General features: G+C 39.8%; 1 protein-coding gene across 1 annotated transcript; it reads right to left on the bottom strand.

The window, feature by feature from the left end:
- Window positions 1–21,305: 21,305 nt before the first annotated feature.
- LOC124615736 (eukaryotic translation initiation factor 3 subunit H) lies at window positions 21,306–53,124 on the bottom strand. The gene is made up of 6 exons (XM_047143811.1): window positions 52,957–53,124; window positions 48,391–48,544; window positions 37,661–37,828; window positions 36,030–36,279; window positions 23,286–23,421; window positions 21,306–21,587 (listed from the first exon to the last, which is right to left on the bottom strand). Exons 1-6 carry the CDS (start codon window positions 53,014–53,016, stop codon window positions 21,360–21,362), a joined length of 996 nt encoding a protein of 331 aa, XP_046999767.1. The 5' UTR covers window positions 53,017–53,124; the 3' UTR covers window positions 21,306–21,359.
- Between the last annotated feature and the right edge of the window lie 18,926 nt (window positions 53,125–72,050).

Below are 72,050 nucleotides of genomic sequence, written 5' to 3'. Positions count from 1 at the left end.
AAACAGTATTCTTTGAAATTGGTAATCGGAAAGCATCTTGTGGACTGAAGTCCATTATCTTTCAGTTCAAGCTTACAGTCCATCTGTTAAGCATGATCAGGTAACTCAACTCTGTGCAAAAGATAAGCAATTAGATTTGGGTCTCAATGTGGCAGAACAATTTTAACTACTCGTAACTGATCATTGTGGCAAATGCTCTGAATAAAAACAGAAACTGCATCTCAGCCTTTTGTAATGATCAATATTCTTTTACTGTCTGATGACAAGAATTATACATCTTACCTGAGTTTTCAATGTTATGAGCTCTCTTTAATAAAATCCACATTTTTCAGTTTGTAAAGATTATGTTAAAACATAGACACTTACAGAAGAATATTAGGCTGGTATCTTTCATATGGCATAATGAGATGTTTAACAAATTGCCATTTTCGTTCAGACACTCTGAAATAATCTTGTAAACTCATATGCTGCAGGAAACTGTACTAAAATTAATTAAATATAGTGATTTGTTGATAAACTGTGTGTCTCAGTTATTAGTTGAACAATAAGGAAATGACAGTTTAAAAGTTAATGTTTCTGTCATTGAGGACAGTGCACTCAAATGTATTATGTGACATGAGATAATACTTGGCAGGAAGATACTGCAGAAGTTCATAAATTAAAACAATTAAGAGAAGTAAAATGTGGCCACATGCCATCCATAGATAACTATTTTTGTATGCAGTTCAAATATTTGTAAACAGTAGTTCTTAATAATGCTGGGTGTTCATAAAAAAGGACAGTTTTGAAAAATAACTTTTGTACTTTAATATCAATTGGTTTTAAATAATTACTTAATGTCTGTAACTGATCTGCATACAGCAGACAACTACTTGATAATATAGTTAACCATATAAGTAATTCAAAACTGTATAAAGATCACAATTTTATATGAATTACACCTATCACTAGCTGCAGTCTAATTAAACTGCAAAATATAGACCGTGGATATCTTCAGCTCGTGCCATATTAAAACAGGTGCAATATGTTTAAAACCATTGCTGATTTAATGATGTGTGTGGATGACAATTGTTACACAATGGCTTGTGTACGAGTTCATCGGAGAAATGTGCAATTTATAATTTGTAATTCGTTGTTTTCATTAAATGTGTCCATGTAAAATCTCGTTTTTATTATTCAGCAGTGTTCATGATCTCAAAGAAACATGTGGTAAATGTTTTCCACAGGATTGCAGAATGTTTCACATTGAACTTCATGGTTATCAGAGCCCTTCTTGAGTTATTTTGTTGCAAATACAGGTAATACTTAACTAACATTATCTCTATGCAATTCCTAAACTTAAACTGAAAAACAAACGTATTTCATATGCAGCAGAGCAGTACAGAACCCAAGTCTGGTAGCAATTTGTACAGGCCTATTACTGAGCACTGAAGTGAACTAACTGCACATGACAGACATAAGTCAAATAATATCTTTTTAAACTCAAAAAAGTCAAGTATGGTCTTATGTTCTACCTCCAACATTAGAAACTCAGGAATTAGATAAAATTAATGTCTTGCTGCAATTCTGAGAGAGAATCAAATTAATGGTGATCTTTGGATAACTAAAGTCATCTCACCAACTTCTTGGTGGGATATCCAAGATGCAATACTTTTTCACGTAAGTCATAGCTTGTTGCATTTACTCACTTCCAATAGAACATGGGGTAAAGTTTATCATGCTTCATTTAAAATGGTAATCTATACACATTCCTCCAAAAATGACTTATTCAATTCTCCCGTCTACACTTTTGCAGATCACTATAAAGTATAGCAGAGGGTACTTTTTGTTGTACCAGGAATTGATACTTCTTACTATTCCGTTCATGGATTGAGTGTGGGAGTAATGACTGCTTGTTTGCCTCTACACAAGTTGATTGCCTAATTTTAAATCCACAGTCTCAGTATGGTGCTCAGGGGACAGAAGACCATTCATAATTTCTCCCCAGAAAGACTTTTCCTAAATTTTTCCAAGCAGTATCTTGGCATTTGTAGAGCATCTCTCTTCAAGTGTGCCCATTCAGATATTTCAGCTTTTGTGTTACAGTCAGTTGCCAGTCAAACAAGTCTATGACCATTTGCATTGCTTTTCTCAGTATGTCTCCTGTTAGTCCTACAGGGAATGGACCCCAAACATACTAGGTATACTGAAGAATCAGTTGGACAAGCATTCTGTAAGCAGTCTCCTTTAAAGGTGCACTACACTTTCCCAGAGCTCTCCCAGTAAACCAGTCATCCTCTCACATATATTCACAAATGGCAGTTGTGCTCATTGTCATTTTGTAGCATTACATCCAGGTGTTTAATCAATGTGACTGACAGAAGTAGAATACTATTAACACTGTATATGAACATAAGAGGATTGTTTCTTCTGCCTGTTCCCTTTAAGTTACATCAATCTACATTTAAAGCATGCCAAATAGAAAATTGTTTCCAGACCCCCCTTGTCCAGTGTCCCCAGCCTTTCTGAGACCATTGGCTTGAATGCAATCGGATAGTACCTACCATCCCCCACCCCTCAAGCCACCATCACCATCAACAACATTTAGCACCCAACTGGTCTTGAGAATGTAGAATGGAAAATAATTTTCCTTGCACACTTATTTTTAAAATCACAAAAGAAATTATATTTAGTTTTCATTATTGTTTTATTAAACTATGAATTAATGAGTAAATGAGACAATTAATTGCTACTGCTTATCTCTACTTACCTTTTTTGTACATACAATGGAAAGTCCTGGTTGGAATATCAACAGTTATGGAAAAGGTGATTACTACTCACCGTAAAGATGACATGTTGAGTTGCAGACTAGCTACAGTAGCAGTATCTCGGGGAGGGAGCAGAGGTAGTTCTGGGATGTATGTTCCATGGGATGTGTTTTTGCAGTACCAGGTAGGTGGGGAGGGGGGGGGGTCAGTGACAGATGGAATCTGAATAAGTGAAGATCATTGTGAAAGGAGTGGTGGGATCTTTTTGTCGTGCCTGGTTGCAACTTAAGCAATTTTGGGTGCATTGTGAGTGCTATCTGCATACAACTCCTCCTCAGAAAAGAAAGCTAACTATCCACACTGAGACAGGACACCTTCTACAAATCACGCTCCCACTGCACCCATCCTCTCACTAATGACTCTTGCTTCATCCATGCCTTGCATCCCCATATAAAACCAACCAAGTTTAAATGTGTGCAGTATATGTATTATTAGTAAATCACTTTATTGCTGGACTCCCACTTCCAAACTCGCAGAAATTTTAAGACTTCGGACTGTTAAGGTTTTGTGTCTGACCACTGCACCTCAGAACAATAATAAAACTGCTGTACAGGCCCTACAACAATGCAGTAGTCACATAAGCTCACCAGACAAAAAATTAGTCACCTCAGAGTGCACAAACAGACAAATCCTTAAGCCTTTACAGATGGTGCAGCAACTTAGTCATTTCCTCAACCATGCACATACTTCCTGTATGTGAGCTTAAGGCAGTCACGATCAGCGAAACATTTATGTTTCAAAAAGACATTGTACATAAACACAGGTAAACGAGAGGATGTGACTGAGTGGCAAAAAGAAGCAGTCATGTGTAGCTGTGCCTGTGTGGTGTGTGAAGTTGCTGGTTTTGTTGGTGTTTCATAGTAGACTGTTCAACATGTCTACAAGCAGTGGTGTAACACATGTATCCACAAAATACATCAGAATTATGACAGAAAAATATCCTGACAGAGGTACTGGCTTGTGAATCAAAATCACTTCCAACCCCAACAATAATTACTGCAATCAGTGAACAAAGGTCCATTCCAACCTTTTAGCAAGAGAACATTGCAACAGGAACTGCATGCAATAAACATTTGAAACATGTCACTTTGCTGACATAAACACACAAAGATGACAACAGCAAAAGTGACCAGGCTAGAAGAGTCTGTGACTGGTTTTCTGAACACTCACCCACGCTATTACATTTTGATTGGCCTGCAAAATCACCTGACTTGAACCACATAGAAAATCTGTGGAACATGTTGGAACAAAGGGTAAAATGCCAAGATCAGCATTCTTGCAATTTGGCAGAACTGCTTGATCAAATCCTCAGTGAGTGGCTTAATCTAGATGCGATGTACCTGCACAATCTTGTGGACTAACTTCCTAATCAAATCCAGGTGCTTATAAAGCCCAGAGGCAGAATTACATGATATTAGATGACATCTGTAATGATTTCTAGCTGTGACTAATTTTCTTACTTACTGTTGAGGTTTGCTACCAATTAGTTCATTTATCTGTTGTGCAGTGAATGATGAATCAATTTCTGGTCCATTGTAGAAACTACCTAAAACTCGGGGGAAGCGTTTTCATGATATGTTAAGACTATGTTTCAATTTTACTGTCAGAAATGCACTGTACAAAGTATGGGTGTCATGGGTGGACTAAGTGAGGAAGGTGATGATCATTCATTCATTTCACAAGCTGTAAACTACACCACACTGTGTCATGCTTTAATGCTGATATGTGAAAAAAAAATGTGATTATTTGTAATTTATGTAATCAATATTACAGTATTATGAAATAGTGATAATACCTAGTAAAAAAATTAAAAATAAGTTTTGTTTCGTGACTGAACACAACTGAACCCTTTTCTTTTTACCCCTCAGAAACTTTAATTTTATCCCTCAGGGGATAATTAGCCACAGTTTGGGAACCACTGCCCTCGTCACTCAACAACAACACTTTCTACATACACAACAGTCATCAGCAAACAGGCTAAGATTGCTACATGGAAAAGTAGTGCTACATGATTCCCTGGAGCTCTCCTCCCCCCCCCCCCCCTCCGCCCCCCCCTCTCTCTCTCTCTCTCTCTCTCTCTCTCTCTCTCTCTCTCTCTCTCTCTCTCTCTGACAAAAACTGTCTATCCTGGCTAATACACTGGGTTCCATTAATCAAAATGTTTTTGAACTTCACATACTCAGATTTTTGGTAAAGCAGTGTAATTAAGTGCTCAATGTTTTTCAGAAATCTAGGAATATAAAATTTGCCTGTTCCCCTCCTTCCTCAGTCTGTAATATATCTTGTGTAGAAAAATGGATAGTCATTTGCTTTTTCTGAGAATGGTTTCAATTGCTCAGTGTGTGTACAGAATCCACCATAAGTAAAATCTCAGTTCAAAAGGAATGTGCTATATGATCCATGCAACTATTCAGTAGCCTAATTAATTTCTAAATACACTATGATGTCTAAATTGGAGGACATACCTAAACTGTGTTTTTCTAACGTAAGTTGTACTCTCGGCAGAAGTAAAACAACTCTATTGAAATTTCAGACATACATGCATATTACAGCATGTTCATAAGAAGAAGCATAAATTCTGGAAGGGGGAGGAAGCAAGCTCTGCCCACTGATTCGCAGCACACAGGCTGCTGAGGGGACAGGGACAGTGGCTGGAGAGGTAGGAGGGGGTGGGGGACAAGCCATGCTAATGTCAAGCAGTGCTGGCAACACACTTGCGTTCACTCACATACAGTCTGTGCTTCAAGTGGTGCTGCCAGTGCCACCTATTAGCTGCCACCAAAACAGCTGTTAGCTACTACATCTTGTACATCTACAAAAGTAAGAACTGAGACAGGGAATCATAAAAGTTTACAAGATTCACCAAATCGAAATTGATAGTTTAATGATGAATGATGGTGTTTGTTGTTACTAATTCCATATCAGTTCTCACAGACAATTTGAAATTAGAAAGAACCTGTAGTAAACCTTACATTGTGGCAATAACAAGAGAATGAGTAAAATTTTTGAATGTTTACTCACATATGTAACCCTTATTGCACGAGGGCTTTCTGAAAAGTAAAGCCACCAAATTTTGTATGTGAAAATCCTTAAAGCTTTTTAAATAAAACTTTATTAACATTCTCCATCTCTTTCTTCTCATCTATATATTAATTTCCCAACATAGTCACCCTGGTGACGAACACATTTCTCCCAACAAAGGACCAATTTGTTGATATTGACACTGTGGAATGACTGACTTTGTTGATAGAGCCACAACCTCATCTCTGCTTGCACTACTTCATCAGTATGAAAGTGAAGTCCTTAAAGGTGTTTTTAAGTTTTGAAAATGTGAAAATTGGATAGGGCAAGCTGTGAATGGATGGAGGATAACTGATGGCTGTGAGCCCAAGGCATTGGATTGTTGCAGATGTCATAGCACTCGTCTGTGGTCCGACATCGCCATGCGGAAGGAGAGGGCACTCCATGCATGGACGGACTTTGAATTCAAAGCTCAATTACAGCACACCGCTTCTCATGCATCAACAGTTATGTTACACACCACCACGTTATATGGTATATTTCAGAGATCTCTAATGGCAGAGGGCTGCAAAAATGTAGACATGAGGAATAAAGATATAGAATATTAATAATGTTGGTTTTATTTAAAAAGCTTAAGAATTTTCACATAAAAATTTCAGAGGCATTACTTTTCAGCACACCCTCATATCAACCACTCACAATCAGTCTCATTAAGTTCCTCACCTGTGCATAATGCAATATTGTTGCTACTGTCTAAGTCAGCAGTATTAGTAATGATTTCATCTATCATGAGTCCAATGACACTGTCATGCCTTCAGTAATCTTCTTCCAGTTATTTGATCTTCTAGAAGTACAGTTCCCAGTCAACAATTACTGACAGAAGGGATTTACTTGCAATCTTAAACAGAATGTGTTTGGACATGTCCTCTGAAATGTTGCACTCCCTAAACAACTATTTTACTTCTGTCCTTGCCAGTTCAACTACACTCAAACCACAATTACATGGTGGCAAGGAGACAACCTCGTGTCCTTTCTCTTTTGCCATTTTGTCAAGACAAGAAATTTTTAGCAGGTCTATGTTCTTGAATTAAAGCAACAGAGCCTGCTTCCTCATGCTTTCATTATAAGCAACACATCCCTTGTGCAGCCACTCCAACATCCTCACTTTGGTATCATACGATGTGGGCATTTTGTCCACCTATCTGTTTTGATATGAAGTGTTGCCCATGACTGACTTTGGAGAAAGATTTGCAAGAACCATGTTTGCAAATCACCTTTCAAAGTCTCCAGAATTCATTTAACCACAGTAAACATCTTTTGTTGATGTAGCCCAGTATTTTAGTTGGGCTTCCCTTACAAAAAACCCTTCCTCTCCTTAACACTTCCAATAACAAGTCTTTTAGAGGAGGTTCCCATGCCATTACAGCTACTTCATAATCCTTCCACCAAAATTTACCAAACATCATATTACTCTCTATCCAAGTATCATCTCTTATTATGCATACCTCTTATTATGCACTTTTTTCCATATGAATCCCACAGACAACGAAATATTCTTGAGGGATCTAATACCTCAAATTCAGCCAGATTCCTTGAATATTGCTCGTAGCAATCTTCTGCACCATGCAGAAGTCTTTGATTGTTTGTCTCAAGATACCCCTGTCACAGTTATCCCAGATGTTGCATTAAGTGGAAAAAAGTGGGGGTCAGAACATACAAATCCATTTTATGCAGAATGTTTACTTCGAGTAGCAAGGAGAGGTCCCCAGGTGAAGGATCAACTTTTTGAAATCACTTATACTGGTTGTGGCCTCAGGTATCACATGGTGCAGCCACAATTCATTGCACAAAAATTATGATGGCAATAATTGCTATGATGGCATAAAAAGAAGAAGTGGAGGAGGGGGACATGTGACAGGACTCATGCCAACTACCTTCTGCGCTCCAGCGAAGTATCTTAACCACCACTCTACATGGTGCTTTTTGAATAACTAACTACGTTATTGTTATTGCATCTTCAGTCACCTACTGAATGACAAATTCTTTTACACACACACACACACACACACACACACACACACACACACACAAACAAAATTATTACTTTAAAGTACGAGTAATTCAGCAAAAGTGTTTCAAAGTGCTGTCAAATTGAAATTTACCTCTTCTGCTGGGAGTTTCTGGTGATTTTCTAGGATTTTGTAAAGATAATCTATGTATTCTTTTCACAGAGCTGAAGTTTGCCACTGATTATGTCATTTTTCATCTTGTCAGCTGAGAGAGAGAGCACCTCTATTTTTGCTCTCCTGCTTACAACATTATTAATAATTTTCCTTGCTCCAGTCCACAATGTACTACCCCTTACCCTTCTCCAAGGAGGAGTAGTAGTAGTATCTGGCATTGCCTGCAATTGGCCAGGAACCACTTTCATGACTCATCATGCTCTGTATTACCTGTCTATGGAACACAACATAGCACAACACTCACCTCAAAATGGCTACATAGGCCAAGTTCTGTGGATAAAGTGGAGAATGCGCCAGCCAAGTCCCTAGCTTTTCTTCCCTCCATTGGAAATATCTCGTTCAAGAGAGCGAGGATTCTTAATAATTTTCACGTGAAAGTGGTTTTTCGTCCACCTTCTAAGATTTCAGATTTGCTGGGATCTGTGAAGGATGATTTGTGACTGAGAAAGGTGGGAATTTACAAAATACCGTGTCAATGTGGTATGGCCTATATAGGACAGTCAATGCGTACAGTGGAAGAGCGTTGTACAGAACATCAATGTTGCATGTGCCTACTGCAACCCAGTAAGTTTGTAATTGTGGAACATTGTATTTCTAACAGACATTCAATGGAGTATGACAAAATTTTGATTTTGGCCACAGCAACAACTTTTTGGGACTCCATTATCAAAGAATCCATTGAAATATGCATTGCAGGAAATCTAATGAACCGTGACAGTGGTTACCAATTAAATAACGCACGGCATCCCGTCATCTCCGAAATTTGCTAGAGACGAAGTTGCCAGAAGACTTCAATAGCAGCGGCCAGTGACAATACCGACAGCAGCTGAGTACTGCAGCTCCACCAGCAAGGGTGCTGTTGCTGGGCAGTGTGGCCCTTCTGTCTCCGCAACTGCAATGCATGCGCGGCAGTACTATCAGCGCACTATATAAGATGGAATGGAGAACGTCTTCGTCAGTCCTCACTCGGCTCACCTGAAGATGGCTGGCAGTTGTCCAGCTGAAATATCATGCAATGAAGTTTATGATGACCAGCTGCAAGCCCGAAATCTTTTTGAACAATTGATTCGCCGGGAAAATTTGAAATTTTACAAATCTACATCCACACCCCCCTCACTCCTCCCAAAATAACACCTTAAGTTAAGATCAATTCAAATACGATAAAGCTAGTTTACTCACTCTCACACTAGGGATACGCAATCTTACAAAACTGTGCATAAACACGTTGAATTAGTGACATCTGAATATTAATTGATCAATTCTGCTATTAATGCTGAGAAACCTAACTGTTGTTGTCTACCAATTTTGTAGGCAGTAAGCAAATATGTAACATCTGAATGCAAATCCACTTACAAGCCTTTTTTTTCATATGCCTTAAGGGATTCCGTATTTAAACACTTACTGTTGGCTCCTTGGAGACCCACCCAGATATTAATCATAGTGATCCACCATTCCCATAAGCATTATGAGAACTGCACATCCCATCTAGGCAGATCTGGCTCCATATATCTAGGAAGTGCTAATACAAATAAGGTGTGCAGGTGTCTTAGAGGCTGCCTGCTGCTAACTGTTGTATTTCAACAGCCATCAATGGTACATCCCTCACATGGAAGTTGTTAAGTGATGATCCCAACTCAATGTGCTACATAATGGTCCACTGGCAAGCCAAAGATTGTGGTAAAATGTGACAGAACACTGACCAGATTCTCAGTACAAAAAGCTGGATTTGCCAAACCTGAATCAAACAGTCACCAAACATGTTCCCCATGGCAGAACCAGTAGCCTACAAATGCTATGTATCACATACTATTACAGAAACATACTGCACACTGGCCACTGACCTACAAAATGATGAGACAGGCATTCTTCAGCACTTTAGAGTCTGTGAAGTTCTGGGTGGATTATTAATAATGGTAGTAGCAAAGGCCACAACTCACTATATAGTTGACACATTCTTTATCAACAGGCATATAAACAAGACTGAAAGAGCTGCTAAGCTTTTGTACTATGTCCTACTTCCAACAGTACACACATTCTCTGTCTATAATTTAGTGATAGCTGACTTAACAGAACAAAAGTATTAACAAAAGTAACACTCAATCTATGCTAGCCCTAAAGCTTCCATTTCAGTGCTGCTCAGTTCTGTATCAGGTTTGTATCTCTGGCAGTGTTATTTGTACGTTAACAATTATACACAGCAGCATGGATACCTTTACTTACGAAGAGCTGGCTGCTGTGCACCGTGTGGTGGGCTTCCCTTAATGCAGTGGAAGAGTGGTCCAAGCACACTATGCCAAGCTGTCCCCACAGTGATGGCAACCATTTCACAGTACTTTTGCATCTGAGGGTTGGTGCATTACTGTGTGTTTTGTACTGCACATCTTGATAATTGCATATTACAGCTTTTTCACTATTATGAAGCTATTTTCACAAAAAGACAAACTAGGTAACAAACTGAATAAACCATTATTGCATTATTATTCTAACATCCTACAGAGAATTAAGGGTCCCTGATACCAAAATACATATAAAATATCCCTGGAAAAATTCCGAAATTTTATTGGTGGAGTGTGGGTTCACTCTGTAGAAATGAACAAGATATACAAAAAAAAGAGTGAGCTTTTTTCACTTTAATAGTACTCATCAGAGCTGCAGTCTAATTTAGTTGAATGCCACAGAAACACAATACGTGATCAAAAGTATTCGAACACCTGGCTGAAAATGACTTACAAGCTTGTGGCGCCCTCCATTGGTAATGTTGGAATTCAACATGGTGTTGGCCCACCCTTAGCCTTGATGACAGCTTCCACTCTCGCAGGCATACATTCAATCAGGTGCTGGAAGGTTTCTTGGGGAATGGCAGCCCCTTCTTCACGGAGTGCTGCACTGAGGAGAGGAACCGATGTCAGTAGGTGAGGCCTGGCACAAAGTCGGTTTTCCAAAACGTCCCAAAGGTATTCTATACGATTCAGGTCAGAACAGTGAGCAGGCCAGTCCATTACAGGGATGTTATTGTCATGTAAGCACTCCGCCACAGGCCGTACACTATGAACAGGTGCTCGATTGTGTAGAAAAATACAATCGCCATCCCCGAATTGCTCATCATCAGTGGGAAGCAAGAAGGTGCCTAAAACATCAATGTAGCCCTGTGGTGTGATACTGCCATGCAAAACAAGAGGTGCAAGCCCCCTCCATGAAAAAACATGACTACACCATAACACCACCACCTCTGAATTTTACTGTTAGCACTACACACACTGGCAGATGACGTTCACCGGGCTTTCACCATACTCACACCCTGCCATCGGATCGTCACTCCACACGTTTTTCCACTGTTCAATTGTCCAATGTTTATGCTCCTTACACCAAGCGAGGCATCGTTTGGCATTTACCGACGTGGTATGTTGCTTATGACGAGCCGCTCAACCATGAAATCCAAGTTTTCTCCCCTCCTGCCTAACTGTCATAGGACTTGCAGTGGATCCTGATGCAGTTTGGAATTCATGTGTGATGGTCTGGATAGATGTCTGCCTGTCACACAGTATGGTTCTCTTCGACCGTCAGCAGTTTCTGTCAGGCAACAGACAAGGTCAGCCTGTACGCTTCTGTGTTGTACATGTCCTTTCACGTTTTCCACTTCACTATCACATCGGAAACAAGTAGACCTACGGATGTTTAGGAGTGTGGAAATCTCACATACAGACATATGATACAAGTGACCATGTTTGAAGTCTGAGTTCCATGGAGTGCCCCATTCTGCTCTCAATATGTCTAATGACTACTAAGGTAGCCAATATGGAGTACCTAGCAGTAGGTGGCAGCATAATGCACCTAATATGAGAAATGTATGTTTTTGGGGGTGTCTGGATACTTTTGATCACATAGCGTAGCTTTGTGCCTTGACTATACAACTGGCATATACAACAGAAGACAAATAACTAACTAGTCTGCACCTCTCTTTTTAATACATACACAGAAACTGTTTCTTTCTTTTTATCTTGCAGGTTATGTTACAGATATTCTAATTTTTTTCCATTTATGGACTAAGAGTGGAAAAATCTGCAACCATTTGGAAACAAGCGATAGGATATTTTACAGAAATTTACAGCCACATCCCTTATCTCACCTGAAATTTGAAACCGTAAATGGCACTGACACACCTGAATGTCTTCACTTTGATGACATATTTCATTAAACTTTTATTCTGAAACCCTCAGAAATTCTCATAGTATTTTGACGTAATTGAATCAGTTCACATATTAAGATTCCAGATACTTTGTCCATTCCATCCTTTTTAAGATTTTTCTCATGTGTTTTTACGTATTTTGCAAGTTTTTTCCATGTTTTTCTGCTCTACTATAGATCCTTGCTCCTTCAAATGTTCAAATGTGTGTGAATTCCTAAGTGACCAAACATCTGAGGTCATTGGTCCCTAGACTTTGTAAAGGTACTTGAATTACGTAACCATTATGGTACCTCACCTGAACCTCTCGATACCAGTAATATTCTACTGTGTTTCTGTTAACTACTTAAAAACAAAGATGAGGTGACTTACCGAACTTACCGAACGAAAGCGCTGGCAGGTCGATAGACACACAAACAAACACAAACATACACACAAAATTCAAGCTTTCGCAACAAACTGTTGCCTCATCAGGAAAGAGGGAAGGAGAGGGGAAGACGAAAGGAAGTGGGTTTTAAGGGAGAGGGTAAGGAGTCATTCCAATCCCGGGAGCGGAAAGACTTACCTTGGGGGGAAAAAAGGACAGGTATACACTCGCACACACGCACATATCCATCCACACATACAGACACAAGCAGACATATTTAAATATGGTCTTTAAATATGTCTGCTTGTGTCTGTATGTGTGGATGGATATGTGCGTGTGTGCGAGTGTATACCTGTCATTTTTTCCCCCCAAGGTAAGTCTTTCCGCTCCCGGGATTGGAATGACTCCTTACCCTCTCCCTTAAAACCCACTTCCTTTCGTCTTCCCCTCTCCTTCCCTCTTTCCTGATGAGGCAACAGTTTGTTGCGAAAGCTTGAATTTTGTGTGTATGTTTGTGTGTCTATCGACCTGCCAGCGCTTTCGTTCGGTAAGTCACCTCATCTTTGTTTTTATATATAATTTTTCCCACGTGGAATGTTTCCTTCTATTATATTGTTAACTACTTAACATATTTCTGAGACAACATTCAGATTTGTTTTCATTTTTGATACATCGATATGTTTATATTGCAATGATATTAGTCTTATGTTTTCTTTCTTTTGTCACTATGATCTTTGACGTACTTGTAACTCTGATTTTTGGGCGAATAAGCGATAGTTAGTTAGTTGTTAACTTGTTAGAGAGTCGGACCTTGAAAATGGCAAGTCTTGGACGTCATGTTGGAAAGACGCTTAATGTAGTCAGCTTTTAAAATGTGAACTTTAACAGTGACTGTGAGGAAAATGTTTTCAACAAAAGTGTAATCATCAAGAATGGTTTGTGAAGCGCATCTACATAACTTTTGAATATAGCAGAATCAAACCTAGGCCTCTTTGCATCCGAGCTTGGAATCATAACCACCTAGATTTTCAACGATTGAGCCACGATTTTACGACGAGACCAGCGTGGAAAACACAAAAAGATGAGTGCCTAGTTTTTTTATTATTACATGAAATGACTTTATTAACTGTGCTCTAATAACACCTGCCACATAACTATGTTATTGCCCGAAAATGCAGTACTTAGCAGCGTGAGCAACACCACAATCATTATTAAAGTTTGACCTCTGTTGTGGTAGGGTTGTTAGAACTTACACACTACTTCGACTAACTTATGCTAAGAACAACACACACACCCATGCCCAAGGGAGGACTTGAACCTCCGATGGGAGGGGCTGCGCAATTTGTGACATGGCACCTCAAACCACATGGCCCTTGCTCCTTCCATCTGCATCAATACAGAAAAGTTTCCTTATCCCTAGCCAGAACCTATTCTCTTATACTGTTCCTGCATTGTTCTTTGGCTCAAGGAGTCCCCCAAATGGCATCACCATCAAATTACTCATCCCCAGCTGCCACCCTTCCTTCCACAATGACCTGGATGTGTTTGGATCTTGCCAGTCCTTAATCCTAACCAACATAGCCCTGCAAAAGCAAGTAACCGAGGCCCAAATCGTCTTGAAATATCTCTTTTTCCATCCATAAAATTCTGCTCTGCAATCCCAAATTCCTGTATCGCACTTCTCGCATCAAAACTCTTGCCCTCCAGGACCTACAGCAACATGCACAACAGCAGCTCAAAACCTCTCCCACCTGTTCACCTCCTACTCCCACCTTCGACACTATTATCCATGACCTCTATGACAGCCTCCATCCCTTCCCCAGATCTGCTGATACAGTGGCTGACGAACCCTGCCTCACAGACCTGCTACGTTCCCCCCCTGGAACTCACTCCCAACACCATACAGAATCTAGAACCTAAACAAATCCGAAACATAGTCATGAAACTTTCCTCAAAAAGCCTTAGTTCTACAGATGATGTCTCCAGAGGTCTTACTTTTTGCCCAACTCCCAAATTCAATCATCTTGGACTTGTTAAAGATCTTGTCCCCTTCTCCTGCTCCCTACAGAGGAAACGCTTTTCACCACCAACCCTCCCAATCAAACTCAACCCACTACCAATGTCAAACCCTCCATCCAATTGTGATCCACATCTATTGCCCCTAAATCACATCTTGTTAATATTCCAGAATTTCTTAACGTTAAATTTTGCCTCACCATCAATCCCCCAAACCCCTCTCAACACAGAAGCTAACTTTACATACACAGAAAGAACCATAAACCACCACCTAAACGCTTGTCCTGGCCTTGTAATTCTACTTGCCAAGAAAGGTACAACCACTGTGATTTTGAACTGCAGGGATTATCCGGTAGAAGGACTTCGCCACCTGTCAGATTCATCCACCCTGTAGGTGACCCTATTCCAGAACTTCAACAGGATCTCCATCTCTCCTCAAATCCTTAGCTTATCCCAGAACCTCACCCCTAAATATATCTCTATCCTCACCGCTACCACTCTTCATACTGCTGCTTTCTACAATATTCTTAAAATCCATAAACTCAACCACATAGGACACTCCACTGTGGCGAGTTACTTTGACCCCACTGACAATTTCTGTATTGTAGACCAACACCTTTGGCCTATTACCAGAAACCTGCTCTCCTATATAAAAGACCATTTACTTCACAGACTCCACTATTCCTGTTCCTTTAACCATACAGTGCCCTGCTTGTCACTACTGATGCCACCTCCCTTTACACTAACATCCCTAATGCCCACGGCCTTCACACTATCTTTCTGAGCGACCGACTTAAGGTCAGTTCACACTGTCCATCAAGGTGTATTCACAGTATCCGTCATGTCAAGTCAATTTAAGTCATGTGATCTCAACTCGTATTGCTGTCAACTGTTTTTATGCGCAAAGTGTACATACACACCACAGTAGATTTGTGTGTGGACGCTGGAGTCCACATTGGTTCCAAAATGACATTTATCAGACTCAAATGTTTTGCAGCTTGCAGTGATAGCTTGTATTTTAGAGAAGGAAGACAGAAGTACAAAACAACACAAAGAAAGTGTGTGGGTCAAAAGAATAAAATTATGTATGAGGGTAATCCCAAATCCCCTATTTTTTTATAAGTACATAAACATGTTTATTTCTACAATGGTTTACATCAGTTTACAGCTTGAACATTTAGCTATTTTTCAACATAATCATCATTCCTGTCGATGTCATGCCAGCTCGCCACCATGGTGTTCAGAAAGTTAGGAACTTCTTCTTTCACCTCGTCGTCAGAGCTGAACCGCTTTCCGGCCAAATGTTCTTTTGACCTAGGGAACAGGTGATAGTCACTGGCCGCCAAGTCAGGACTATAGGGTGGGTGGGTGGGTGGGTCGGTGGGTGGGTGATTATGTTCCACTGAAACTGTTGCAGGAGAGCAATGGTTTGCTGAGCAATGTGCGGGCGAGCGTTGTCATGGAGAATGTGTACGCCCTTGCTCAACATTCCTCTTCTCTGGTTCTGAATTGCCCGTTTGAGTTTTTTCAGAGTCTCACAGTACTTGTCAGTGTTAATTGTGTTCCCAGTGGGTATAAAGTCAACCAACCATACCCCTTTCCGATCCCAAAAGACAGCTGTCATGACTTTATTGGCAGACTGAGTTTGAATTTCCATGGCTTTGGCGAAGAAGGATGCCGCCACTGGCATGATTGTTGCTTGGTCTCAGGTGAAAAGTGGTATGCCCAGGTTTCGTCATCCTTGACAATTGAGTCCAACAAGTTGTCCTGTTCAGTTGCAAGGTGGTGAAGAAATGTGCGGGAAGCATCAACTCATTGCCGCATGTGGCCCTCAGGAAGCATGCGTGGCACCCATCTTGCACACACCTTCCGGTAGTTTAATGTTACTGTTAAAATTCTGTGAGTGGTGCTTCGGGAAACCTCAGGAACCAATATGCAGAGATCATCCAGAGTGATCCGCTGATCTTCATGCATGCTTTGTTCAACCTTCAACACTATCTCCTCAGAAACTGACGGTCTCCTGCTCCTTTGTTCGTCATGAATTTCAGTCCAACCAGCTGCAAACACTCTACACCACTTACGAACGTTTTTGACATCCACACACGACTCACCATACACTTTTGTCAATTGGCGATGGATTTCAATCAGCGCAGTGCCCTTTGCGTTCAAAAACTGAATAACTGTGCGCAATTCACACTTGGCGGTAACATCCAACAGGAGCACCATTCTCAATGGCTGCCGAGCCAAGACTGAGCGCCTCAGCAAGGCATGCGCATGTTTACACACAGCGCGTGAAGCACTCTTAATAACAGTGTGACCAACTGCCACACAAACAGAGTTCCGTACCTATAAAAAAATAGGTGACCTTACTTTTGGGATTACCCTCATAGTACAGGAGAGGAATTCCACACACCAAGCAAGGGGCTTTAGGAAGAGGAATCTGCATCTTATATTTCAAAAAGTCAAAGTGTCACTTTTTTCATTTTTTACGTCAAACTGCAGCCAGAATTACTAAAAGAAACAGTGTTACGAGCTGCCATCACATCCCATGAAAAACTGGTTTGTTTAAGGTTAAGTCTGGTTGAAAGTCCAGTGCAAATTTTTGTGCTTAAGTCATAGCGCCAATACCTTTCCCTTCAAGATTTAACGATTTCCTTTACATCTTGTATTTGGCTTTTAACAGTTCAAGTGCCTTATTTGTTCTAGAATTACTGGTGAAACCACGTAAATACTGAACACTAATGCTTGCAAAACTGTTTCACACACAATACAGAGAACTACTTAACAATAAATAAGCCTACCACGAACACATATCTAAACAAATAATTTGCAGTGTCTCAATGTTTCAGACAATTTCTTTAGCAAACACTACAAATGTCTGACATTAAAACAAATTCTGCCTACTAATCAATCTGATTCTACCCTCAGCATAGTGCAATCTATTTCATTGTAAAATGTTAAATACAGTACCGGTATCAATAAAAATCCTCTCTATAAATGTAGTAGAGGGCCAGTAATTTAGTATGTTTATGTTGTATAATTCAGACTGCAACCCACTTCAAAAAAACGAAATGAAACAATTTATATCAAATAATGAACAACAACTGATACCAGCCACGGAAATCAGGACGAAATGAACTAGGGAGATGTGTGTGGTCAGTACTAGGTGGAAATGAGCTTGTGGGTCACGTGACAACAATGGATGGATGATGTCAACTGTAAGAACTTTCTTCCCGAGAAACCTTGACAGTGATGTGATGTGAAAGGATGGGATTGAAAGTATGGATGCTGCCATTTGAAATGTATTCCAGAATGTTTTGATGGGACAGGATGTGACACAACATGAAGGCCTGTGTGAACTGGCCTTTAAGCTCATACTCTTACCAATCACAGTTAATAGAATAGAATAGTCTGGACACTCTAAGAAAGATAGGCAAAACTTCCCCCAAGTAGTATCATGTGTTGTGGTTATATAACTGGAAGTGGCACATATATACCACAAATTAATTTACGTAATCAAACATATTGATACATTAAGGCCAATTCACACTGTCAGTCACGGCACAGCAAGTCAATTCATCACGTGATCTCAGCATGCATTGCTGTCCTCAACTGTTCTTTTCGTGGGAATTGCGATCTTTGCAAGACAATTTTCCACTGTTTCTATGCGCAAAGTGCACATATACAATGCGGAGGTCCACATTTGTACAAAAATGACATTTACTGGACTCAAGTGGTTTACAGTTTTCAGGGATAGTTTGTATATTAGAGAAGGAAGATAGAAGTGCTAAACAACACAAAGAAAGTGTGCGAGTCCGAAAAAGTGACATTTCACACATTATTACATCAAATTGTACCTAGAATTACTAAAAGGAATACAGTGTTAAGAGCTGCCATCACAATCCGTGAAAATTCCGTTTAATATAATAGAGGGAAAAATTCCATGTGGGAAAAATATATATAAAAAACAAAGAAGCTGTGACTTACCAAACAGGAAAGGGCTGGTAGATAGACACAATAAAAAAACAAACACACACACAAATTTCAAGCTTTTGCAACCCAAGGTTGCTTCATCAGGAAAGAGGGAAGGAGAGGGAAAGAGTAAGGTAAGTCTTTCCGCTCCCGGGATTGGAATGACTCCTTACCCTCTCCCTTAAAACCCACATCCTTTCGTCTTTCCCTCTCCTTCCCTCTTTCCTGATGAAGCAACCTTGGGTTGCAAAAGCTTGAAATTTGTGTGTGTGTGTGTGTTTTATTGTGTCTATCTACCAGCACTTCCCCGTTTGCTAAGTCACAGCATCTTTGTTTTTTATAAAATTCCGTTTAAGATTAACTTTGGTTGCTAGTTCAGTGCAAATTTTTGGGCATTAGCCATATCTCCCTCAATATCTTTCGCTTTGAGATATACAGGTTTTCTTTACATGTTGCATTTGGCTTTTAGTAGTTCAAGTACCTTATTTGTACTGGGGTTAGCTAGTGAAACCACATAAATATTGACCACTAATGATTGCGTAACACACACACACACACACACACTAAATAAGCCTGCCACGACCACATATCTGAACAAATAATTTGCAGAGTCTGAAGGTTTCAAGGAATTTCTTTATGTAACACTGAAAACACCTAACATACAAACACCTACTAATCAATCTGATTCCACCCACAGTACTTATTTCACTTCAAGCTGCAGCCATGTTGCAATCCATTTCATTGTAAAATATTGAATACAGTACTGGTATCTATAAAAACCCACTTTATAAATGTAGCAGAGAGCAAGTAATTCAGTATAATGATGTCATACAATGTACACTGCAGTCTCGCTGTTTCAATTAATTTGTTGTCATTTATTATAAATTTTAATAAAAGAAATAATGAAACTAAACAATTTATAGCAAGTAACAAACAACTGATATCAATCACGAAAACCACAATGAATCTAAATGTGGAGATCTGTTCCTGGTTGTGTATCACGAGGAAGTGAGCTGGGTCACATGACCAGCAACAGATGGATGATGCCAGCCATCAAAATTTTGCTCCAGAGAAATCTTGATGGTACCATGGTGGGATGGGACAGCCAATATGGATGCAGCCATTTGAAATATATTGCAGAATGATTTGATAAGACGTGATGGCCAGTGTGAATTGGCCTTTATTCCAAACCTACTAACTATTCTGTGGTTATCATGACCAATTATATACTCGACCACAATTATTTCACCTTTGAAGGCATCACCTACAAACCAATCTGTGGTACAGCAATGGGCACCATCCTATGCCAACCTCTTCATGAGCTATCTAGAGAAATACTCCCTACCACCCAGTATCCCAAATCCCTTACTTGGTTAAGATTCATTGATGACACCTTCATGATCTGGATTCAGGGTGAGAATACCCTATTCACATTCCTCCAGAATCTCAACACCTTTCCCATTCGTTTCACCTGGTCTTCCTCAACCCACAAAGCCACCTCCGTCAATGCTTACCTCTACCTCAAAATGGCTACATCAGTACCTCTGTCCATGTAAACTCCACCACCCACCAGCAACACCTCCACTTTGACAGATGCCACCCATTCCATACCAAGATGTTATTTCCATACAGCCTAGCCACACGTGGCTGTCGCATCTACAGTGACAAGCAGTCCCTCTCCAAATATACCAAGTGGCACTGAGGCCTTCAGACTGAAATTACCCTCCCTGCCTTGTACATAAACAAATCTCCCGCACCTTATCTCTCCAGTCATCTACCACCTCATAGAGTAACACTGCCTAGCCACAAAGGAGCATTCTCCTAAAGACTCGGTACCACCCAGGACTGGAACAACTGAGTCACATTCTCCACCATAGTTTCGACTACTACTCGTTCCACAGCGGTATTCCAGTGCCCACCAAACCTAAGCAATATCCTCGTCCACACCTACCCCACCCTTGCTACCAACCCCCTGCCTTGTAGATCGTAACACTGTAATAAACCTAGATGGAAGACCTGTATCATGCATCATCTTGCTGCCGTCACCACCACCACCACCACCACCACCACCACCTCCACCACCTTCCCATAACCTCCTTAGCCTCAACCTTCATTGGTCCCTGTTGTTTACTCACCTATCCCTTCCCTACCCACTCTAGCACAACACAGCCTGCTGCTCTATGAAGCACCCACAGTTTTGTTCCCCTCTTCTACTTCTCTCCTTGTCCCCCCCCCCCCACCTGTATCTAACATCCCAACTGCAGCTATATGCCCTAACAAGTCCCCATCACAACTCTGTATACTTCAACAAGCAGCACATTACTGTTCCCCACCCCAGCTTCATCCTCATCTCATTACCCAGGTTGATATTCCTGTAATCCGCAGTTGCTTACAGTATGGTCTCAGTGGCCAGAGACAGTGGCCTTGTGTGTGTGTGTGTGTGTGTGTGTGTGTGTGTGTGTGTGTGTGTGTGTGTGTGTACCTTAGAAGAAAGCCTTTTGGCTGAAAGCTCACATGTTTACCAGTCTCTCTGTTGTGCCTATCTGACTCCATCATCCCTATAAGGTGGGCAGCAGTTTATCCTTTTCCTAATATTATCACATAATATGATTTAGTGTCATGCCAACATTTTATTAATAAGTATATAATCAATAGAGCTTAAAGTTAAAGACAAAGGGATTACTGAAAAAAGTAAAAATATCACACACATTTATTTCAAGATACAATTCAGACAATAACTGACACACAACTTAATGGTTTTTGCTTTCCTTTGCACTCTGGAGTGCTTGAGTGATATACAATTTTGCAAGAGCCTGTGAGCAAAACTGAGATATGTGTTGACTATAAGTATTTATTTGGCCAGATACTATCATAGGATTGAGACGCTGCGGCACAGGAATTGGCCTGAACAGCTTATTGATGTCTTCTTCAGGAAGAGGTGGCTCATTTTTACCTTGTCTGTTGGCATTTTCTTGTGCCTAAAGAGAAATGAAAGTAATAAACATTACTTCATATTCAGTGAGACCAGTAGACTGTAGTTAAACTTATTAATAAAAATATTCTATAAAACAGATGTAATGATAATAATAATAATAATAATTCATCCAGTGGAGAATGATATTTTATGATATATAACAAACAAACAAAAATAGGAAACACTTTTCAGCTCCTTCCAATGATAAATCTCAACATATTCAAAAAATTTATACACAGGCCAACAGAACAAAAGGGCATGGATATGTTCCTTTAGAGTGTCCTTAACACGGTTTGTAAGCAAGTCCATGAATTATTAACAGTGGCTGCATGGAACCACAACAAACAGTTACTGACCAACTGTACCCCCTGTAATGTACAATATGTAACACAAGCAAATAAAAGTGAACATTATAGAAGACTTGGTACTCCATTCTTTGGAGATGGCTTGAATATTTTGCTGAATTATGAGGAGTTGTCTGGAGGAGGAACATTACCTCAAGCATTAAAACCTCCCAGGCATAGTAGTTGCCATTCTGGCAAATATTTGTGTACATTCTATAATCTAATTAAGGGGTGCCAAAAAACCGTGATTATTTTTTAAAAACTATGTATTTCCAAATTATTTACAAAACAACTTTATCCCCTTCAAAATACTCTCCATTACAACTAATACATTTGTTCCTCTAGTACTTCCACTGTTCAAAACATTTTTGTAGTCATCTTCAGAAATGGCTGACAGCTCCTTCCTTGTTTTTTCTTGCCTCCTTCAATTTTGTCAATTCAGTGTCCTTTCATGCCCCTTTTCATATGTGCAGATAAGAAAAAGTCACACGGAGCCAGGTCAGATTAGTAAGGTGTGTGTGGGGCAGAAGAATCATGCCACTTTTAGACAAAATTGTGTAACAGTGATGGCTGTGTGTGGGCAGGTGTGGTGTCGTGGTGAAAGAACCAGTCTCCTGCCTGCCAGAAATCAAGCTCCAAGATAACCCACTAATCTCTGACAGTTGATCAACTGCGTGTCAACAGTCTGTGAGCACAACCTCTCAATTTTTTTCAATATTTTCATTGATATGGGCAGTTGATGGATGTCCAGAACAAGGTTCGTCACCAATCGAAATGTCGCTGTTTTTAAATCGAGCAAATTACTCATACACTTGAGTTTTTGCCATAGTGTCATCTTGGTAAGCTGTTTTCAACAATAAAACAGTTTCAGCACCATTTTTACTGAGTAGAAAACACAATTTTGAGGCTACACATTGTTCACTTAAGCTTGCCATCATAAAAACTGAAACAAGAACGACACAACACTAGCAAAAACAATCACTGCAGATGAACAGAACAAGCCATGTTGACAACACTGGTGAACTGGCTATGAGTTGCACTACACACGCCTAGCAGCAGAAATGCCTACTACATAAGCTCCACCCACGGTAATGTTATTCCAGTTTTTTTTTGGGTACCCCCTTGTAAAATGACTGCCTCCACTCATCCTCAAATCAGGTGGGTCCCTCTCATCCTGGGGTCATTCTCTTTAATGTTCCACAATCTATCCTTACCTCCTCCCCATGAAGAGAACTATTAATACTGAAGGCTAGGATAATGTCATGTATCAGCAATACTAACATTGTGTTTCCTGAATCAAGCACAGATGTCTTTTACGTCAGCATACTTCATACGAATAATGTGTAAACTTTACTTACCCTCTTTTGTAGATATCTGTTTTTATCCTGAATCTGCCTATTAACCTGTTGTTGGTAGCGATTGAACTTAATGGCCTCTTGATTCAATTCATCAACTCTGTCCATGAGGCAACGCAACTGGTTTTCCAAAACAGACCTAAATGAACACAAAACCACACTTTCAGCAAACAATTACTATGTAATTTATATGACATAATATCAAATGGCACAGTATTGTTCTGGTGCAGTAGCAGAGTTTTATTGAGCTTAACATATCTTACATTAGTCTTTAGTTTTGCACTGAATCTAAAGGAAACACATGTGTCACTGAAATGATGCAGTTTAAGCTCTGCACAGCAGTTTGGTTAGTGGATGTGGAGCAATGACACAAATGAACACGAGTTTCTGAGTGGTGTCGCATCTAAATCTAAAATTATTTGAATTAATTTTAGATTGAGATGCAACATCACTCAGGAATTCTTGTTTGGTTGCATGAATCCTTCCCATAAAAAAATCATGCAGCATGGTAGTTTTAAGCTGTCAGTGTTACTTCCTGATTGACCTGAAGAAATAATTTTTACTTAGTCCACACTTGGTCTTCAGACTTGGTCATGAAAAGCTGTTACTAGCAGCTATGACTGAATAATTCACAATTTGTGTGTGCTGAGACAATGCTCCTGATTACCCAAGAGAGCGCCATCATCATTTAACCATACGGTAAAGCTGCATGCCCTCAGGAAAAATTACGGCTATAGTTTCCCTTGCTTTCAGCCGTCCGCAGTATCAGCACAGCAAGGCCGTTTTGGTTAGTATTACAAGGCCAGATCAGTCAATCATCCATCTTCTCCTTGTCCATCCAACATATTGGGCATCAAATGGAAACAACAACTTAGCAGAACACCCACAAGAACACCATTAATCAATCATGCCAAGATAACCAGAAAGATCAGATCTTTTACCACTTACAGTCTTTTCAAGGAATTTCTTGGCTATTGTGATTTCTTCCATCTGTTTCAGATCTAACCCTGCGGAGATTTTCCAGTACAATTTGTTCCTTTCATTCCTTATCTTATCCTTTATTGTTCATGTCTCAGCACAGATTTTGATTATTCTCTCTGTAAGAGCACAAATCTTAAAATGGGAATAGAGTAGGCCCTGGAAATAGTCTTACCTTACGTAGTATTTGGTTATCCTAAAGGAGGCATCTTAATTGTAAAACTGGACACCTTTGTGTGTATGGCTTGTAACGTCACCGATTTAAGTTTTTACAAACTATCACACTGTCCAGATATGGGAAATGTTGCACTTCTCCTAGGGTCTTCCATTCAGCTGTAACTCAAGGCTGTCCTCCTCTGCCTACCTTCGTAGCTAAAGTCTTTGGTTCACTGATAGACCAAACTACTCAAAAGTGAATGTACCGTATACTCAGTTTTCTTGGACTTCATTTGTCTCTCTCCAGATAACACCACCATCAGCAAAAACCATTGCTTTCAATTCAGTTCCATACTATTTCTTTATCCATTTCATGATGTTACTCATCACAATGATGAAGAGCTGTGGAGACAAGGCAGTATCCTGTTGGGCTCCACATTTGGTCTCAAATCACTCCTTCACTATTTCCTACTCTAACACTGTTGATCCATCTTTTGTAGTGCATCTTCAGTTTCTTGGTCTATTTCTGTTATCTAGGAATATCCAGATCTTGGTACACCATCACAGGCTTTTCCATGTTTAGGATAACTAGTGTGATGCTTTTATTATTTTCCAGATTTTTTAAAAGTGTTCTAGTTGCATCAATCTGATCAACTGTACCCCCATTTTTCTGCACATTGCCCACACTACAACACTGCAAGGAGAGAAACAACTTACTTCTGATTTTTTGGGGTGCATTTACAGAGAAAATTGCGTTGAAGGGACACATTCCGACAAACACAATACAGTTTCCTAAGCCCATTGGCATTAAAGAAAACAAGAGGTCTGAAGAATTCATTGTGGTCTTTAAAGAATTACAATGACAGTTTCCTACACGTTTTGAGGACACTGGCAATCTTACAGCTGTTTTTGAGACCGTTTGCCATTTCAGTTAAAAGCGCTCCTGTGCATGTGCAGCTGTAATTGACTGATCTGCAGGATAATTCCTGTTTTATAGACATTAACATTAACACTGTCCAGGACATCTATATTGCTCTCCTCATGTAGAGTTTCTACACTCCACAATGAGGTTGCAAAAATGTTATGATATTTCTATCAACATACATGTGTGAAAGATGTTTTCTCAACTATCAAACTAAGTCATGATTATGTGGCAACCAGAATGTGAAAGTCTGTAGAATGGTCTGCCTCTGTCTATACGCCGACTGTGCCAGACAAAAATTATACAACTTCAGTGCATCAAAAATGAATAAATAATACTGAAGAAGTTTTATTTTGATCTATATTGTTGAGAAATGTGAAATATAAAACCAAGTCTTATGCAGTGCTTCTGCATTAATATTTAAATGTGGCATGTTTGCAGACCCCCCCCCCCCCCCCCCCCAATGCTCAGACAGTGTGGCATAGTGGTGGGGGAAACATGCCAGCAAGGCTAAGCTCTACAGCAATCATGCCAGGGTTCGGCCCACTGGCTTAATTCATTCTTACCCAACCCTGATACAGAACCAAAGGTACAATGCAAAGTAATGTGCACTGCACAAGAATTCTTACCACTCACAAAATATATCCAATGTTTAGTTGTCAGGCAAACTTTTCATTAGATCATATTTGTTGACTTTGCTTGTTCACATTCAAATCACTACCTTCACCTTCTAGCCTCATCAAAAACTGTGGCTACACACAAATGACTGACATCAGAACCTTTGTACCAAAGTAGTTAAACACCATCTATGATAGAGCCTCTCTCTCTCTCTCTCTCTCTCTCTCTCCATATTTAAACATTTGTTGGTGGCACAAATGCATATTGCAAATAAACAATGTGTGCTAGTTGTTGGAGATACTACCACTGCCTCTAGACCAGGGTTTCCCAAACTGAGTTATGCTGAACACTGCTGTTCCACGAAAGTGAATAAATACTCTGCAAAAAATTATTAATAACTTGACATTTTGACAACATTATTGTTTTAACCTTTTATGATTTCTGTGTTGTTAGTTATGATTTAAAACTGAAGAAATCACTAATTAAACATTATTTTATCACTTTTTAAAGAACTTTCAAAATAAAAAGCCGTTCCATTTAGGTACCAGAATTCTCAAAGTGCTCTGTGACAAGAATGGTTTGTGAACACTTGCTCTAGACCAATGGTTTAAAACCTTTATACAATCATGAGTAAAATCAGACAAAACACACACACACACACACCTGTGGCCATATCAAGACTAATTATTGATTATCAATTATTGAAAGCAGTTGCCTGGTTGAAGTGGATAGATAGATGGAGAGAGAGAGAGAGAGAGAGAGAGAGAGAGAGAGAGAGAGAGAGAGAGAGAGTAGAAAAGGACACAAAGAGGGAACAGTAGGAAAGAGACAGGTCTTTCGAAATTTTGATAACACCTGCTTTCCACTGTAGATGTGGGGTCCACGGGCAGCACCGCTGTACGGAAGAGACTTTTTGACATGGAATGGATGACAGCTGTCAAAGTGCAGGTATAATTGGTGTTTGGTGCACTCCATATGAACAGACCTATTTCTGGAGCCATCTAGGAAGTGAAGTAAGATATCTAAGAACGTGGCTCAACGAGCTGAGAATGACCAGGTGAAGTCTACTCTGGAGTAGGTGTTGGGGTTGTGGAGGAAAGAGCAAAGGTTGTCCTTGTTCTGTGCCCAGATCTTGAAAATGTTGTGAATGATCTGAACCAGATATTGAGTTTTGTGTGTTGACTGGATAGGAAATATTTCTCCAGATGGTCCATAAATAAGTTGGCATAGATGGTGCCATGTAAATACCCAAGGCAGTACCATGGATTTGTTTATAAATTGGATCTTTGAAAGGGAAATAACTGTGGGTTAGGATTTGGTTGGCTAGGAGGATTAGGAAGGAGGTAGTGGGTTACCATCAGGAGCACATTTGGAAAGGTAGTGAGTGTTCTATGGGTGCAAGGTAAGGGGCATATGGAGGATGATGTTGCACAATGATGCCGAATCCAGAGTGACCAACAAGGAGTCTGTGGTAACGTGACAGGAACTGTGGAGAGGCACTGAATGACATGAGCAGTGTCAAATGTAGGATGGAAAGTTATGGACAATAGTTTGGATGTGTCACTCAACAAAGGCTGATGTTTGTTCCGTGGGAGCCTTGTGCCCAGCAAAAATGAGACAATGAGTAGGGAGTTTAGGGAGTAGATGAAAGTTAGGTGTGTGGGGAGTTGCTGGGGTGAGTGGAGAGATCGATTCAGGTGTCATTATTTTGGGATGGACGTAGGTCCTTGTGGAGCTGCTCGATGTCAAGTTCATAAGGTTTGCTTGTGGAGGTCTCAGAAAGTTGGTGGAGACCCACAGCCACATAGTCACTATGATTCATTACCACTGCAATGGAGCATTGCCTGTGGGACGGACAGTAAGGTCTTCATCGGTTTTCAGGTAAAGGATTGATCGTATCATCCTTCCCACAGACAAAGGTTTCACCACAGTGTACAAGAATCTTAGTGGCTTTATGGCTGAGGGTCTCTGCCAACTTGCCAACACCTCTGCATACAAACCCTACAACCATGATCTCATCCCAGAAGTCCAATAGGACCTCCATCAGCTGCTCAACACCTTAGATCCATCCCAACACCTGAATCCATGTCCCTCCTAACAACAGCAACTCTGTACACTCCTAATTTTCAGCTACTCCCCAAACTCTAGAAACTCAAAACCCCAAATCTCCCTACTGGTCATCCCTGTGTTGCTGGGTACAACGCTCTCACAGAACGATCATCTGCCTTTGTCGATCGACACCTATAAACTGTTGTCCACAATCTCCCATCCTTCATTCAAGACACTGTTCAGTTCCTACACAGCTTCTTCACAGATCCTATCCCGTTACTACCAGACTCCTTGTCGATCACTGTGGATGCGGCATTATTTTAAAACTACATTCTCCATGCCCATTGCTAGACCTATGTGAAATTAGCATATTAATTTTGAAAATTCAGTATTTTGAAATTTGAATATAGCATTTATTTAGTTTTCAAACAATGGAAAATCCAGTTTTACAATTTATTTAGAATTTATATTTTTTGGTGGGTGTGTGAATTTAAATGACCCTAAACAATATATACATGCAAAATTCTTATCTTAAAGTTCGATTTTTTTCCTTTTCCCTACTCAGTTTTACACTACTGGTCATTTAAATTGCTACACCACGAAGATGATGTGCTACAGAAGCAAAATTTAACCTACAGGAAGAAGATTCTGTGAGATGCAAACGATTAGCTTTTCAGAGCATTCACACAAGATTGGTGCTGGTGGCGACACTTACAACGTGCTGACATGAGGAAAGTTTCCAACCGATTTCTTATACACAAACAGCAGTTGAGCAGCGTTGCCTGGTGAAACATTGTTGTGATGCCTCATGTAAGGAGGAGAAATGCATACCATCATGTTTCCGACTTTGATAAATGTCAGATTGTAGCCTATCGCGATTGCAGTTTATCGTATCGCAACATTGCTGCTCGCGTTGGTCGAGATCCAATGACTGTTAGCAGAATATGGAATTGGCGGATTCAGGAGGGTAATACGGAATGCCGTACTGGATCCCAATGGCCTCATAGCACTACAGTCGAGATGACGGACACCTTATCCGCATGGCTGTAACGGATCATGCACCCACGTCTCGATCCCTGAGACAACAGATGGGTATGTTTGCAAGACAACAACCATCTGCACGAACAGTTTGACGACGTCTGGAGCAGCATGCATTATCAGCTCGGAGACCATGGCTGCGGTTACCCTTGACGCTGCATCACAGACAGGAGCGTCTGTGATGGTGTACTCAATGACGAACCTGGGTGCACAAATGGCAAAACGTCATTTTTTCGGATGAATCCAGGATCCGTTTACAGCATCATGATGGTCGCATCCACGTTTGGCGACATCACGGTGAACGCACATTGGAAGCATGTATTCGTCATCGCCATACTGGTGTATCACCTGGCGTGATGGTATGGGGTGCCATTGGTTACAAGCCTCGGTCACCTCTTGTTCTCATTGACGGCACTTTGAACAGTGGACTCTACATTTCAGATGTGTTACGACCCGTGGCTCTACCCTTCATTCGATCCCTGCGAAACCCTACATTTCAGCAGGATAATGCATGACCGCATGTTGCAGGTCCTGTACGGGCCTTTCTGGATACAGAAAATGTTCGACTGCTGCCCTGGCCAGAACATTCTCCAGATCTCTCACCAACTGAAAACGTCTCATCAATGGTGGCCGAGCAACTGGCTTGTGAGAATATGCCAGTCACTACTCTTGATGAACTGTGATATCGTGTTGAAGCTGCATGGGCAGCTGTACCTGTACACGCCATCCAAGCTCTGACTCAATGCCCAGGTGTATCAAGGCCGTTATTACGGTCAGAGGTGGTTGTTCTAGGTACTGATTTCTCAGGATCTGTGCACCCAAATTGCGTGAAACTGTAATAACATGTCAGTTCTAGTATAATATATTTGTCCAATGAATACCTGTGTATCATCTGCATTTCTTCTTGGTGTAGCAATTTTAATGGCCAGTAGTGTATTTTTTTAAACAATAACACAGGAAATTGATTACTTCTGAGAGACCACCATTGTTTTAGTTCTCATTCAAATTTACACGCATTATAGGCACATATACAAATGTTTATCTACTAAATGCAATCACTGAAGTTGTTTCAATAGTGTCTGGCTTCACTGACCTCCTCCTGCCACAACTAAATTGTACACTGAGAAGTATCTCTCCACATCCATGCTGTTCACAGGTGCCTACATTGCAGATAAAGCAGCTCTTCCCAATTCATTGTTTTTAAGGTTTCCACAGAGTAGAAGCTTCACTATATCAGGTTTCTCATCACATCTCAAACAGTTAAATATGTGTCAATGGAATGACTAACAAGCTTAAAAAACTGTCAAATGGAATGTTTTCAAAATGTGGAACCTTTTTTGTTATATTAAAAGCAGATTCATTCAAATATAGCTTTGCACCACAAACTGCAGCACTAAGAGCTCGCCAATGTTTTTGTAAAAGTATAGTTCGATCTGAAAGCAACTTCTCATAGCAGCAGATGCTTTCTGTGCCTCATGGTAAAGTGTGTGAAAACAACAGTGCCTGTTGAAATGCAACCTTCACAATTTCCTTTCAATAATTTTTTTGCTCTCAAGTTCCTCGCACAACAAATATGCAAGAGGGGAAGTTGTGTCTTCCAGTGTTGTCACTAAACTGACAACACTAGCACATGTATCACTCACAAATTTGCAGTGCAAGATAACAATCTGATGCAGCTTAATTTTTCGAATGACCAAGAATGAGCTCAACGGCAGCATTTCTGTCTACTAAAGATCTGAAAAATTTGATAATTGCTGGTAAGTATGTCCAAGTACTGCACTGCACGGAGCCAAGAATTCAATCTCATGGGAAAAAGTTTTTTTCGTAAATTAAGAAATTTCTCTTGAAGGAACTGAAGGTGCGCACTTTGTTTTTGCAGGAGTGCAGAAATGGCATTTTTACCTTACTGAAAATGAAAATTAGCTCCTTTAGTTCTTTCATCAAGCTGTCAACAACAAAGTTAATTTTGTGTATCCAGCATTTGAAATTTATTACATGGTCTCTGATCAATGTTTCAAGTGCTTCAAAACAAGATCCCATGTATGCAGCAGAGTCTGATACTAAACCAACAGCATTTTCCAATTTAATGCTGTAGTCTTTTAGGGCATCCACTTTGGCCTGACCACGAGTACCTCTGTTGCAACATTTAAAAAGTTGCAGGAAGTCAGATACAGTTTCTGTTCTGATGTTGCAGTCATTGTCCAATATAAAACTGCAGATACACAGCTTCCATTTTTGTCACAAGTTTCATCGACAATAATCGCACCAGGAACATCCTTCTAAGCATCTTTGATTTCTTCTTTTATTTCATTATTGCATTGTCTGACATTCTGGACGAAGTCCACTGGATATACAACCAACACCGAGTACATATCTATTTAAAAATGACCTAACTTCACAAATATCTAGTTTAGTAAATAGGATGTTTGCCATTAAACATATTTTAACTATATCGTGGTGCATGGATTCAGTATCAGTTTTCATTTTTTTGGCATTTTCAAACATCTCGCCAAATAGCAGCCTGCCATTTAGATGAAATTCCACTGCAGCCTCTTTTGTCAGGTGACTGGCACTTTTAATGTGTTTTCTAAATTGTTCTCCTCCCAGTCCAGTTTCACATTACAAAAGCAACAAACAAAAATTTTTGTTGTGAACATAAAAGCCTTTTTGTTTCGGACAGGCAGCGCATTTCTGCTGCAAACTGAATTGATGCCTACCCATTTCTAGCACTACAATCACTTCACAACATTCGTGATTAACAAAGCACTACACCATAAAGGTTAATTAAGATTATGCAATTCCAGTGATACCATACCTAAACTTGAGTATAAAGTCAAGATTGTAATTTCCATTGTTGTTAATGAAAAGATAGATACATAATATTTATTTAATCAATGGAAAATCCATTAAAATCTAGGAACATCTTCATGAACAATATGGATACAGAACCTTCTGAACAGTAGCTGAAACCAGAAATAGAGCGAACAGGTACCCAACTGGAGGGGAAGCTTGGAGGAACCTCAACAGATTACAAACACATGTTGCACCAATGAAAATAAAGCTTTCAGGTGGTAGTTAAAAGATGATGGTGACATTTTCTGTAACTGTGTAGAGGTGCAGGATATCACATACACATTAGATTGTCCCATCAGTACTTAGAAGTACATCATCCAAGATCTGTGGCTGGGAAACAATGTAGCTATTGACGTTTCCCAATACTGGGCCTAAAACTTTAGAAGATACAAAAAGGATCAGAGACCACGGCAAAATATTTGCTCTGACATGAAAACTTGAAGTAAAGAAATGTTCCATTAAGATATTTGTCTGTAGCGTAGAGGCTGGCCACAAATAGCTCCTTCATGTTACTCTTCAACTACACTTCATTATACAAGATTTGTAAGTAGGTCATCTGCAACTGAGAGGCACGATAATTAAGAGAAGTCCACTTCAGCTGTGCTAATATTCAAACCACAACTGATTTCGAAATTTTAAAATCTCATCTTCAGGTGTATCAAATTATAGTATTTGGTAACTCCGAACATCCAGTCAGGCCAGTCAGTGCAAGAGTTTCACACACACACACACACACACACACACACACACACACACACACACGCACAGACATTACGTTTTTAGGCCAGTTTCATCTTTGGGGGTCATTTATCTTTTTTTCTAGTACTGTTAACATGCAATGATTAGCACTCTTGCACTGACCAGCCTGATCACATGTTAGGTATTACCAAATACTATAATTTGACACATCTGAAGACGGGATTTTAAAATCTCAGAACTGGTCGCGATTTCAATAAATATTAGTAGAACTGAAGCAGATTTCTAAATTAATTATTGTGCTTCATTAGTAGCTAAATGCTTTACACTTATGGGCAAAGTATAAAAATACATATCCTTGAATAATGGTAGTTCTTACACCAGAAACGATTTTCTAAATTGGAAAGTTGTTTGAAAGAAGTGACAGATCAAAATGGCTCTTTGTAAAACATTTATAAAGGCAATGTAATGCTCTGTGGAAAGAGCACGAGTTGTAAAACATGTACTCTATATTATGTTGTTTTGTATTTTTTCACAACCACAAGGGGCTCCTCACATTAGATCTACAAAATAAATACTGCATATAATTTGAAGTCTGAGGTGTAAGAAAAGGCAAGTAAAAGAAAAAACATTCAGAGATTTAGGTTTCCAGAACACTACCAACACATTTACCATTTACTAATAAAATGAAGTACAGTTAGTTACCTTAATCTCCCGCCTATTTTTGGTTTCTATTTTCTATTTATTTCTGGTTTCTTCTCCACATATAAGAGACAATAAAAACATTACAAAGGTTTGTAAACAGACCTTTTGTTTTCATGTTTGTATGAATGGAACTGGAAGAAGCTCTAACAGTCGTTACAACAGGAGGTACCCTCGGCCAGGTGTTTCACAGTGGTTTGCAGAGTATAGATGTACTGCATTTTGACAATACACAAAAAGATGATGTACTATGACCAAAAACTGGTGATTTATTAAAATGCGTCCACTCCCTATCAAGACCCTCATTTTATAAATGCATCACTATTTTCTTAATCACTATATCAGGAGTTACGGGGACCCACACACAGAATTTTATTTGTACTGTGACAAAATTTTCAAGCACACTGCTGTCTTTGTTGATTGAATGATGTAAGGATATCTATTTCTTTTAAAATCACTTATGACTTTGTATACATTATGATTTTAGCAAATACTTGCAAAGTGTGTGTTTTTTATGTTTCAGGTTATGACTGAATGAGTTGGTGCGTTGATTAGCACACTGGACTTGTATTCAGGAGAACAATGGTTCAAATCCATGTCCAGCATGGTCCCTTTGACAGTGCATGGCTGATTTCCTTCGCCAACCTTCCCTAACATGAGATTGTGTTGCACCCCTAATGACCTCGTTGTTGATGGGATGTTAAACACTAAGTTCCTCGTCGTCCTCAGGCTGCAAGTGGGGACCGTAATACAGCCAGTATACCTCACTATAAACAAACAACTGCTGTACCAGTTGGAGCAACAACGTTAGTTGATGGCCAGAGACCAGTAGACAATACTGCTGTTTTGTTTGGAGTCCTGCATCAATTATTATTTTTTTAACTGTGCAAAGAAACGAAATGAAAACCTTTTGAAATGTTCAGTTTTCATGTTGTACCTATTAGAGAAAATTCCCTGTTTGGGAAGATGGTATAACTGTGATTAAGACCAACTCTTAAATGCAATCTTTAATTATTGTGATGACTGGAAAAAGTGGAAATGAATATTTTGTTGGCATAGTGGTACAATTAAACTACACTGTCTGACAAGTTTATTTGATAAACAATTACCATATCTCAAAGAAGCTTTAAGGAATATTTAATGAAAAATATTTCATATAATTATGGAAAGTGAAACAGCTATATTATCTAGATAAAACTGAGGATAAAATACCAGTACATTCACAATTAAAAAGGGGACAGATGACTGCTTGACATGAAATAATGGGTGATCAAGCCACTTCGTGACACATTAAAATCTCACTACCAATATTTTGGGAAGAATTCTAGATGTCACACACGATCTTAAAACATGAACCACACTTGCCTCATCATCCCATAGGAGACCCATATCAGCTCTCCGGTGATCATATAAAACACAATTAATTAAAATGTCATCAACAGCTGTGTCCCACATCTGTACACACCAGTGGCTCCTCACAATGTAAAAGAAAGTGATATGTCAATGGGTAATGTCCAGCCTAAGTCTTGTAAGGGCTACTTCTACAGCTCAACATGGTGGGAAGGAGGTAAGCCACTGTCACACTGAAGGTTTTACAGAACACAGCTTATTATTCCTCACTTTGAGCCACTGAGCTTCCCATCAATACACAGTCTTCTTGGTCACAAATGAGGTAAGATCCTGCAGGTGACTAAACAGCACAGAGGAGGTGGGAGGGAGCAAGCTTCCTCAGCAGCCCTATCAGACTATCAGAGAGTTTGTTTCCCCAGAATCCCTATGTGCCCTGGAACCCAGCAAAAATTATTTCCTTGTCCTACCTATGCAAGAGAAGGGGAGTTTCCTGCACTCGTTGCACCATCCGATATGCTGGGTACATCTGACAAATAGCGAGAAGGGCACTGTGGGAATATGAGCACATATGGAATTTTTTGTCATGACATTGTCTCATCTGTTCTAGGGCCCTAACAAGAGCAAACAATTCCTTAAGTTATAAACAGTTGGTACATTATGCTATGGCAAATTGTGCGACTTCAAATGACGATTTAACAGGAACATCAGCACCAATTACATATGAAACAAATTTACTTCTCAATCAAAAAAACAGCCAAAATTCTAACCACCCTTGTCGTGGAATAAAAGAATTGAAATTTACATACTACTGTTACAGGCAGCATTCGCAATCTACTAAACTATCCCAGAATGAGATTTTCACTCTGCAGCGGAGTGTGCGCTGATATGAAACTTCCTGGCAGATTAAAACTGTGTGCCCGACCGAGACTTGAACTCAGGACCTTTGCCTTTCGCGGGCAAGTGCTCTACCATCTGAGCTACCGAAGCACGACTCACGCCCGGTACTCACAGCTTTACTTCTGCCAGTATCTCGTCTCCTACCTTCCAACCTTTACAGAAGCTCTCCAGCGAACCTTGCAGAAGTAGCACTCCTGAAAGAAAGGATATAGCGGAGACATGGCTTAGCCAACAGCCTGGGGGATGTTTCCAGAATGAGATTTTCACTCTGCAGGAGAGCTTCTGTAAAGTTTGGAAGGTAAGAGACGAGATACTGGGAGAAGTAAAGCTGTGAGTACCGGGCGTGAGTCGTGCTTCGGTAGCTCAGATGGTAGAGCACTTGCCCGCGAAAGGCAAAGGTCCCGAGTTCGAGTCTCGGTCGGGCACACAGTTTTAATCTGCCAGGAAGTTACTAAACTATTGTTTAAAACCAATATAGTGTTACTTACGCTGTTCCCAAATCAAGAAATTTGGTTCCTTCTTCCTCCGGTACCATTTCTGCCAACTCTGACAACATAATATTTGTCAAGTGAGAGTTTTTAATTACAATTCGTACTTCTGTAAATAAACTTTCATAACCTATTTTCAGGTTCCGTAAAACTTCTGGGGTGAATTCATTTTCTTTATACATTTGAATAGCTTGAGGAGTTAATCTATATGCTTTCAGAGCTAAGAATCCACGTGCTGTTTTCTGGGTATCTATAGAGACAAAAACAAAACAAAAAATAAAATTTGTACAAAATGAAAACATTAATATAACAGTAAAAGAATCATGGAAGTAGCCACACTAGCACAACTAAATAATGCATAACACACAGAAATACTGAACAGCAGAGGTGTGGTTGGTTACTTTGTGTGGTTGTTTTGGGGTTTATGTTCTTCAATTAGGAAAGATGTGGTAACTTGAAAACTAGTGAAGTCTCTGCACTGTTATGTATTCCTAAGCACCATGTACTATACAATAAGGGAGCCCCTTTCCTTTTTTTTGTACATTGTTTCCGCCTATGAATATACATCACAGAATCACAATTTAGGTAACATTAAGTGAACATTTCTTTTACTATAATGACATCAAAATCATGGACTTTTTCATACCACACTATGGCTGCATCTCTTGCTAATAAATTAACATTTCTCTCCTTAGTTACATATTCACTTGTGCAGTATGGGTTGCTTACCAGATAGGATTGACAGATGACAAAGAAACCACAGAAGGGCATCTTATTTTGTAAAATCATAAATAGGGGAGTATGTCATCAAAATGAGCCACGTGTTAGGGTGGCAATCCTTAAAGGCGTTTTTCAACGCAGAGAGAGCGCTTCAGGAAATTTAAATCACAAACTTTCTCATCTGAGTGTGAAAGTATTTATTGCAGCCAACCAACATAGGGTAAAATGATCATTGTAATAAAATAAGATAAATCAGAGCTTCTACAAAAAGATTTAAGTGTTAATATTTCCCGCCCGCTATTTGCGAATGGAACAGTAGAGAAATAGCCTGAAAGTGGTTTGATGAACTCTCTGCCAAGCACTTTAGTGTGAATTGCAGAGTAGTCATGTAGCTGTAGATATTCTTAACGCCCCTCTTCTTGCTCATATGCTTGGGACATATTTAGTTTCCGTAACATCGAGAATACCTCCATATGAAAGGAAATCCAGGTTTAAAACCATTAGCAGCCCAAATTAACACACTAGATCTCATTTAGTAAAATGTACCCTGTCCCTCACCAAATTTCTTCACTCCTGATCCAGCAGTTTTATTACCTGTATGACCCATATAAAATTCTTTAAACTGACTAGTTATAAATATCCCTCCCCCCTTTCCCTTCTTTCTTGCTATAACAACTTACATGTGAAAACAACACACCTCTGGATTATATAAAAGCTTACTTATTGATCATCACAGTGACAATGAGAAAAATAATAATAGCCAATTACTTGATCGTATCACTCCTGATTGGTGAAAATTTACGTACTTTTAAACCTAAGCTCCTGCTGCTGCAAAGAGAGGAGAGAATAATAATAATAATAATAATAGTAATAATAATAATAATAATAATAATAATAATAACAACACTGACCATAAATGACAACAACTGACTCTTCAATAGATGTCTGGTAGTGGTACTGGGATTCCAGAAGGGGAAGACTTAAAAAGTTCCCCACATCAGCACTCTGGTACCAACCAACATGGAAATGATCAACATTTACTCTCCGCAGTTGACGCATCATGGCCAGCTGGTATTCCTCTGTAAAATAAAAGGTTACAAAACTGAAATGCATTGGTCAATGCTACTTGTGCTGAGAGACAGTATTCTGGCCACTACGAAGTACTTAACATCTGATTTTAAGAAAATTATTTGGTGAAAAAATTTGACTTTTGCACATCTTACAGTCTGATATGTTTGCTTGATAAAGGACTGAATTTCTTTGTTATTCATCTTAGTAACTGTGCTGCATCAAATTAAGTAAAACATTGCACAAAATTTTAAACACTTTGCAGAGGTAAAAGCGCATTGAATAAACTTTGTGAATGGTTGACTTTGCTCACACACTGCTATGTATGAATGAAATGTCCATTCGATATCAACATTTTATTCAAAACTGAGAGCAGGACAACCTCTCATTTCATTGGTTTTTATATCTGGCAGAGGGTCACTTCGGCACACCCCTTTCCATCCCTAGGCATCAGGAATCGTGTGGTAATAACAAACATCATTTTTCATAAATGGTTTAACTTTTTTTTTTTTTTTTTTTTTTTTTTTTTTTTTTTTTTTTTTTTTTTTTTTCAAATGGCAGTGCCCAAAGAGGGAAGTATGCGGTATAATAAACACTTAAAACTCTTATCTGTAGAGATATGGAAGAAACTCATCCACAGCTGTGAGAGGGTCAGCAGAACAGGATGCATAAACACATCAACAGTGCTTACGGAAAACCCAGAGCCCACATTTAAACACATCCTCAGCACCAGGGATGCAGTGGACCATGACGAATTAACTCATCCACAGCAGTCAAAGGGTTAACATTAGCATGCCACTGTGTGCGAAACTCCATTCTGTACGTCAGCAAAAATACTACTTAATTATTATCATCTCACTGACATGCAAACTCTCTTGTATGCCCATATGCTATTCATAAACAAACTCACCAGATCTGATTATTATCCAATATGTAAATAATTCAGGAGCAAAGGACACCACTCACCAAATAGTAGAAGCACCAAGTTGTCTACTTTAGTTCCAAATTATTTACGTTCTACCAAGCCTTTCCTTGCCATATTATCCAGTATTGCTCAATGTTCCACGTGGGTACTAACATTTCCAGTCATAATCACCGACATGCACAAAGTTCGATAGTAAGGAAACCACCCGATTATTACCAAGATAACAGTAGACATCTCTGTCAGTGACTGCAAGGAGGTGACAGCAGCCAAGCGCCAGTGCAGCACTACTGCACAGGCACATTCAGCACCTGGCTCTGCATGAACTCACTTTGTCACTGAACTGTGCTATCTGTGCTATGGCTTTCTTGCCGCATGGCACCCAGAACATTGTACTTGCATTATTTTCTCTTGTACCTGTAATTCAAAAATATTTGTCCTAGCAGTGACTGTGCATTTTATGTTGAGAGTTGCAACATAATTAATGATGGTCATGGGCATTATTTGGTGTTTGTTTCACAACCATGGACCTTGTTACACCGTACTACCTCACCACGTGTGTCGATGAAAGTTGCACTCTGGCAGTTTCTCCAACACCACTTATAGGGACAGAAACATCACGAGACCTGTTGTCTGCACTACTTTCCTACCCATCAACTACAAATCTCCAGCCATTTCCACCATACGAGTTGACAGAGGAGTGGAGGACTTATGAGAAATGGCACCAACAGCTTTCCACCACTTTCCAAGTAACAGATCAAGGCATAATCAAAGCCCTTTTCCGTCATGGATCTCACCACGTACATACCAGCTTTAATGCAAACTGGCGCTGCTCAATGTGTTTTGCTCTGTACCTACTTTCACAGTCAGTCACTGCCATGTCATTGCATCTCATGGAGTTTTATCAGCATCATAAACAGCCAAATCCATCCTATCATAGGTGGGTAGGTGAACCACAGGGACTCAGTAGAAAATGCCATTGTTACTTCTGTACATAAGGAATCTTATGCCTAAGTGATTATTTGGGACACCATTATTTGGGAGGGGGGACACTCCGATAAGGAAGCGCAGCACGAAGCTTTACAGTCTGCTGCGCCTTTCCAAAACAGCTCAACCCTTTGAAGTCTTCCGGACTGCAGTACAGTGATTAGAGATTGGAGGTGAGGGAGCAGCTATCATTTAAGACCCAGAAAATAAATCGGACCAAGCCGAAGTAGCAAATGTGGAATCACAGAGAGCAAACACCACCACCTTTTGATCTGGTCTTGGAAACAAGGAAAGCAATCTTGCCGCCCCCCCCCAACAGGCGCATGTTTCCTGCCATGTCTGGAATGTTTTTGAACATGCAAGAGACAACTGCCCCGATACGCCAGGCATGGCATAAGGAAGGGCATTTGTCAAGCTCAGGATAAATGACACCATGGCAGGACTGGCTGGACAATTAATGTGATTTCTTTGAAATCCTCCAACCTGGGAGTGCCCCCTTACAAACTGTTCTAAAGTTCAGCAACAGGTTTAACTTCAAACATACTTCTGTTTCAAGAATTGGATGAGCTCAGAAGGAAATTTTCTCTGGAGGGCTTGGCAAAATGAGGGATTTTGTGGCTCACATCACTTTAAAGGTTCAGCACACCTACTCGTCTTCTGTGTGTGGCCTGTACCCGTTGCATCGCAGGATGCCATCAAAAACGAACTAGACAGGTTAATGACCATGAACATCATTGAGCCCATGTCTGTGAGTGGGTGGGTGACACTGTTAGTTATTGTAAAAAAACTGATCAGGAAAACTGCACTTGAGTAGAGATATTAAGGCTAGCATTAATTTTCTGTCAGATTGACATATATGCCATACCAAAACCTAATGTACTTTTATCGGCACTTGTTGGTAGAGCGCATTTTTCAAAAACCGATCTCGTCAAAGCTTATTTGCAGCTGCCTTTGGACGAATAATCACGAAGTACTTGCAGTCAACACGGCGCATGGGTTCTATAGGTCCAAACTTTTAGTTTTCTAGATGACCAGTGTCCCAGCCATTCTTCAAAGATTCCATGAACAACTGCTGCAGGGTGTCCGTAGATGCATTAAATTACCTCAATAACACCATGATAAAAGTGTCCTCAAAGGTGGAACACTCAGGACAGCTGCAGCAGTTGTTAAACACCCCCCAGTCTTCAGGCTTCAAAGTCAACTCAGAGATGTCAGTTTGCTTTCAACCGTCTGAGGAATACCTATAGAATATCTCCTGTGACAGTATTCTACCCACACATAAGCTGATTGAAGCTGTTCTCAAGCTTCCTTGCCCTGGAAATACAAACAAGCTCCAGTCTTTCTTGGAGAACATCACTTATTATGAGAAATTCGTACTTGGTTTGGTGCCAATTGGGCACCTACTAAATGATTATGGAAAAAGGGCATCCCTTTTGTCTGGTCAGAAGTGTGTCAGCAGGCTTTCTGGACTCTGAAGAAGCCCTAGTATCCACCCTGACTTTCTACATTTAAACCAGTAAAAAAAAGTTGGCGGTGGAGAGACTGCCTCTGAATGGGGCCTGGTGACTGTTCTGGTTCAGAGACGCAGATGGATGGCAACATCCAATCACTTTTGCATCAAAGATGCCAAATGTCACACAAAAGAGATTATCATAAACTTTCGATTATGTTTGTGCTGAAAGGAGTTTTTGAATTGCCTCTACAGATCATAAGCCATTACTCTCCCTCTTCAGTCCATCAGCAAAGCTCGTTGAGAGGTCTGCCTATTGCCTTCAGTGCTGGGCACTTTTTCTCAGCAGGTATTATTACGAAATTCACTTCCACAATACCACAGAACACACCAACACAAATGCCCTTTCATGCCTCCCAATTGGATCTGACCAGGAGTTTGACCAAGACGAAATTTTGTGCCTCCACTAGGACAATGAGGCTCAGCAGGCAGGATATGCATTTCCTATCATGGCAACCTGTGAGACAGCAGTTATGGCTAAAGACAACACTTTACAACAAGTGTGGTGGTACATCCAACAGTGCTGGTCGTCCATATTTTTGGTAGGGATTCCCACCTGTTGTGCCACCATTTTTACTTTTGCCACTGACCATCCTGGTGGACAGAATTATCCTCCTCACTAATGACCAGTAGTCTCTCCGGGTGATCACACCAGAACTTGTGCCTAACAATCCCACAGCTTCTACACGAGGAACATTGGGGCGCCTCATACCAAACTGCTTGCCCAGTGCCATGTTTACTGGCCAATCTTGTTCGCAGTAGTTTTCAGTGTGAGCAACAGCAGGCAGCACCTGGACAGATGTTCTCTGTCTGGCTGACGCCCTCCTGCCCATGGGAGCAGGTACATGCAGATTTTGCAAGGCCCTTCTCAGATACAACCTGACAGACTGTAATTGATGTGTACTCCAACCTTCCCTACATGGTCAACTGTTGGTCCACATGTGCAGAAGCTACAGTCACTGCTCTTGGCAGGATTTTTGCTATAGAATGTCTTCCTCTAGTGCTCCATTAGCCAGTTTTCAACGAATTCTGCAGCCACAATGGCATTCACCATTGGCATTCACCACCTGCTGTAATCAGCTTTCCATCCCCAGTCAATTGGCAAGACACAGATGTGAAAGTACATATCTGATGTTTCTCCTGATGAGACTTACTACTTTTTAAGTTCATGCAGGTCAACTAGGGGAGAAGAGCCCGGCAGAACTCCATGACCATCAGTCTCACATGCTTTGCCACTTCACGTTGCCAACACCTGGCAACATCTCCCGGTTTCAACCTGGGCACCCGCACGTGAGTGTGGGGGTTCAGACACCAGGACAGGTGGATTCCAGCAATTGTCTGCCAGCAGCGAGGCCATTGTATGTTCACTTTGGACAAGGGGGACCACATGATGATGTGCTATCAAAATCAGCTTTACCTATGGGAGGGGACATGGCCTCTCCCTCCTTTGGATCCTCCAGCAGTTGCCTGCCATGACATTGCAAATGCCTTTATCCATCTTCCATCACATCCTCTGCTTCCTTCTCTCCTGCTCCTGCCTTCGCCTTCTCCACCCTGTGTACCACCCGCAATCCCACTCTCATCTTCCTCTGTTTGTAGGCCTGAGATGGACTGGATGTTTGCAGACAATCTGGCTGCCTCTGCCTCTACTGTTCCTTCTGTGCCAAGAACTGTCATGGACATGATGTGGCCTCCACTTCTTACAGTTTGAGCACAGTGACACTGACCATGCTGTGGGGTGGGAACATTCCAGCCAGACATTTCTATCTGGCATGATTGTGAGCTGGTCAAGCTGGAGAGGCCATCTAATGTCCTCAATGACATCAGCCTGGTTCAGGAGACTGGTGGGATGAGCAGCCAAGCACAAGTCACTGCACTGAGATGCAAACTGTCACTCCCAGATGGTAAAAGGAAGTGGTAACCACCAGATCACCTAGGCTTCGGACGCCAGCTTATGTATCCATCATCAGTCACTAGGAAGTGACAGGATGGCCGAGTGACAGCACACACCCACGGCACAGGTGCTTTCAGCAGCACCTGCCTCGCATACCTATGTAGGTGAACATAAATCAGGGCATGCTATAATTCAGCTCTAGCTCCAAGTGCAAGTCACTTTGTCTCTGAACTGTTATGGTTTTCTTGCCACATCACATCTTGAAGATTGTACTCTATTCTCTCTTGTACTTGTGATCCAAAAATATATTTGTCACAGCACCGATCGTGTGTTTTTATCTTGTGAGTTACAACATATAGCGAGTAGTAGTTCAGTGCTCACACACGGTGAATATTTCAAGTTCATGCATCCTTCCATAATATTTCATTTTGATACCTCACTAGGTTTGAATCATATTAATTACATTTAAGGGCGTGCATATTTTGTGCCATAAGGAATTATTTGCCATATAGTTACATTATTTTTAATTCAACTGGATACTGTGTCACTGATACATGGTACAGGACACATCACACCACTGACAGAAATGATTCCAACAGAATAAAATGTGGTAAAATACTGCACCTGTTGATACCACCCATTTGCTGTGGCCATGGTATAATAATGGACACAAAACATTCACCAAAATCCAGCATGCATAAAATACATACAACCAAATGAATCAGTTTGTCACCAGATATTGTGTACACTGGCTTCACCAACTTACAACAAGACTTACCTTACTACTAAACCTAGGCACCAGGTAACACTACAACTAGGTATTTCATCACAACTAATACTTTGTATTTATATTTGTTGGCTTGACCAACCCACAACCAAACTATCACCTTTGAACATAGATATCATGCTATACCACAGGTAAGTCAGCTAATTTTAGTTTATTTAGCTATATTATAGTCTACACAGTCAAAAGCTACTGTCTCATCACAGATAAGAGAGAATATATGTTTTAAACAATCAGTTCCATGACCATGTTCTCACAATTGACAATTTTGACAGACAAAATGTGATCCAAGGATTCTGCTTATAAGAACTGGCATCTTAATCATTAGGCTACCTGAACATCCCACCAGGTGTTTGACACTTTCGGCACTTATGATTTAATGCACATGTAGTGCATTAATTTCACCCTCATCAATCCATTCATTAACTCCCATTTCAAATAAGTTCTTTTCTTCTGCAAGTTACAAGATGCCTCCATTAAATCAGCTGGCATACAAAATAAAAAACGAATTTAAAATATTCAACCAATGTTCCATTTCTTCAGGTGTTCTTATACAGGGCGTATACATGGACAAGGAAAAAAAATTCCCAGATTTTCTAGTTAAAAATACAAGTTTTCCACATTAAGACAGCATACTTTCCCTCAGAACTGTGAAACTTGTCAATCCTTCGAATGATGAAGGTTTTATACATCAGCTTAGAACTTGCCAGCACTTAAAAAAAGTGTTTTGGAAAGATCTCTGATGTGTAGAAAGATGCACACTGCATATTTTCGTACTTAGAATGTATAAATTCAAATCTGAATTTCACTGTTCCACCAAATACAGCTTGTTAGTATCCGAAGTATTTAAATCGAGATTTCAGTGCACTTTTGAAAGCCCATCGTAGCTCATATCACTTGATCTCAACAACCGACGACAGCAGATATCCAGAGCATAGGGCACATGATGCAATCAGCCAGTAATACCATCACTGTTACATAGTGCGAACACACAAATAGGAAATGTTAATGGTTTAAATTAATATACATTCTGAAGCTACAAGAAGAGCTAAGCTCTCACATATGATATTAAGTCTTTTTTGCATGTGCTACACTTTAAGATACATCACACAAACGTACCAGTAAAATTTCAAATAATAACGCAACTGTCTAATTTTCTGGGCTCAAAATTCTTCTAATTGGCTGATCCTCAAAGTGTTAAGTTTTAAATGAGCATCAAACACACTGTGATTTAAGGAATTAATTGCACATTCTCACACGTTACTTAATTCATCTTGCATAAAAGGAAATTTACTTTGAAAGTAATGCCTTTCAAACCACCATTCGCGATATTTTCCCGCAGCTGTTGCAAATAGGTTCACTTCAGCAGCTGCCCGAGAGCTCCAGGAAACACACAGTATTGTGCGTGCACAGCTACAATGACATAGGAAGCCAGTATGCTGGTACGTGTACATAGCATTAAGAGATCTTCCATTAAGTCGTAAAAGAAACAGGACATCAGAGGATACTCCAAGAGCATCAAAATTTCATAGCCCATACTAAAATGCATAATTTGGCTTAAAAGTGCATATTCATAAGTCCAGATTCACACTGAAGCTGGCCTCAATCTGATATTAAGCTTTTCACTGTGGTTTTCAGGATGCAAATTTTCTTGGAGTACCAGGACTGTACTATTTCATGTTGGTTCTTTATTACAGCATAACACCATACGTGCCAGAAGATGAAAACATGCACTTGAAATTCAGTGAACAGCTGAAAATAGCTGATAATGTGGAATGAAACACTTCATTTCAAATAAATTGGCTGCCTCTGCAGAAAAGATTAATAAAAGCCAAATTTATTTAGCAAATCAATAAGAATAACTTCATTGTTCTGGAAGGCAATCAATGCTCAACTGCCAAAAATCATAGGAATAAAATATAGTTAAAAAACTGAAACTAACATCATATTTTAATCTTCCTTAACTATGTGAATGTATTTTAATTAACTCGACAGCTCCTGACCACAGAAATCCATTTTGTTTTCTTTTGATGTGAGTTCTGTAAATGAAGAGGAAATAATAAAATCATTAAAAGTAAGCAAGGGTCACATGACATGACAACACCCCCCCCCCCCCTCCCCCAACAACAATTCAGACTGCTCTGCACTCGTGCACATCTGGCAGCTTGGGCATGCCAGAAAAAAGTTTGCCAGGTAGGATCTGGTTGCTTGTTGCTACTGCCCATACAGCTACAATTCAAGCGACCAGAAGTGGGAGAAGGTACCCTCATACGCGACTTGACTGCACATGTGCATGAGCCTGCTACAACTGCTCAAACAAACCTAATGTAAACAGTTGAGACGTCACATTCATCAGAGGCAGTTTATTGTCATGAAGTATTGCATAGTCTTAGTCCTAAAGCCTTTGACACATTTTGCTGTTGGTAGATGCTTGTGTGTGCACTGTGGTTTGTTGTAAATGCTGCATTTCCTTTGCAACTAAAGTTTTATTTTGATGTTTTTCACTCTTTATTTTTACTGCCACAATATTATTTTGCTGTAGCAGGATACAGTAGAATTCTTTGTTAGGGAATCAGTTCTTATCAATCAAAATTAAAAAAATTTAACTGGAAACTAAAACAATGAAAAATTACTGGAATCCTAAAAATGTCCCATGTTTTCCCCAGATTTCAACGTTGTTCTGTTATACTTCACGTGACTATTTCAGTAGTCTAAATAACTTAAGAGCTATAGTAGCTGCATTGAGTCACTGAAAGGCACACAAACATGCCTTAAAATGTTGCTAACTTTCAGATACAACACACCTGGTCAGCTGCATTATGCCAGCTGATTATACGGTGCCAGCACTTCAGCTTGACTGACGTGAGAAGTTGTGTTGTGGAATGAATAAGGGCTTTCTATGAGACAGGGAGCAGGAGGAAGAGTTGGAGAAAGAAGGTTGACGGCCAGGAGAGACATGAAGCATGGGATAAGAATGTGGCACCTTTCTGTCAAACCCCATTGACTGTTCAAGGTTCACTAATGATACTTTCATGATCTGGAGCCAGGGCCAGGACACCCTACCCTTGTTTCTCCACATCATCATCATCTCTCTCCCACCCGTTTCACTGGGACTCAGCCTATCAGGCCACCTTCCAAGACACTGACTGGTACACTGAGGGCTTCATCTATATCTCTGTTCACATCAGACCTATTAACCATCAACAATATCTGCTTTACAACAGCTATCATGCCTTCCTTTTAACCAAGCAATGGAAAATCCAAGATGGAATGTAAGAATTTTTTATGGGAAGGAAAATTTCTCCTCACCATATAACAGAAATGCTCTCTCTCTCTCTCTCTCTCTCTCTCTCTCTCTCTCTCTCTCACACACACACACACACACACACACACACACACACACACACCAGCCACATGTAGACAGTGCAACTGCAGTGCCAAGATATTCCTCACCTAACGTGCTGAAGGTCTCACTATACTATTACCCCACTACCTATTCCACAGATAGATTTCCTGTAACATATCCTCACAACCCACTAGTCATCCTACTACCTATTAAGTAGCAGCTGCAAAGAACGCAGAAAACATTGCTGAGCACACAACGTGCTCAATTTAAATGGCTACTTTGTAAGCTATGCCTTCTGGGTCCTTCCCAAAACTAGCTTCTCTAAAATATGGAGATAGAAGTTGTCGTCCTAACACATCATTTCATCCTATAATCCTTCTGTTCTCCATATGCTCACCCGCATCCATTGCTATCTCTGTCCCATGATCTTAGTTTCACTTATCCTGCACCTAACCACTTCCCCTTCCTTTATGCCCCTCCAAGTTCACTACTGCTTGTCATCCTGCACTAAGTTTGCCAGTGCAGGTAGCTTTGCTGCATTCCTATCATGTGAAACTGCTGCCTCTTCTACCTACATTCTTGTCTAACGTACATGCTGCCTCCCTCCAGCAGCCCTCAGCTACACTTTCCAAACCCTCCCTCCCACCCCCTGCATTTTAAACTCTTAAGAAAGCTAGGAAAGTTACTGTTTAGGTAGGCTTTGTCAAATCAACAACTAAACTATACTACTTGGTAAGCTGTCATCTATTTATTTATTTATACCTGGACGTTCCATTATCAATTTTAGTCATTTCTATATAAAAGAGATGACCACTGACATCACCAGCTGTCTAGCAACACTAAACAGAAATCATACTCTATCAGTTTTTTATTGTTTCATTACTCAACCTTTCCTTCATAAAACTTTTGTGTAGCCATTTCATTCCTATCTCCACTTACTCTCAAGAAACTTAATTTAAGATTCATCTTGCCAACTCAGCTGTTATTCACAAATAGTTTTAACTACTCTGCCATCACACTGCCCAAATTAAAAAATAAAGGGAAAAAAAGATGTGAGGTGTTTCACATGTTTTTTCATCAACACAATAATTACTCTGGCATGTGAAACTTCCGAAACGCAAATTTCTTACCTTCATCTATGCTTTCATCATTATGTTTTGGAAATGGAAAGCAGTTTGTGATTTCCAAACGATTGTCCACGACAAGACCAAGCAATGCACCCTGCGCCACTTCCAAGTTCCTGGTGGCCTCCTCATGGCTATGTTTAATCATCTTCATAACAGCCTGAAAAAGTGTGTGTACAATTAGTGCCCAGATCATAACACACAAAGAAACTCACTGTAAAACAACAATGTATGAAATTTTGGTTAAAATAATTGTACATTCAAAACTTTAATCTGTACAACAAAGCCTTAATTTTATATTCTTTTACACAACAAGAATTAGGCAGAACACATTTTTAAGACAAACATGAGACTGGCACCATGAAAACAGTTCTATAAACTTCAAGAAGGGTCCAACATCAGAAAATGCTAAACAGAAAAATAAAACCCAAACATGAAACTTAAAATTGCCCTTCATATCTGGATGCACATTACAATAGAAAAATAATAAAAATAAATAAAATTCAACTGTCCTGTTACTGTTTCGTACGACAGAAGCGAACTAAGTTGACATCCCATACAAACACGAAACATGGTAAATTAGTTGGCAATTTTTATTTCCAAATTCAACGTCAAAATACCAGTAAATATATTCATTGCATTAACCCCACACGCCACAAACTATAAAATTAGAACTTGTTACAGTTCAAAATATTTCATTTAGCACTTTTGCTCAGTGGAAATTTGGAAGGTCTGCTGACTTACGCAGGACCCGCTCTAAGGGACGAGTCATAGGTCATTAGAATATAGGACACTGTCAAGGTACTGATTGATTCTGAAGATGAATAACGTTCAGTATGATATAAGGTGAGGGATCAGCACAAGGGGTTATCCAACATCACAACAGCCCACATTAATAATCATGAAATTGACAACTGTATCTCTAATCACTCAATCCCCACAGTGCATTATATTTTCAATTAATGACATGTTTTGAAATACATGGACTGGTACCGTCATATCAGCCATTATTACTGACATGATATTAAGGAGTAATACACCACCAGTTCACTCCAAATTAGAATTTATCAAGAACCAACGTCACCACAAAATCTCATGGAGACTACAGATCAATTTTTCATAATGATGGTTTCAAGGTGGGGCATAAACATAACAATGGGTAAATCGGAATATTCAGCAGGTGTCACCTTTGTCCTGCAACGCTGCTGTGTGGTATAGCTTGATGTGTTGTTAATCTTTGAATATACGTGTGTGTGTGTGTGTGTGTGTGTGTGTGTGTGTGTGTGTGTGTAGAAGTTTTCAAACGACACCTTTATTCTACTGAAAACCATTTTCTTGTTATTATTATTTTGCTAATGTTTTATATGTCTTTGTTAATTGGAGAAATAAAAACTGTTATAGCACGACATGCTGAAGACCTAACTTTCCTTTCCGATTCCACCCATCGGCTTTGGCCCGTGACGTAAGGCTGTTGTGGTGTGTAACGTCACGACGGCACGGAATTTAGTTTGTGAGAGTGGCGTGTTTGTAGGTGTAGTTTTGATGTGATCGATGGTGCTCTCTGGTGGTGTGTTTATGTGTTGTGTGGTAGGTGATGTTTTTTGTTCAGTTTGAGTGTGTGGCGTGTTTATAGGTGGTGTATTGTTGGGGGGGGGGTGGGGGGGTTGGGTTGTTTGGGAAAGGAGACCAGACAGCGAGGTCATCGGTCTCATCGGATTAGGGAAGGAAGTCGGCCGTGACCTTTCAAAGGAACCATCCCGGCATTTGCCTGGAGCGATTTAGGGAAATCACGGAAAACCTAAATCAGGATGGCCAGACGCGGGATTGAACCGTCCTCCTCCCAAATGCAAGTCCAATGTCTAACCACTGCGCCACCTCGCTCGGTGGGCGTATTGTTGGGGTCAGTGGTTCTCTCTGGTGGTGTGTTTATGTGTAGCGTGTTATGTGGCGTATGGGGTTCATTTGCATGGTAGCATTGCACGAGTGTGGTGTCGGTAGTGACTGTGCTTTCAGTGGAATCTTTTTCAGCGAGTTAACGATTTTGGTTATGTTATGTCGACGTTGTTGTAGTTTCTTTCTGTTCATTGTGTGTGAATTTTGGTAAACCGCTTTGCTTATGTCTTTGGTAGGTATGGATATGACTGACAACGTCAACAGTTTTTGGTTGTTGGTGATGATGATGGGGAACAGTGCATTGTCTCTGACAAAATTTCTTCAACTATTTGGATTTTTGGATGAAGTCGTGAAGTGTTCAGTGCTTCGTGAAGAAATGAAGCTTACTAAAGTTACAGTGTCTCAGACCAGGGACGGCTATATGTGGAGATGTCATAAGAATAACAGTTCAAGGGAAGTGTTCGAATCCAATTTTGTTGCGTTTTTTGAGGTAGTAATGACTGTGGACGTGGTTGTAGTTTTGGGTTTTATGATTTGGCATTGGTAGTTTCTGTTGACCTATAGAACTCAAGGGAAGTGTTCGATTCCAGTGGATATTATTTTTAGTAGATTTTGGGAAGATTGTGGTCGTTTTATTTTATCATTTGGTTTAGTGGCATGTGTGTATTTTTAGTTTGTTCCCACCCAAAAACCCTCAATTTCCCCCGCTTGTCCCATTAGTTTCATTATATTTTTGAAGGAATATGTGTGTGATGGTTTTTCGATCTATTTTTCTGTTTGTTGTCATGTTTGCGTAATGACATCATAGCCGCGACATGGGAGTAGTTGTGAACGGTCGTTTCCACCACATTGGTGATGTCTTTGGTCAAAGCAGACAGGTGGAATTGGACGTATCCGATAACCCAAGTATTGTGTACTTATGAACTCTGTTAAATGTCAAAAATGTCTAAGTACAGGTGGAAATGGCTGCTTGCTGCAGCAAGGAGAGATTTGTGTGGCACTACCAATAGAAGAATCTGTGACAACTGATTAAACAGGACATGGGTGTCAATAAGTACTCAATTATTAAACGGTGAGTGAAATTTTGGTGAGTGAGTGGTTACACATGTGTCTGTTTGCAGGAAAATAAATGGGAAAGGTATTTTACTTGGGCATATTGATTTTGTCTTTGATTTATAGATTGAATGGTACAGGTTTTTGTTAGTCTAAGGTTTTTGTATGAATGGTGTTTTTTAATAAGTAGGCTATGTTCATAAATTTCATTTTAGCTATACAGGTAAATTTAACTTAGCAATACCAGATCATAATACCATATTATTTGATTTCTTTGCACATGTTTCATTCATGGTTGGCAGGTACTGTGAAGTTCATTTTATCTTCATTGGTAAATTGCAAAGAATGATACCAGTTGTAATTCATAAATGGACTTATGTTTCAGATAGCCTATTGATAAATTCATTTTGGTGACATGGGTTGAGTGCACTTATCAAAATTGGCATTTTTGTGTCACCATGCCACCCCCTGCTCTTTTCTACAGATACTGCTGTTGATTGGTATCATGGAGTGGAGTTAAACAGTGCCTTTAATTAAAGGATTTGTTAGTATGGACTTTATGTGAATGGAGTTTTGTTTAATTTCTGTATTTGTTTCATGTTTGAGGGAAAGGAAAGTGAAGGCAGGAAACATTGTCCAGTTAGTCCCCAACAAATCTCATTTTCCTACTAGTACCTGATAGTTGCATACTGGTTAATGTGAAATAGCCTATATATTTTATGACTAAATTGCTGTGATTATATGTTTATTATGGTTGCATGACTGAAGTAATGCTTGTGATACTCATAGCTGCTCAGGAGTGCAATTTTTATGTCGACACAAGTCAAAGCCACCGCCCAGTATCGAACATTTCTTTATTTCCTTTGAAATGGGTCATACAGCACAATACGTAATTTTCGTCCAGACGTAATACAACAGGCTGAAGTAACAACACTTTAACATTAGCATATCCCTAGATTCTTGCCGAATATGCCTACATACAAATCACACACCCAATACTATGTTCGAATAACTAAATATTTACAGAATAACACAACATTTACGTTAAATGACTAATGTCAAAGTTAGAGGGTTAGTTCTCCTTTCGCGGACCAACTTCTTTTAAAAGCCTTAGGTTTCCGTCAGGGCGCTCGGCCTGGTTAACGAATATTCCTACCGACAAAATGATTCGGAGGAAACAATACACATCAGCAGCATGCACCGATAATCACATGGACGACGTTATACAATGTCTTCTTCTGTAAGAGACTTTTATCTAACTCAGGTGTTCTGAATTTACTGTATTTTCCGAGAGGTGCGTAAAATACGGCAAAATGCGTTAAATATGGCGCTAACAAAGGCAGCAAGCTACATCACGGAACAGTATGTGGCTGAAATTTTAACACCGTATCCAAACTCCTTGGCTTCCACCAGAAACTATGCGTCGGGCTTTGCTACAAAATCAGTCTGTCACCACCGCAAGGTTTCTCGGGGAGAGGGGGTCTCCTATCACCCTCTGGCCCCATTACCTGCCCATGGACCTTATAAAATATAAAGACGAAAATTTTCTGTAGTTTTTACATTAACACACCATTCTCAAGTAACAGCTGTACTTCATATTATGTAATTAAATGAAATATTTTTTACCAAGCCATCCATCTGCACGTATGCAATCGTCGCATCTGGTTCCTGTATTCTTCTCGCCATTTTTCCTTAAGCTTAAACCAAATTATTTATACTACACAAACACACACTTGCACATAACCTTATTAAACGACACAAACTAGCCCTTCCACCAAACCAAAGAATTCCACTCCTCCAAAGATGTTTTGTAGAAACGTAGAAGCTGTCACACTTTGGCTCTAGCCCTGACATGTGTATCTCTGGAATCTATACTGGGGCTCACTCGTTTCGATGTATTGGTCATCAACTTTGAACGGTGTTGGTGTATGCAAGTTCATAAAGAGAACCGAAATAAAAAGATGTAGAAATGTCGTCACCTTTCGTCAGAACTCTGACCAAGCGACCAACAGAAAATGAGAAGTGGAAGACCAATCGAAGAGCACTGTATTTCACTCTCGGAGAGGATTCTTAACTAAGATATGTTTACATAGACAATATAAATGTCATATTGCCGACAATATATCCCGACAATGTTGCCCAGCAACTCTGTGCCCACAGAAATTAGAGCCAAATGTACGGCATGTGCTGTGTTAAAACGCCTGGGTTACGTTCGCCCTTACTAGTGCTGAGCATCCTATCCGATAACTTAATAATAATACATGGTGGTTACTGTAAATATACGTGTATGATGCATCAAGAAAAAAATATGTTGTATATGATCCAAGAGAGTCGATGAAAAAAAAGGTGGCGAGCGGCCGCGACATCAGCGATGCAACAACTCGCCATCGCTGGGTCCATAGATGCTGCCTGAGCGACGCACAGCAGCCGGCCGCTGTCATAGAGAACCGAGAGCAGCAATGAATAATTAATTAAATCTCAAAAGTTGGCGTGGCGCTGAGTGTTTGTTCCTTTTAAATGGTTCCTGTGGAATGACATAAAGAGTTAGTTAGTTCCTATGTAGCCCTCTCACCGAGTAAGTGGATACATTGGTGTGTGTCTAGGAGTGATAGTAGAGCGACCCACTGCGTTATGTAGTGAGGCACCACAGCTGGCGGATAAGGCTTGGGAGAGGGAAAGGAGTTTTGATAGGTAGTACCAGTATTTTAATTTGGGTACAGTTTGCGGAGGCAGCAGGGCTATTTAGTCTGTTAGGCCTCTGCTCATATATGTAGCTGTGACGGTTGTTTCCTCCCAAAGCTGAGTAACGGAATATACAGAGATATTCTGGGATTTTCTGAATAATCACTGGTGATACACTGGTTTTAGCGAATTTTGGTGCACGAGCTATCAATTGATCGCCGTCTTGTGGACGGCTTCTGTCGTAAAGTTTGCTGTGGTAAATCCAGCAAGAGCCTGGCTAGAGAGAGAAGTAGATTGGTAGGTGCTGAGTTTTTGCGTATCGGTGGAACTCATATCCTGTCCATGTTGTACAATAAGTGGTCTCGGCTCGCCCAGAGATAATTGGGTTGTTAGCCGTTTTGTTGAAGTGGTTTGGTAGTGGTTGGTGTGTGCGTTGAAAGCCTCAAACACATGTTCCTGGTTGTTGTTTAAATATCACTATCTTACAGCTGACCGAGAATTGGCTCGAATAAATACGAGCTGTTTCACTATATTGTGATAGAGTGCACCAGTAATTGAGTGGATAAGCGACGAGAAAATAAAGGAACCATTTTTCAAGCAGCACGTAGACAAACAAAAACTTGATTAACGAAAGTGATGAGTGGCTGAATTCAAGTAGGGGACTTGGCGAGTCGTGTATTGTCAACCCCTGAAGAGGTTCAGCATTGCTTTAAATTCTCACTTAAGGTGGCGATGGCACTTACAGTTTTTGTTTAATTTTTTTATTACTGAATTTCCGTGTTGTGGGGGTGTAGTATTTGATGGCCCTCGCACACTTACATGAATAAAAGTCTATTGAAACACCTAGAGACAATAATTCAAGTTTTCTTGGGTTAACAAAAACCTTACGTGTACTCAATTAGTATCTGAAGTGTGCAATACATTTTATGAGAAAAGAATAGTGTGAAATACAGAGATCTTAAAACCACTATGCGTGACAAAAGTATACGCTGGTATTTGTAAGGTTACCTGATCAAAAGTTCATTGATTGAGTGGATCCACACTACTGATGTGTCACAAAATGGATAAACACCAGCTAGTGGAAGTCAGTGCGGCTTATTTTATAATAATAATAATAATACTAATAATAGTAATTTTATTGTCGTTCAGCTGATTTCAGCATTACTTTCATGTTACAAAAGGAATCAAGATAGGAAGAACATTCGAAATTGGGATTTGTGATCGTGTTGTTCTACAATTAGGTGCAATTACTCACAAAATTTAACTAGTGAACTGATGCTGGACAGTTAAATACGTGTTCCATAATTATATGAGACTGTCAGAACACTATTTTGTATCTCTTAAAAGCAGTTTATCTCCGAATAGCTAAACCTGATACAAATGAAAAGAGATCATGGTTTAAATAATGAAAAATTGTACCAGCTACTTATTTTTTCTTGCTAATCACAGTACTTTTCGGGAATTTATTCCCATTTACAAGTGAATTTGTTTACATAAAAAATTTTGTGATGTTTGCGTGTATGATTTTCTGCCTCTCTTGCACTGTGGGTACCTTTTTGAGGTTACAAATTGTAACATCAAATAGACAGCTACAAAACTATAAAAAGGCAGAAAATCATACATACATACATCACAAACAATATTTATGAAAACAAATGCACTAGAAAACGAGAAATTTTCGAAACACATCATACTAGGCATGAAAAAAATAAGTAAATGTTGCAGCTGTGAATTATGTAAGTCATGAATGACACAGTTGCAAGCTTTCTAAAAACATTGATTACGATTAACGAAATTATTAGAGTGTGTACCAGTTACAACCAGAACGATGATAACCCTTTGGAGTTTACCTACTGGTGATTTGCACAGAAGATTAATTTAACTCTTTAAAGCTCACCATTCATCAATAACCTCAAGGTACCAGAAAAATGCAGTGCTTTGGTAGAAGGACCGCAATATTTCATTAAGAGAGATTTGAAATAGGAGTATAATTTTTATTTTTATTCGTCAGCACACACCGCTCTGCACACTACCAATTCCTACTTCAGACATGTCTCGAGATCGTATGAAACTGCTGGTTCAAAATGCAAACCAAGTGTATGAGCCACCTGCGACTCAAACCTTCCTACCCAACCTTCTCGCCTCACATGTAGCATATATTCTAAGATTCGGAATTTTGTTATATGTTTAATCAAGTGTGATTTCCAGCTCATTGCCAACAGCTCGCTGAATGATTTTACAGATTGGCATCTTTTTATACACTGATTTTGATGTCCAGTAGCTCTGGTCATGGAGGAGTTGCGCTTGTAAAATTTATAATTCTCTCTTTTGTCAAGTTCTGCATTGCTGTACACAACAAACAACTTCAAAACATGTGGTTACTTACGTTAAAATCTATTATCCAATATGTAAAAACGTATACTGTTTTCTCTCAAATGTTTGATTGTAGTTTTGTCAGTGAGAGAAGTAAGATGACAGTGAGGGGGAACCTTTTACAGCAAGAACAGATTCCTGCAATTCGAAATATTCTCTGCCCTTTGTGGATAACACTGGCGAACCCTCGGCAATACGTTGGGAACTATCTGCAAAATTAGCAATATTGTCAAGCCATACAATAAAATTGCCATCTATGCAGCCACATTGCAATAGTGTTGACCACAATGCTATTGTGGCCATGTATTGTCATATAATGTAGTTCACCTAAGGTAAAGTACAGTTAAAATTTCTGTATCTTAAACTAGCAGCAATTACGTTTTTATTCCCCACTTGTCACAAATACTAACTGTTTAATCAGAATATGTCGCGATCTCAGAAAGTGTGGCCTACACTCGCACCAACCAAGAAATGAGATATGTGTAGGCATTTTGATCTATCTACAGACAAACTTTTCCTGTCGGGATGTCGGGTTGCTAGATCCACCTGAAAGCCGAGCATGGGATTTAATGCTACTCTAATATATATGACGGGGCACTAGGTGGAAGAAATTTTAAGGTCTGAGTTTTTGCAGAATTTAAATATTGCGAATGTTTTTGGGACACATCCTGCGAGGAGCATAGCCACAGTAAAGATGCATGAAGTGAAGAACTTTCTTCATTTTTTCTAATGACTCAATAGTGGTTTCATGTGGAACATAGAATAAAAGTTCGTCGATCTTCTGTAATTCTGTTTTTAGGTTTCGTTTCCGATACTTACCGAAAATGAAATCTAAAGGTCGAATTACTGACATTCAATGGTCATAAACACTTAAAATATATTTCCTTCATTGTTTTCAGTTTTAAGAAATCCAGTCTATATCCAAAACCTCTCCCATGAGGGAAGTGTGGGATATTTTACAATTTTAACAGTAGCTAAAAGCATCATTTCTTATGTGTCTGTTGTATTAGGTGATTTGCACGATCACTGTGTGCAATCTTTCTTCTTCATATTTGAAATGAGTTTCTTAAACTTATAGGACATCTTTTATGTTTCTTACACATAAATAGATTAATAACGTTTACATGAACATCTTTTCTTTTATTTATTTTACTTTACCATGATGTACTTCCTCAGCCAACTATAAATCACGTTACAGGTTTCAGGAATCGTTTCAGTTAATAATTGTGGGATACAAGAGCTCTGAATCTGAGATCTTCTTAACTTCTGCCACTGGATAGAAATCCACCCTCCCCTTGCAGGTTACAGCCTATCTCTTGATTGTGTTCCTTGTCTTTAAGAATGGCTTGATGATGTTCAGCAGCTCTGAAATGCACAATTCATTCATTCTCAGATAGTTACGAAAATCATTGGCTCCCAAATGCTTAAGTAACGGAACTTATATTAGCCAATTCTTTCTCCAAGCTTTCTCCTGGCTTATTTACGTTGTTACCTCTAAAACAGCCAAGGCGACAGACCCATTTTTATTTTGGTGTAAAGCCAAATGTGATCTCATGGAACGCAGACTCAATGAACTTCAGATAAACAAATTACAACAACAGAACAGCCGTGTAATTATTGAGTACAATTGGTCCGGATGTGTGTAGGCTGCCACGAAATTAGTCGGTCGGCCGATATATTGGTGCATGTGTAGCAGTCTTAGGAGCACAGCTTAAAAAATGAATTTGGTGTGAACTTCAAGCAGGCAAAACAAAGCGAGAATTCACCTCCCAGTACTGATTTTTCATTGGTCAGTTGGTTAGAGATCAGACGCACAGAGCACCAAAACATCAGGAGCATTTATCACTAAAGCCCTTTCAAGGCAATGGTGCATTGAAAATTTATCACAAACGTCATTCTTTGTAGATTTGTTACATATAAATGTCAGGTAACGACACGTCAACAGTAAAGAGCATTCAGCAGATTCTAAGATAAACAATTCTAAGGCCACCATTTGCATGTGAACGCTGTGGTCTCGTGGTCAGACATAAGTGTTATGGTGTCAGAGAAAGTGCCATTTTTGTGAGGCCCAGTCTAGCAGTACTACCAATTTCTCTGACAGAGGAGAACGATATTGAAATCTTAACAATAGAGCTAAGCGGTTGTAGAGTAACAACTGTCCACAAGCCTCCTTATGAAACGTTTAACCTCAGTCCCCCAGTGAATTTTTTAAATCACCGCACTCGCATTGTTGTGGGCGACTTTAACAGCCACATTAGCCTTTGGGGACACAAGGATGGTGATGTAAATGAAGACGTGGTACTGGACTGGGCTGATTCCAGAAGATTAACTCTGTTACATGACTGCAAGTTACCAACTTCATTTAACACTGACCGCTGGAAAAGGGGATATAAAACTGACCTGCTTTTGGCCAGGACACAGTGTCTCATCAGTGTGTGAAGACTGTATCATCACCTGCGCTTGGCAGCCAACATAGGCTTATCTAGTTTCAAGTATTTGCAGCCATCAAACCACAGGTGATCACATTCCATAGGCGGTTTAGCTTGAAGAAGGCCAACTGGAGGGACTTTGTGGGAACTCTGAATGAGGCAATACTAAGCATCAAACTCATACAAGACCTCATAATGGTTTTGTAGACACTGTGAAGAGGTCCTCTCGCGCTTTGAGCCCCAGAAGCTGCTGTAAGATGTCCACTCCGATTATGAACAAAGAATTGACGTCAAAACTACTAGAATACCTTAGACTATTTGATGACGTTCGATAAAATATGGATACAGCAAAATCAGGGCAGACACTATCCCAGGAATTTTTGAAAGCCAAACAAAATTGATGGATTGAAATGGTAGAGATTACCAACATGCCTAGGAGTAGGAGAGAAGCTTATCAACTGCTCAAACAGCTCAGTAAATACCCTGTTGTACCAAAAGTAAGATCAAACATTGCCCCAAATGAAGTCGCCCACCAGGTGCTGCTGAATGGCAAAACTGAAGGAAGAAAGGAAAAAAATAGGGTTGACCGCGCAACATCCAGGAAGAAATGTGCTGTCCACTAAATTTGCTTTGGAATACATGAAAGCTGGTGTTAAAAAGTGTAAATTTGGCAAGGCGCCAGGATTTTATGATTTATTCATAGAGCATTAAAGCATTTTGGGCCTGTGACTATGGGTTGACTACTGCAATTCTAGAATGACTAACACAGTAGCATATTCCCATTATCTGGAAAAGGACAAGGAACATCGCCATACTTAAATCCAACAAACCAGCTTTGGATGCCAGAACTTTCGCCCTATATTTACTTTGTGTCATCTTTATAGAACCCCGGAAATAATGTTGCTTAATTGTCTGAGCGCTGTTACTAAGCCACTGATCCCGCAACAAGCTGGATTTAGAGCAAATAAAAGTTGAACAGCAAAAATCCTCAATCTGGCACAGAATAACGAGGATGGATTTGAGAGGGGCTTGATTATGTGAGCAGTATTCATGGGTCTCTCTGCATCTTATGATACTGAGCAGCATAATATCATGTTTCACAAACTATATCAATTAATGAGAGAGAGGTTATGATTTTACCAGCTTCATGGGAACTCTCCTTCAGCACTGTAGATTCTATGTCAACTGGACAGCAAGAAAAGCAGATGGAGAATGCAAAAAAGCTGTCTGCCCCAAGGTAATGTCTTAACACCAACCTTGTTTAACATCTGTCATAATGATTTGTGACAACCTCTTAACACAAAAGCTTCATCTATGCTAACCATCAGGTCTTAATATCTCAAGTCAAATATTTTGGAACAGCTGAGTGGCATCTAAAAATGTTTTTCCACTCTTGCTGCATACTACAAAATAATTAACTGAAACTGAATCTGTCTAAATGTCAAATATGCACTTTTCATCTATGAAACAAAGATGCTAACAGCAAATTGAAAGTCATATGGGGTGGCATGAAGATGGATCTCTGACATTTAGGAAGCACTGTCTAAAAAAAACAAAAATTATCTGTCTGCAATAACTTCATCAGAAAGTTCACAAGTACGAGATGGGGTGCTCAAGTGACAGTATCCAGAAAAAGGACACTTGAGTTATGTTATTCTACCGCTGATTATGCCTGCCCTGTCTGCTACAGTTCTGTTCATGCCAGGCATGTGGATGTTGCCCTCAACGAGACTTGTAGAATAAAATCGGGGTCCTTGACAGCACCACCTACCTACAAACTATGGTGGAGAAAGCTCCAACAGATATAAGGCAGTAACTTGTTGCGAACACAGAGAGATGTAAAGTGAGATTAAACGCTGCTCACCCATTGCATGGACATCAACGTTCCCTAACTAGGCCGAAATCTAGGAAGAGCTTTCTAAAAACTTTTGTCAATGATAGTGCATCACCATCAATGGCATGACAAAATCTGCGGACAACCAGAAATGCAGATATCGCATTATTGCCACCACCTAAGGAGTCGGGTGTGTAGAACAAATGATAACATGGCAAAATTGAACCATCTAGGTGATTCATCAACTTTTTTGGAAATGTGGAAGCAGGAAACCACCAAGCACCTGTGCAATTGTCGTCAGTGTCCAGCTTCCTGTATGTTGGAGGATCTATTGCATGCCAGGGAGAATGTCATCAAGATTCTTAATTTTGAATCTGACTATATTTAGTGTTTTTAATATGTTTATATATATAATATATATATTATAAACCGGAACAGAAGAGAATCGAAGCATTTGAGATGTGGTGCTATAGACGAATGTTGAAAATTAGGTGGACTGATAAGGTAAGGAATGAGGAGGTTCTACGCAGAATCGGAGAGGAAAGGAATATGTGGAAAACACTGATAAGGAGAAGGGACAGGATGATAGGACATCTGCTAAGACATGAGGGAATGACTTCCATGGTACTAGAGGGGAGCTGTAGAGGGCAAAAACTATAGAGGAAGACAGAGATTGGAATACGTCAATCAAATAATTGAGGACGTAGGTTGCAAGTGCTACTCTGAGATGAAGAGGTTAGCACAGGAAAGGAATTCGTGGCGGGCCGCATCAAACCAGTCAGCAGACTGATGATCAAAAATATATATATATATATATATATATATATATATATATATATATATATATATATATATATGTCTCTATCTCACATTTGTAGTATTAATGTTGTGTAGTTGGTCTGTTTCTCTTTTCTTGTCTATTATGTACGCAATGCTTTTAACACGAATAAAAAAAAAGGTGTCGAAGAAAATGAGTTCATTTCCTGCTACATGCAAGTATCTCCTTCCCACTTTCGCTTTTGTAATAGATTCTGGTTCTTTCTTATTCATGTAACTGTAGTATGCTCTGCACTATTCAATTTTATTTATGTGCAGGATGTTCATTTAAACTGCAGTCTTTGAAACATTTCGATAACTGCACATTGAGTCAAAAAAGCTATGATTCCAATTTGTTTGATGTGAAGGGGGACGTTCAGTGATGCCACACTCGACCTCCCTTCCCACCCGGTGTGTGGGTGGTGGAGGGGCAACTTTGAAATCTTCAATGGGAATCCACCATTTTTTATTGCAGATTACGATTCTATGGCAAAATCAACATACGTTTTGTCTGAAGCGTTTTCTCCGCTTTGTCACAGGAGTGTAACGCTACCGCCCTTCTCGGACGTACGTTAGCTCTATAAAGCCTGTACTGTAATAAGTTCACGGGCTTCACCTTATAAACAAGGATTTTAGTACAAAAGTTGACCGCGCGTACCTGATAGAAGCAAGATCGGACTTATTCTCAGTCAATAACTACAGTGATGCATCAAACAAATGTAAAGTATAATTATTCTTTCGCATGGACAAGAAGTACACACAGTAGATGTCACCTATAATTAACAATTCGGTCGCCAGCCTACTTAGGCAATGAGTGAGTTTTTCCTTGTACAAGTGGGTGCATGTACAAGCATAGTAACACGTAGTAATGATGCGTTATATGGCAAAGTTTGGAACCGGAAAAATCCACTGAACTAAAGTTTTCTCCCTTTTTGTACTACTTTGGACGAGCTAAATTTACACAACACCACACAGTAATGATTACTACGAACTGCATTTTGTATGTTGAGCAGACTGAAATCGGGCACAATCTTGAAAGTACACACACAATATCACTATTAATGATGGAAAAACACTAATACACTTAGGATTAATATAGAATTTAGCTTTACTGGTCAAATCTGATCAGTACACTTCAAGGTTTGAAAGAATGGACAAGAGAAAGGGGGGGTCCTGAAACTGTGATGGTCGTTATACTGAAACTATTAAGTACTGAAGGCAAATTAACACTCAAAATTATCAATCTATGGATAACTACTCTTTTATCTTACTTCTGAATAATTTAACTGTCATTATTTCTATCTCAAATTAATTAAATAACATCGCTAACTCAATTCAAAAAACTCTCTTCCAATTTAGTCATACTTTTGTTCTTTCTCAACATTTGCAATAACACATAGGATTTTAGACTTCTTTATAGCATAGATTAATCTGCTGATAATTTTCGTTGACACTAACATTAAACTTTCAGTTCAGGATACTCGGGTTGCACAATACGAGGTAAGGATCCTGTCTAGGTCAGTGATCAGGATAAGTCACGGCTAAGGCAATTCTGGTAAAAGTCACGTTATTATTGAACAGTCAGAAACATTTTCGACACTGGTCCACACAGATACACTTCTAAAGATGAAATAAATGTTTGACCTGTGCAAGTCGGTGCGGCAGATGGCAGGCAGAGAGATAGCGGGCAGCACGGCACACATACAAGCACGGCCAAGGCTCACACTACGTCGGCACTTTCCATCTTCTTAGCGTCGTAATCTTTCCAATTTTGTGCCTCAGAATATAGCCATGCCAAGTAGTCGTCGGAATCGGTTCATCCGAGGCTCAATGGAATCCACTTTTCCTGGGTAGCCTCCTCGGTACAGTACGTGTACTTCCGACTGTTCCTCGCCTCCCACTGTTATACTGTGCCCGTTGTGCCGAACCGCGCCAGTGTGCGTTTTCCTGCCTCGCCTGCCTCCACCTTTTCCCGCTCCCCTACAGGTAGGGTATTCACCACAGGTTTTCTACTACACATATCCTAATGCATTACCTACGTATGGACAAAGTGTATAAATTACAATTTTCACATCTTACAATAGTTTTAACATTAAATACACTTTCCTTTGATTACCACATTATTTGAAATCTAACATAAATAATAATATTAATTTCAAAAGTTGCTCACAGTCTCTGTAACCTAACAATACGAACCAAAAAAAAGTTCAAAACATTGTTTACATTAATTTATCTAAATTCATAAAGAAAAAAATTATTATATGTACAATTGTCGTTACACATGCCCCTGTTTCCAGAAAATTTTCTTAAGTTCAAATTTTATGGGAACACTAAATCTTACAATTATACAGTGGTTCTGAATCTGTACTTAAATGTCCAAAAAGATTTACACTACATATTTCTTTTTACTCACTGTATATAGGTTTACACTTTTTTAACGCATCAAGAATAATTACTTGTCATTTACTCAAGTGCCTTGTGCACAGTCCAACTTCCCATCATAACATTACTAAAATAGCAATTTAATCATTTTTTCTAAATTTCTCAAAGAAATAATTTAAAATTCTGGAATACAAACATTTAACTACAAAAACCATTGCATATTTTGTATACACTATAAGATAATTTGTCGCTGCTTGCTTTGAATAGCAGTCCATTTCCTTACTTACTAAACAAAACACACACACATATTTTCTGAAAATTAACTACACATATTTGCTGCCTATTATGCGGATTTGGGCAGTCCTTTTTACTTCATATTGTCACATCTCCTGGATCACATTTACAATTTTCCATCGACTATTTATCTGCCCTCATTGGTATTTGGCAGTCCTTCGTATTATGGTTCATACACTGCCCATTTTCATTTTTGACAGTCCCATCTTTTATCTGGCTGATAGCATTTATCCTCTCTTTTCAGTCCTTTTCTCCATACATTTTTACAGTTACAGTACAATTGGTAATCTGAAACTCACATAACTACATTAGCACACTTTCACGGGCATACAGACATTTACAAAGATTAGTTGCATTTAGAATAACTTGGGTTCAGCATAAGATACAGCACATTTACTCGTTCCTAGGAACATACAGTTTCAGGTCCACAATATTTCTTACACCTAAAGGTCTTTTGGATTTTGGGTAGACCAGGTAGTAAGCATTGTCATGTGGAATATTCTGTATTATATATGGTCCATTATAAATATATTTAAATTTTGAAATTTCATGGTTTAGTTCACTAGACTTTTCGTGGGTTTTTAAAAGAACATCATCTCCAATTTTAAATTTTGAAACTTTTAAATTTTTATTGTGTCTTTTAAATCTAGATTCAGCTTTTTGCTTTGCCCTTTTTATCACCAATTCTTTCTTTTGATCCAATCCCAAACTTGTACAAGGTGGAAACTCTAGTTTTTCTTCAATTAAACTTTTACTACTTCTGCCTAACAAAATTTCTTCCGGTGGAAATCCAGTAGTTTCATGATGTAATGTGTTCATGACATTCTCAAAATCCGATATAAATCTGCCCCAGACTCTAAACCATGCCCCTTCCTGTCTTTTTCCGCAACGCACCTTGGTCGACTGTGACATCGCCCCAAGATACGTTCCTGACCTGTGAACCATTTATATCTGGCGGCTTTTTCGGTTTCTGGAGTCCAAAGTCTTTGCTTACTTGAACTCTTTGCAAAATAAACACTGAGTCGTCCGGTGGCTCTTTCTTCCTTTGTTCAGTCTCAACATCTGGATTTTGTTTTGATACGTCGTCATCGTTAGGTACAATATCGCAATTAACTGCATCCCCTTTATTTTCACTGATTTTCTCATACCCTCTTTCAGTAAAAGTATATTCATTTTCCTTTACACCTGAAAATTCATCTTCACTAGAATCACCACTGCTCTCTTCCTCAACATCAGATTCACTTAAGCACGCTACTTTTGCACAATAGGGAGCGTTAGTACATTCATTTTCGTCTGCATTTGCGTATCTTTCATCATCTGAACTATCGTCGGAATCCGACCATTCCGGATCGCTTTCAGGTTCTAACATAAAAGGTTTTCTGAGACAGGCACTAAGTTCTTCCTCTGTATTGTCGTCAGGCTTGGATTTCAATTCAATCTCCTCTTTTGGCAAAACGGCCTCATCATCAGCTTTATTTACATCTACTGTGACTTCATATTTAGTGTAATCCTCGTGGACTTTAATTACTTTCATGTAATCATCTACCTCTTCTCCACGGTGCCTCTCGGTAGCAGCTTGTACTATTGGCGGACTGTTAGCAGAAGTTATTTCTTCTTCAATGCTGAGGATTTCATCCTCCAAATCCTTCCTATCATTAACCTTCCTCCTATCGGCAGCACGCGTACTTTGCGCGGCGCTATTTATTCTCCCCTCTTCAAATTTGGGCCACGTCACTTTATGGACGTCCCTACTATCTCTCTTTCCACCAACTAATCTATTCGCCTCATACTCCCTTTTAAAATCCTCCCACTCACATTGCTTTAGGCCCTTGTACAGATCGTCGATCTGCACACGCCAATCAGTTACTTCTGCTAATTCATCCTCGCCTTTCATCTCATTGCAAACACTGCTAACCGCACCTCTCTGTGTATGCACAGTTTCATTTATTGTTTCCTTTGCCACGGAATTATCACTCGTAAAATTTTCCTCAGCTCTTACGGCTACGTTCGTACCTACTGCTGCCGTATTGCTAGCGGCTTCTTTCCGAACAGATGTTCTGGTAGGCTGGGCCGTTGCCCTCTGATGCTCCACTCGCCTGTTAACATGTAGCGCTCTGTGCGGCAGAGATGACTCATTCTGGCTCGCACCTGACGCTTGTTTCGCCACAACACTTTGCGGCGTTCCATGTCCGTCCCTAGCCTGTCTCATTACATTACGGTCGGTCCGATATCTTTTCTTAAATCGGGGCCGGTATATGTTGTCCGCTTCCGTTTGGCCCGCAACGTTCGCGGAAATTAGTTTCCCGCATCGTTATTATTTTGCGCGGTATACCCTCTACCGCGACCTGGATTATTTCCTCTGCCTCTTCCTCTGCCTCTTCCTCTCTGTATTATATTGACGCGAAATCCATCGCCGTCATTTCTTTTTTCATTGTTTCGGTTATTACGGTTACCAAAATTTTGATAATTGTCACGACTTTCGCGCCAATGATCCTCGTCTTCGACTCTTTCAAGAAATGCTTGGAAGCTGCGATGATTGCTTCCTACATACCTCTTTGAATCCTCCGGAAGCTTTTTATATAGCTCCCAGATAATTTCTGAATCTGATCTTCGACCTCTTAAATGCGTCAATTTCCGGTACCAATGCTCGCAGAAATCTTTCAAAGAATTCCTGCCCCTGTTATCATGCTGTTTGGCCATGATGAACTCCCGCCATAAATGGTCCTGCTTTTGTTCAGACCAATATTCTTCCGTAAATCTTTGCCTAAATTCTTCGAACGTCATTCGTTCGGTATTTAAATTTATGCCCAAAACTTGGCATCACCCACTAAGGCGCTAATTACAACGTTTATCTTTTCCTGATCAGACAAGTGCTCAGGAAATACTCTCTCGCAATTTTTAATAAAATCTAACGGATGCCACCCGTTATGTTTCTTGGCTGGATCGAAGCGTTCCTCGCCTTCTAACAGCTTCGTAATTGGTGTGCCATTACAGACAACACCAGGCCTATCTTTAATTTTGCTCTCCAGATCGAAAATTCTGCCTTGAATTTTCGTAGTATTTTGTTCACAATTTTGAACACATCCGGATACTTTTTTACTTAAATCCCTTTCAGTGTCTAAAACTACCTTTTTCAATTGTGATATCCTGTGTTGACATTCGTTTACGATCTCAGTTTTGAGATCGAAAACTTTTTCGTCTACCTTAGTTTCAACCAGAGGTTCTACTTTCTCTTGGATGTTGAGAATTTCAACATCGAACCTACTATTAATGTTTCCAATTTCCTCCTGCATAGCATCCATATTTTTGTTAATGGTAACAATTTCAAGTTTCAGTGTATTTACCACAGAACTTAAATTACCCACTTTTTGTTCTACCTGTTCTATTTGTTTACTAATTTTAATTCCCTGTCCTACAACCTGTGCTTTAATTTGATCCATCTGTGTTTTGAGTTGCTCGTCAACGTGTGTTTTAAGCTGTTCATTCTGTGTTTTGAGCTGACTTCCCTGTATTTTGAGTTGCTCGTCAACGTGCGTTTTAAGCTGCTCATTCTGTGTTTTGATTTGTTTGGTTAATTGTTCAAATAAATCGTTTATGCTTAAAATTTTCACACTGTTTTGTTCTACGGAATCGGTGTGTTCCGATCCTACTTCAAAAGTTTCTTTCGGTTCTTTCTTTATCTGTGGAGAATCAAACATGTCAGTGGATTCATTCACATACCCGCTACCATCTACAAAGTCGCCCTCTGCTTCCTGTTTTGTCCCTTGCTGTGTTCGAGGCGATCTCAACCTTTCAATCTGTTCATTGACGTGTTCGTGGTATTGTAAGTACGCCAATTGTCTTCCGCTAACGCCATCTGTTATCTGGCCGCGTAAACTCCGGCTATTGCCAGCCGCATTCTCCATTTCACTTGGCGCATCTACCCTGCCTACGTTCCTGTCCATATTGAATGCCAACTATACCACACTATTATACTTGACTCACACTGCAGTTTATTTTACTGACTTCTATTGCAATTCATGCCACTGAACATCCACTGTTCGGTATTTACATTAATTTGTAACCGACAACAGCTGGATGTCCTGTCACCGGGAAGCCACTTGTAACGCTACCGCCCTTCTCGGACGTACGTTAGCTCTATAAAGCCTGTACTGTAATAAGTTCACGGGCTTCACCTTATAAACAAGGATTTTTGTACAAAAGTTGACCGTGCGTACCTAATAGAAGCAAGATCGGACTTATTCTCAGTCAATAACTACAGCGATGCATCAAACAAATGTAAAGTATAATTATTCTTTCGCATGGACAAGAAGTACACACAGTAGATGTCACCTATAATTAACAATTCGGTCGCCAGCCTACTTAGGCAATGAGTGAGTTTTTCCTTGTACAAGTGGGTGCATGTACAAGCATAGTAACACATAGTAATGATGCGTTATATGGCAAAGTTTGGAACCGTAAAAATCCACTGAACTAAAGTTTTCTCCCTTTTTGTACTACTTTGGACGAGCTAAATTTACACAACACCACACAGTAATGATTACTACGAACTGCATTTTGTATGTTGAGCAGACTGAAATCGGGCACAATCTTGAAAGTACACACACAATATCACTATTAATGATGGAAAAACACTAATACACTTAGGATTAATATAGAATTTAGCTTTACTGGTCAAATCTGATCAGTACACTTCAAGGTTTGAAAGAATGGACAAGAGAAAGGGGGGGGGGGGGGGTCCTGAAACTGTGATGGTCGTTATACTGAAACTATTAAGTACTGAAGGCAAATTAACACTCAAAATTATCAATCTATGGATAACTACTCTTTTATCTTACTTCTGAATAATTTAACTGTCATTATTTCTATCTCAAATTAATTAAATAACATCGCTAACTCAATTCAAAAAACTCTCTTCCAATTTAGTCATACTTTTGTTCTTTCTCAACATTTGCAATAACACATAGGATTTTAAACTTCTTTATAGCATAGATTAATCTGCTGATAATTTTCGTTGACACTAACATTAAACTTTCAGTTCAGGATACTCGGGTTGCACAATACGAGGTAAGGATCCTGTCTAGGTCAGTGATCAGGATAAGTCACGGCTAAGGCAGTTCTGGTAAAAGTCACGTTATTATTGAACAGTCAGAAACATTTTCGACACTGGTCCACACAGATACACTTCTAAAGATGAAATAAATGTTTGACCTGTGCAAGTCGGTGCGGCGGATGGCAGGCAGCGAGATAGCGGGCAGCACGGCACACATACAAGCACGGCCAAGGCTCACACTACGTCGGCACTTTCCATCTTCTTAGCGTCGTAATCTTTCCAATTTTGTGCCTCAGAATATAGCCATGCCAAGTAGTCGTCGGAATCGGTTCATCCGAGGCTCAATGGAATCCACTTTTCCTGGGTAGCCTCCTCGGTACAGTACGTGTACTTCCGACTGTTGCTCACCTCCCACTGTTATACTGTGCCCGTTGTGCCGAACCGCGCCAGTGTGCGTTTTCCCGCCTCGCCTGCCTCCACCTTTTCCCGCTCCCCTACAGGTAGGGTATTCACCACAGGTTTTCTACTACACATATCCTAATGCATTACCTACGTATGGACCAAGTGTATAAATTACAATTTTCACATCTTACAATAGTTTTAACATTAAATACACTTTCCTTTGATTACCACATTATTTGAAATCTAACATAAATAATAATATTAATTTCAAAAGTTGCTCACAGTCTCTTTAACCTAACAATACGAACCAAAAAAAAAGTTCAAAACATTGTTTACATTAATTTATCTAAATTCATAAAGAAAAAAATTTTTATATGTACAATTGTCATTACAGGAGGTGCTGTAATTGGAGAAATAGAAATGGGTACACAATTGTAATTTACGACTTGCCACTCAACGGCCCTTGAATATCCAATGCCACATGGAAGCCCACCTCCATGCTGTGAGGGTTGGACAGGCCAGTATTCCATAACTTCTAATTGGAAACCCCATTCACAATATTGAAACCCTCCCATAAATCGAACAGGGGAGTATTTGGCTCACCACTGTGCCTGTGGCCTGAGGCAAGTGCTACTCTACTTTTCCAATTAGAATGTGTTCAAACTTAGTACTGCCTACTTTAATTTACTTAATGATCTACTTTTCAAATAACCATAGACAGGACATACTTGTGGGAATGTGAGCACAGGTATTTCTCTTGTGGTTGACCATGGCTTTATAGCCTGTTGGCACTAGCTGGAACACCTTATCATTTAAATATCCCCAAAGAAAGAACTCCAGTGATATCAAATCAGGTGACCTAGTTGGCCAGTTAATAGGACGACCTCTACCATTCCAAAGTCTTCAAGGGTCTCATACCTCCTGTGCTTCAGCTGCATAATGTACTAGGCAAATGTTATGTTGAAACCACATACGCTGTCAAACGTCCAGAACAACATTCTGCAGTAGTACCAGTAGTTCTTGTTCCAAAAACGTTCGATATTTTCAACCATTCAACGAACTGTCGATTAAATATGGACCACTGAGTTTGTTCCCCATGATGCCACACCATCCATTATCTGACCAAGGATGTTGATGGTCAGCTTTCCACAATCAGTTGTAATTGTCTACCCTCTAGTAATGCATGCTATGCCAGTTAACGCTACTATGGTTTGTGAATGTAGAATCATCAGAAAATAGTATCTTTCCACATGTGGGTTGTTTGCATTTGTTGATGTCTCCATTTGCAAAACGCTGTCTAGTTATAGAAATGAAGTTCTTGATGCAGTGCCATATGGTATGGATGATACTTACTACGATGCAGTATTTTGACAATACTACCTATGGACACGTCAGAATCATGGTGTAATTTCCGGGTACTTATCTGTGGGTTTTGGTGCACTGCTTCTAGTACGACTATTTCACAAGCTTCACCTGTGACACGTTGGTTACATTTCCTTTTGCCAGTCTGTATTCTGCCGTCAGACCTAGTAAAAGAACGAACGAGAGCGAGCTTTCTCCGGAAAACATTCGGTGTACAAGTCAACAGCAGCATCAACATTTCTCCTACATTGTTCATAAATGGGATCCATTTCAAATGATTCTTCTGTGGTTGCAATATTCATCATTCACTTGCACGTCTGCTCTCCAAATGATAGCTGGGCGTCCAGACAATAAACATTGCGCAAGTATTGCTATCTTTGGAGCCTCTGTCTCTTCTATGCCTGCACGATATGTGAGCTCCAGTTGCAGTGTACTGGTTGTTATGATACGTTATAGGTCCCTACACCACATGGTGGTGCATCGAGTAGCATCTGTTCGATATATCAGAGGAATTCAGCGTTGTGTATGGGGTTTCCAATTAGAAATTGTGTAATACTGTCCTGTCCTACTATCAGAGAATGGAGGTAGAGTCCAACATGTCATTGGATATTGAAGGGCAATTGAATTGCGTTTCGTAAATTACGATTGTTTAACCGTTTCTATTCCTCCGATTACAGCACCATCTGTGACGAAAGGAAGAAAATGCTTCAGACAAAATGAATGTAGATTTTGCCATAGAATCGTAATCTACAATAAAAAATGGAGGTTTCCGATTGAAAATATCAAAGTAACCCCCCAGCGCCGATGCACAGGGTGGGGTGGCACGTCTAGTGTGGTACCATTGGATGCCAGTCCAAGACGAACAAATTGGAATTATAACTTTTTTTGATCCAATGTGTAGTTTTCGAGATATTTCAATATCATCAGCTAAACTGAACACACTGGGTAAGAGCATGCTCTTTAAGCAAAGTATTTCTTCGATTTTATGATTTCTGTCTGATTAAAAAACGAAATATGAATCTCCTGCAAGTGAAACGACAAGCAATGATATTTGTATTCTAGCTTGTTATGAATATCTTGATGTATATTCCTA

The sequence above is a fragment of the Schistocerca americana genome, chromosome 5 (assembly GCF_021461395.2).
Source record: "Schistocerca americana isolate TAMUIC-IGC-003095 chromosome 5, iqSchAmer2.1, whole genome shotgun sequence".
NCBI lineage: Eukaryota > Metazoa > Arthropoda > Insecta > Orthoptera > Acrididae > Schistocerca > Schistocerca americana.
The sequence above is the reverse complement of the archived record's forward strand: the minus strand, read 5'-3'. Positions and strand labels throughout refer to the sequence as shown.

Bases quoted from the DNA above. Each gene is read 5' to 3' on its own strand.
- LOC124615736 (XM_047143811.1), bottom strand. From the start codon at position 53,016: ATGGCGAGAAGAATACAGGAACCAGATGCGACGATTGCATACGTGCAG. The intron at 48,545-52,956 runs GTAAAAAATATT...ACACTTTTTCAG, and splicing joins ACGTGCAGATGGATGGCTTG to GCTGTTATGAAGATGATTAA. The intron at 36,280-37,660 runs GTCAGTGTTGTT...TTGTCTCTATAG, and splicing joins GTCAGTTGTTGTCATTTATG to ATACCCAGAAAACAGCACGT.